The 72,089-nt window shown below is 34.6% G+C and overlaps 1 protein-coding gene and 1 pseudogene across 2 annotated transcripts; both read left to right on the forward strand.

Annotated features, from left to right (window-relative positions):
* Positions 1-14,327: 14,327 nt before the first annotated feature.
* Positions 14,328-15,538, forward strand: LOC127546708 (PACRG-like protein; annotated as a pseudogene).
* Positions 15,539-16,329: 791 nt separating this feature from the next.
* Positions 16,330-49,124, forward strand: DLGAP5 (DLG associated protein 5). 2 transcript variants are annotated; one of them, XM_051978224.1, is made up of 15 exons: positions 16,330-16,776; positions 29,331-29,571; positions 30,754-30,968; positions 33,714-33,776; positions 36,957-37,053; positions 37,157-37,255; positions 37,568-37,641; positions 39,806-40,104; positions 41,054-41,178; positions 41,716-41,842; positions 42,617-42,702; positions 43,977-44,137; positions 44,427-44,519; positions 45,926-46,154; positions 48,702-49,124. In XM_051978224.1, exons 2-15 carry the CDS (start codon positions 29,337-29,339, stop codon positions 48,800-48,802), a joined length of 2,004 nt encoding a protein of 667 aa, XP_051834184.1. In that variant the 5' UTR covers positions 16,330-16,776; positions 29,331-29,336; the 3' UTR covers positions 48,803-49,124. The 2 variants fall into 2 exon arrangements, with proteins under 2 accessions (XP_051834184.1, XP_051834185.1); XM_051978225.1 differs by having other exon boundaries at positions 16,331-16,776; positions 36,972-37,053.
* Positions 49,125-72,089: the final 22,965 nt, after the last annotated feature.

Raw genomic sequence — 72,089 nt, forward strand, 5'->3', positions numbered from 1 at the left:
TAGAGATGAGATGAGTGGGGCTGTTGATTGATCTCCACAAGCATGTTGATGGTAAGGAGCTGCAGATCCAAACAAATCCAACAGTTAGAGATACAAAGAGAAATTCCATTTAAAGTAATTGCCAATAGTATAAAATATTTGGGAATCTATCTGCCAAGGGAAAGTCAGGAACTATATGAGCAAAACTACAAAACACTTTCCACACAAATAAAGTCAGATCTAACCAATTGGAAAAATGTTAAGTGCTCTTGGATAGGTCGAGTAATATAATAAAGTGTCATCTTTAGTATTGTCATATACTCCCTAAACTAATCTATTTATTTAGTGCTATACCAATCAGACTCCCAAAAAACTATTTTAATGACCTAGAAAAAATAACAACAAAATTCATCTGGAAGAACAAAAGGTCAAGACTTTCAAGGAACTAATGAAAGAAAAATCAAATGAAGATGGCCCAGCTGTACCAGATCTAAAACTATATTATAAAGCAGTGGTCACCAAAACCATTTGGTACAGGCTAAGAAAAAGACTAGTTGATCAGTGGAATAGGTTAGGTTCACAGGACAAAACAGTCAATAATGATAGCAATATAGTTTTTGACAAACCCCCAAACCCCAGCTTTTGGATAAGAATTCACTGTTTGACAAAAACTGCTGGGAAAATTGGAAATTAGTATGGCAGAAACTAGGCATGACCCACACTTAACACCATACACCAAGATAAGGTCAAAATGGGTTCATGATCTAGGCATAAAGAATGAGATTATAAATAAATTAGAAGAATTTAGTTTACCTCTCAGACTTGTGGAGGAGGAGGAAGGAATTTGTGCCCAAAGAAGAACTAGAGGTCATTATTGATCACAAAATAGGAAATTTTGACTATATCAAATTAAAAAGCTTTTGTACAAACAAAACTAATGCAGACAAGATTAGAAGGGAAATAATAAACTGGGAAAACATTTTTATAGTCAAAGGTTCTGATAAAGGCCTCATTTCCAAAATATATAGAGAATTGACTCTAATATATAAGAAATCAAGCCATTCTCCAATTGATGAATGATCAAAGGATATGAACAGATAATTTTTAGAGGAAGAAATTGAAACTATTTCTAGACATATGAAAAGATGTTCCAAGTCATTATTAATCAGAGAAATGCAAATTAAGACAACTCTGAGATACCACTGCACACCTCTCAGATTGGCTAGGAAAATCTGACAGAAAAAGATAATGTTGAATGTTGGAGGGGATGTGGGAAAACTGGGACATTGATACATTGTTGGTGGAATTGTAAACACATCCAGCCATTCTGGAGAACAATTTGGAACCATGCTCAAAAAGTTACAAGCTGTGCATACCCTTTGGGCCAGCAGTGTTACTACTGGGTTTATAATCCAAAGAGATCTTAAAGAAGGGAAAAGGACCCACATGTGCAAAAATGTTTGTAGCAGCCCTATTTGTAGTGGCTAGAAACTGGAATCTGAGTGAATGCCCATCAATTGGAGAATAGCTGAATAAATTGTGGTATATGAATGTTGTGGAATATTATTGTTTTGTAAGAAATGACCAGCAGGAAGATTTCAGAAAGGCCTAGAGAGACCTACATGAACTGATGCTGAATGAAATGAGCAGGACCAGGAGATCATTATATACTTCAACAACAATACTATATGATGATCAATTCTGATGGACGTGGCTCTCTTCAACAATGAGATGAACCAAATCAGTTCCATTTGTTCAATAATGAATAGAACCAGCTACACCAGCAAAAGAACTCTGGGAAATGAGTGTGAACCACTACATAGTATTTCCAATCACTCTGTTTTTGTCCATTTGCATTTTTTATTTCCTTCTCAGATTACTTTTACCTTATTTCAAAGATCAATTCTCCTTGTGCAGCAAAATAACTGTATGGATATGTATACATATACTGTATTTAACATATACTTTAACATATTTAATATATATTGGTCTACCTGCCATCTGGGGGAGAAGGTAGGGGGAAGGAGGGGAAAAGTTGGAACAGAAGGTTTTGCAATTGTCAATGCTGAAAAATTACCCATGCATATATCTTGTAAATTAAAAGCTATAATAATAATAATAATAAAGAAATTTCCTGCTGATCTTTGTTATATCTAATGTCCTGACTGATCTTGATCTGCTAAGAGTTTATTGTGCCAAGAATGCTTTCCAAGAATGTGGGATACTTCTTGCCTCTTAATGATACTAACAAGTTGGCTATAACCATTTAGGAGATTCAAACCTAGAAAGAAAAATAATTATGGGACATTTCAGTTGCTTTTATATTGTGCCAATTCATTCATTTTTTTTTTTTGCCAATTTTTAAAATATTCCTAAGGAGTAAGCAATTGTTTGACTATCAGTAGATTTCCAGCAAATCCATGTGTCAGACTATTCAGACACTGATTCTTTTCTTTCCACTTCCAGAGATTGTTTGATATATCTTGCTTCCTGGCCTAAGTAATCTTTTCAAAAAGATTACTCAAATCCACCCTTGAAGACAACATTTCTGATACCAGAACAGATTTATAAGGATGATTTGGAAGGATGGTAAGGGAGGAAAATTAGCAAATCATAACTCAAGAAGTGAATAACAAATATCTGGTCTTTCGGGAAGAGTTTTGGCAGAAAAAAATCCTTTGTCTCCAGCCTTGCTGTTGCTTTAATCTTTGTTTATACAGTCTTCTTCCTTTCGGCAATGCTTTATTAGCTAAGCCAGCATCATGGATTTAAAGCTGAAGGGGATCTCAAAATTAATGTAGTTTAATTAATTTGTTTTATTGATCTGAAAACTGCAGTTCTGAGTAGCCCATGTATATACTTGTCCACCTTAAGCAAATACTTGGGATCAAAATGAAGTGTTTTTCTGTGTTACACCATAAAACTTCCCCACTAAGCAATTTTCTTTCTACTGAAAGAATTCACTTTCTTCTTTTGATTAGCTTTTCATTTTCTTTCTTGTTCTATCTTTTCCTCTAAAAAGTTTAATGAAAAGTATCATCTCTCATAATTGATCACATTTTGTCAAATTCAATTGATCCCCCTCCCAATAACCACTATTATTAGGAATGTTTTTATTGCTCTTCGAAAATGCTGATCATTTCTGCAGCCAGCTTTTTGACTAGCAAGATAAAAATAGAGCACCAGCAAACCTGGTGTTAACTTAATGCACATTCACATGGAAAGTTAGCTTGGAGAAAAAGCCAAGTAGTTGAGAGAAGAACTGGTAACTCCTGTAAGACAGTCTTGAGCTTGAAGGAATTCTTGTTTGGTAAGCAAGGTCCTTGTTTGAGATGTCCAGATAATGGCTAGTGTGCCTCCAAGGCTGACTGCTGAGCTTGACCTGCTAGTTCCATGATTCCATTATGCTTCATGATCAAAAGGACTTTCCAGATACCTGGGATTCTTTTTGCCTTTTAATGACATTAAACTGGTGAATACTGGTCCTCAAGAGATCTAAACTTAGAGTAGAGATCTCTAAGAAGCGACAAGATAACCAGGCTTTTCAGTGAGTTCCACATAGTGCTGAGGTAGAAGACAACCCAAAAATGTTAGAGTCCGAGGTCAGTGTTGCAGGTATGGCAAAAGAATTCACAAACTCAGTTTGTCTGCAAGGGGCAAAGATTTATTATACTGCTAACAGTGGGCTAAGTTCCAAAAGTATTTAGCAAAGAACCAGATGCAAGAAGATAAATTTATAGGAAAAAGTTAGAGAGACCAGGTGCTTTATGTTACTGATATGCTAATTTTATGGCTTACAGGTAGATGTGAGGAGTGATCTGGTATATACCTAATTATTGTTTTAAAAATTTTGTCATCACTGAGTAACCAGTAAGCCAGTAATGTTTGTGGAGCTACAGCACTTCCAAGGCCAAGGAACCTCAGGGATATCACTACACCTTCCCTAAAAGGTAGGGGAGAACTATATAACTACATTACTCCCAAGGTCAGGTAGCCTTAGGGGTATTGCTACATCTCTCCTAGAAGCTGTACCCTATTAATAGTACTGATCAGATGCTGATAATACATCTATAAGGAGATAATAAATATATGTGTGACTGGAATATGCAGATGCTGAATCTTTCCTACCTGCTGTCAGCAACTCCTGTCTGATGGTTCTTACTTCCTAATCAAATAGGACATTAAGACATAGATTCATCTTTATCAATCTTTACCAGCTTTACTCAAGCCACTGGCTAGACTACTGTTGGATAGTATATATGAGGCCATTAGATGCAGAAGAACATACTCACAAAGTTGGCAGATTAATATAAGATCAGTGAAGTTTTTTTTTAATTAACAAGTTTTTTTTAAATTAATCAGATTGAGGCCAGTTCAATGATCTTGTGATGAAGAGAGTCATCTATACCTAGAGTGAGAACTGTGGGAACTGACTGTTAATCACAATATAGTATTTTTATTCTTTTTTGTTGTTATTTGCTTGCATTTTGTTTTTTCTCACTTTTTCCATTTTGATCTGATTTTTCTTGTGGAGCAAGATAATTGTATAAATATATATACATATTGTCTTTAACATCTATTTTATTCTTTTTTTGAACTGGAAATATTCATTTTTTTATTATAGCTTTTTATTTACAAGATATATGCATGGATAATTTTTCAGCATTGACCCTTGCAAAACCTTGTGTTCCAAATTTCTCTCCTTTTCCCCACCCTCTTTCCTAGATGGCAGGTAATCCAATATATGTTAAACATGTTAAAATATATGTTATATTGACCATGTATTGGTCAACCTGCCATCTAGGATAAGGGGTGGGGGGAAGAAGGGGAAAAGTTGGAACACAAGGTTTTGCAAGGGTCAATGTTGAAAAATTATCCATGCATATGTTTTGAAAATAAAAAGCTTTAATAAAAAAAATTAATCAGAGAGGGTGGAGCCAAGATGGTAGAGTACAAGTTGGGACTCACTGGAAATCTCCCCTAGGCCCTCCAAATACCTTTTAAATAGTAACTCTAAACAAATCCTAGAGTAGTATAATCACAAAAAGACAGAGTTAAATAATTTTCCAGCCAGGACAATTTAGAAAGTTGACAGGAAGGGTCTGTTGGACCAGGGTGAGAATGGAGCACAATCCAGCACCGACCTAGCCCCAAAAACTGGCTTCAGGGATTACTGCATCAATGGCAGTTTCTAGACCTCTCAGCCCATAGACAGCAAAGGGATCAGACAATTGATCAGAAGGAGATTTATGGGGGTCCCTTTACTGGCACCAGAAACAGGACTCTTGTATTGCCTGTACCTGGATATGGGTGGCAGTCCCAGAACAAGAAGGAGCACTAGTCCACTAGAAGTTGTAATGGCACGAGAGTAGGAACCTTGATCATAGTTCCAGGATATAAAAAAGTGCTTGTGGTTGCTCACAGTCCAGCGCACAGGCCAAGAAAGTAGTAAACACCCCTCTCCTTAGGGCACACTGTTAGGGCTCAAAGGGAAAGACTGGGCCTTCAGACCAGAGTTGCAAAGTATCTCAAAAGCATTTGCAGACTCAGCTCCATCTCCAAATCAAGGGACAAAGTTTGTTATAATTGTAATGCCAATTAAATCAGGCTAAGTTCCAAAAAAGCTAGCAAAGAATCAGGAGCAAGAAGATAAATTTATAGGAAAAAGTTAGAAAAACTAGGTGCTTCATGTCACAGACATGCTAATTTTATGGTGATGTTGAGGAGAGTTCTGATTCTGACTTGGTGAGTAGGTATAGTATCCATAATTCTCTGGACAGATCTCATGGCGGGGGGAGAGGGGAGGAGAATCTTTTTTTAGGCCTGAAATGTCACTAGGTCAAGTAGTGGGCACCCAATTTTATTCTGCACCTGCATCAACTTTAAGCACCTCATTATTGTTGCTCATTAGTTTTAGAAACTCTGTTATTACTGACCAACAGATTGTTATCTAACAGCCAGCAATATTTCTAACAATAGCATCTTGGTCATATAGAGTAAACTGGGGCAGGATAACCTAGGGGAAGAAATACAGGGGCAGCTAGGTGATGCAGTGGATAGAGCACCAGCCCTGAAGTCAGGAGGACTGAGTTCTTAAAACTTCCTAGCTGTGTGACCCTGGGCAAGTCACCAATTGCCTCAGGAAAAAAATCACTTCCAAATACATTACTCCCATGGCCAGCTGGCCTTAGGATTATTGCTCCATCTTTCCTAAAGGCTGCATCACATCCTTACCACCTTGGAAGAATTGAAAGCTTACAGATCCTTTGAAACATCTCTGAAAACAATTGCACAAAAATACTCCTGAATCTTAGGATTGCGACTCCTCCACTCTGGAAGCAGAACCCCACTTTAGAATAGTATTAAAATTCAAGAAATAGGTTAGAAAATTGAGCAAATAGCAGAAAAAGATCCTGACTATAGAAAGTTACTATGGTGACAGAGAAGATCAATCTGGATCTTCATAGTAATTACTGGATTCCTGATTTGTGTGCTATGGTATCCATAAGAAAACAAGAGTCTGAAAAAGATTATTAGAGCCTGTGTGAGATTTAACTTTAAAGCAATGAGAGATTTTACTTTAAAACAATTGTACAATCTTTTTTTTTTTTTAACCTCAGTGAACCCATGTTTTAAAGAGGCCAGTGGGATAACAGTAGAATGATGGAATAAATGCTAAATATATGAGTTGAAAATAATTCAGATGACAGACACTGATGACAGGAGAAAATTTCCAATGCAGATTAGTGGGACAAGTATATTGTCTCCCTATTTTGAAGAGGTATATACAAATATACAAATATAAAATTCTCATACATATTTTTAAAAGAAATTACTCATCACTATATAGTTTATTCTCTGAGGTTGTTAGTTGTGGTTGGCAAATGAATGTCATGCCTTGTATTGTTTACAGTACACATAATTGTTTTATTTTCACAGGCTATGAAACCAGGGTGTGGCCTTTACTTCATAGATGAATACTTTTAGTTCCTCTGTAAATAGCATTATTAAAAACTGTTGTACATAGTCAACAGCTGGGTGAACAATTTAATCATTACAATGAAGCTTGGAAAGCATTACAGCTGTAGATGTATGCCCAAGTATCTTGTCTTAGATTTATATATCTTATAAAAACCTGAATGTTTCCTGGATAAAATATGAATGTTTCCAAGATAATATGTGAATATTTCTGTGAAGAAACTCTAAATACAGAAGGGGTTAGCTTGTCAAAAAATCTCAAGATGATGGCTTAATTAGACAACTTTAAAACTAGACAAGAACAATTCTTTGTTATATTAGTGAATGTCAGTGAATAAAAAGAGTTCAGTTTAGTTAAATTATATCCATACTGTCTGGATATATTTTTTTTAACTTCAATGAAATAAAAATTCTAAATAGAAAAAAAGGAGAAGGAAATGTCAAACCACTGTAATATTTTTTTTCACTTTTATTTATCTTCCTCATCACACATTATTCTTGTAGTTCTTGCAATTTAGATTGGTCAGGTACATTTTTAAATCATTTGATTGCCTAAAGGTGTGTTGTCATTGAGACAATGACAATTAAACCAGTGTTAAATCAACAAAGTATTTACATCACACAACACATTAAGCTTTATAGACACTTGGAGGTGAAGCCACTTTAGAATATGACAAGACTACTTTATTACACATTTTGTATCAGCTAACTACAGGTGCCTGATATGACACTTCTATGTCTACATACTAGCTCACTGGAGCAAGTTAAGGCTAAAAAGCAGTTACTTTGAGGACATTAAACAATATGACCTGGAAGTAATGTCATGGATCACCCTAAATTTCTCTAAAGTGATTTCAAATTCTCCAAGGATCTGAGCTAATACAACAGGAAGCTAGATATAACACATTTACTTTGTGGCGATGTTATACTTATGTATAAGATCATTTAAATTTTGAAGGTAACTTGTACCAAGAACTTGTCATGATCATTCTGACTTCTTAGATTGTGTGACCATCCAGTTTTGCATTCTATTAATGCTTCTTGGTTGTGGGTCAGAAACATGACGTGGAGAGCAACTATAATGACTATAGATAGTCTACATGCTGCTTGTTCCTAAAATAAGAAGTCAAGATTTTTATTTTTTGGGGGAAATTCTAATTTTACATCTTTTCCTTCCCTTAACTTCACACACTATCCTGGATACTCATTGAAGTCTTATTCCAATTATTCTATGCACTTTAACAAAAATATGAGGATTTTCTTCAGGAAGCTGTAAGAGCTATCTTTCAATCCAGAACCACCTTCAAGAGTCTCAAGAAAAAAAATCTACAAATCTTTTTGGGAGATGCTATTCTGTTCAAAAGTGATTTATTATGAGAGTGTATATGATGTCCTTCTCTTTTGCTTTCATATGCTAGTTAAAAGTTTGTAATTGTGGTAAAATAATTTCATGGATTGCTGTTTTAGAGGTATTGTTAGAAAACTCCAGTGTACCATGTGGTTTGGGGACAATTTTAAGCCCTGAGCAAGAAATGCAGTCCTGGTGTTTTGGAGTTTCATCATTAAATGTCTGAAGTATAATCCACATTGTAAATGAGAAGAGTGTAGTAAGGAAATTGTGAAAGGCCAGGTCTAAGAGGAAAATCAAATTCCAGCTTTCTGTCATTCATCTGTCTGTATTTCCAGCTTCCTCAAAATGAAGTAGGGACTCCTGAATCATTAGTTGTCTTAGTTTAAGTTTTGCAAATAGCTAGTGTTTTCCTACTTTTATCAAAATTTGGATTTCTCTCCAATAAAATCAATATATAGCTTTTCCCATTAAAGGCATGCCTAAGATTTGCTACCTGAATTTCAATGAAAACACTGAAGTCATTTCCACAGAAATCCCTCTTCTCTTTTCAGCTCACATTACTCATATCCCTTCTGTCACTATATCATTCTTTATCATTGTCTGATAGAAGAGATAACTCTTTTCTTTCCAGGACAAGCAATAACTGGCCCACATCTCTTTGGAAGCTATTTTTTCTAGAAAAACATCCCCCCCTTTTTATCTCCATTTTCATGTTTTTTGACTCTAGCCTCGCCACCATGTCAATCACATGCAGAATTTCACCCTGGGATTTGCTACCCTTGGGGCTTCCTTTAAGGGAATACCCCTCAGGTCACAGAAAAGGTGGGGAAACTTCTTAGATTGCCTGCAAATCGCATAATGGCAAAAGAGTTTATACAGTTTTTGGTACATGTAGCTAGCAGAGCTTGCTCACTGCTCTCAAAAAGCAAGCATTTCTTATCTTGTTTAAACTCCTTAGTTTCATATTCGTTCTCTGAATAGTATTTAAAGAAAGCTTTGGAAAATGCCAGTGACTGTTTTCTGAGATTTCTTCTGGAAACTGGTGCATGTTTTGAGGAATGAATTATACCATTTTGTTTGAGTGCTAAAAGGTCACTAGACTGTTGACTGATAGACAAATATTATTTCTAAGCTCCAACATTGTTTTCTTCCTTTGTGGAAGATTTCATATGAGAATATGGTTTTCTGATATTGGATTATTTCTTCTCAATTTCCATTTTATTCCTTTACTTTGATTCTGTTCACTATACCTTAACCTTCCCAACCTCCAAAAAAAAAAAAAAAGTCATCATGAGGTTCCTTATTATATCAAAACAAAAACAGAAGTTGTAGTAACAAACCAATAATCATGAGGAAATCCTGTTTGTCTCTGATTTGAATGACTCTAGCATGCCTAATCAAGACTGATGGAGGTAGAAAGAGACTTGAAGCAAAAAGACCAGTTAGAAAGCTATAGTAACAAGCCAGGAAAGAGATAATGAGATCTGAACTAGAATTTGATTGCATGAGTACAAAAAAGGGGATATTTTGAGATAGATATCTATATGTGGATATCTACACACACATTTGTATATTTCAAAAGCAAAAATGGCAGGACTGGTAAAGAAATGGATATGTGGAGTATAGAATGAAGGAGTTGAGGATGTCATCAAGATTTCAGGCTCTAGTGACTAGTATAACACTAGGAGTAAAAAGCGATTCTGCCCTTATTCTGTTTATTTCCAAAGACAATCACAAATATATAAATAAATTATTCAATACAAAGGCATAATCCCCCTCCCAACTTTGATATCACCTTAAATTCTGGGGGAAGAAGAAGATTCAGTTCATAGCTTGACCACACAGAAGAGAAACACCTCCAGGCCCATTCCTTAGAGAAGGGAAAAAAATCAAGGAGCAGGGGAAGAATTTTCTTTGCCCTCTCACAGTTAAGTTTATGGCACAGCAGAAATAGAGGAAAAGAGAGCAATTGAAAAAAATAATGGAAAAGAGGGTGAATGACTTGGTCTTACTGGTTTTTAAAATGTAGGCATTTTTTAAAGGAGGCTACATCTACCCATGTGGTAGGAGACATAAGAGGCTCCAGACCAGGCAACCTAGGCATACTCAAAACATGTCCCAAAACATGGATTATACTCCTAAAAAAAAAAAAAAGCTGAATAATTGGGACTTTGTTTATGTTTTTATTGGCTACTGTTCATTTTGGTTCATTTAATTGTGTCTTAGATGACTTGATGGTTTAGTATCCAGAAAAGAAAAAGTCCTAAATAGTTACACTATTTGAATTCAAGTACTGAGAGCTGGATAGGTAATGACAGAATACCTCTTATAAGGTAATTCCAGGGGTTCTGGTCATGGATCCCCTTCAATATAGTATAAAAAACACTGAAAGTTTGGCTCTTAGTCACTGTTTTTCTTGACATTTTTAATAAAATTTCCATGAACAGACATATTCCCTTGGCTTCCCATGGAGCAGCTTAATTGCAAATTTTGTTATTTGGATTTCAGCCAGATGGTACTTGACTCTAATCACAGGCTAAATTCCTAATGTTTTTTGCTTTCTGGAATTCTCATCCCTACCCCATATACCATTAATGACAAAGCATACAACATTCATACTGCTGTTGATTCTAAAATATTGTCTGAATAATGTCTGCTGAATATCTTTCAGTTGTACCTTTACACTCACCTTCCCTGCATTTGAAGGCACACTCATTGAATGTTTGTTATAATGGTTCAATTATTTTTAGTCATGTCCAACTCATCATAATCCTATTTGGGGTTTTCTTGACAAAGATATTAGAATGATTTCCCGTTTCCTTCTCCAACTCATTTTATAGATGAGAAAGTGAGACAAATAGGGTTAAGTGACTTCTCCAGGATCACAGTTAATAAGTGTTTGAAACCAGAATTGAACTCAGGAAAATTCATCTTCCTGACTTTAGACCCAACATTCTATCCACTTTGCCTCCTAGCTACCTAGTGAATATTTAGGCTGGACTTTCTGGAGAACGTGAGATTAGACAAAATTTTACTTCTGCCTATTAAAGTACCTCCTATTTTGTGGATATATATATATGTATATATATATATGAAATATATATCAACATACTATTGATAAAATAACTTCTGTACTCCAGGATCCAAACATATAGTTGCATGCACAGATTCTTTCCTTTTGAGGTTGTTAGGTAGCATTTCATTGCCTTGATCTTTGAAAATAGAATAAGTCCTTTACATGGTAGCTTATTAATACACAGACCTGAAGAATTTAAAACTTCCTCCTGCTTATTCATTCTACTTAAGTCCCATTAAGCCTTAGAAATATTGAAAAGGAATGTTATATTTATACTTCCTCTGAAAATTTAGCTGTTTTTCTTTTTAATTGCATGTATAATTGATGTTGACATTTTTTCCTTTTAAAAGATGTTCTTTTGTTGTTGCATTTTAAAAGATATCCCCTTATCCCAAAGCTCTTATTTTTTTTCTGTGGATGTTTAATTGACCCTCTCATCTTAAAAACCTACCAGTAGCTGCAAAACCTGATTTTATTTGCATTTTAAAATATTAAAATATTTAATATTAAATAAATATTTAAATGTATAAGTATATATTATTTTTACATATAAATATAAATTTATATTTATATTTGTGGAGGTTCACAGCTCAAGTTTGACATATCATATGTTAATTTTTTACCATTCCTTTTTCTGTATGAGTACTGAGGTGGGAAATGATGTTTGAGTCAAGTTAGAGCTTAGTGCAGTGCCTTATACATGGCAAACTGTTAATGCTTATTGATTGCTAGATATTCTAGATCATATCAGTTTAAAAGCTCAATAGGACCAGTAAGAAAATTCTGTAATATTTGTTGACAAATTTTAGATTATTGAGGACAAAGCTAAATTGTAAAACATGGTTGTACATGATACTGTAGACATGTGACTGAAAATATAATGGCTATGACCCAGTGAATAGTATACTGTGGAAGAAATGGCAAATGCCTTTTATTCTATTCACCTACAGGAAGAGGACAAAGACCAATCTTCTCTTATTTGGCAAGAATTATATTATTTCTTTACTGTCTTACTCTAAGAATACTTAATAGCCCTGCCATTTGCCAGCAATGGTGGAATTGACAATGACCAAGCTCCAAATCGACTCAAACATCAGTCTTCCTATATTAATGATATTATAATGGGAACTGAGGTAAAAGGTGCCAGATGTGGACTTAACTGGAACAGAATAGATAGGCAGTTAACCTTGAAAAAAATACTAAGATTATATCAATAGTTGAAGTTTCTGAGCGCTCAATAGGTAGACTATCCCAGAGAAAGTCAAGAACAAGCTCCTAGTAACCAAGAAAAAGGCCTAAATCTTTATTGGGCTGTTTAACTACTGGCAGCAACATATCCCATATGTCCAACATTGAGACCTGCAATCCCCATACTCAAGTCTAACCAACATCAAATTCCACAATTCTGGCAAAGATATCAATTATCAAATGGAAATGGTACATTTCAAAGCAGAGTGAGGCCCTAACTCAGAGATGTGAAAAAGCTGCACCACCCCACCAGAGTTGTGCCTGAAGCTAATCCACTGCCCATACTCCAAGCTTTTTTGAGGCCTCCATCTGTCCAACCTCTCAAAGGACACAGGCCTCATTTACTGATGTCACATCAAAAGCCATCAAGTCGGGTGGAAATGAGCAGTCATCAAGGTGTTTTAAGGTAACATTCATATCATTCAGGGCAACAACAGTAAGCCTGCCCAGTGGGCAGAACCTCATCCTTGAACTGAGTACTCTAAAGGAGATAATTAACTGTAAAGATTCTTAAGCCATGGTTGATAATTTAGTAATCTGTTTTACTCAATGGCCACAAACTAATTGGAAGATCAAATTTAATCTAGTACGAGTGACTATGGGCCCGCGTAGTAGCCTATGCGGCTATACATGGTTATTTTATATGTGACTCATGTACCTGAACACTCAAGGGGATCCTTTTTTGAGAAATCCAAATGGAATAACAATTAATGAGATTAATAAATCTCTTCAGTAAACTAATGGATTCATGCCAAAACCTGCTATAGAAATGAATACACCGTGTAGGACTTGGCTTATAAGTGAGATCTCCATCTCACTTAGGAAGAAGCAAAGGAAATAAAGATTATTTGTACTTCCTGTCATCTCTGTTACCATGGAGATATAAGCTCCCCAAGGGAGTAAATTCACTTGACATGATCTAGTTGTTTCAAGTAGGCCCTCTTTTATTACACAGCAGTGTATATTTATTCAGGATATAGGGTAGCTACACCTGTCACCCATCATGATGTAAAGACTACTCTCATGGCCCTTGAAAAGGACAATTCTCTTTGCATTGGTTGTCCTGGTTTCCAATTTCAACAGAATTCTCTTTACTGTACCCTGGACTCAACTGTTGACCTAAAAAACTGAGCGTCATTTGGATCTCCCATGACTCATATCACCCTCAAACATCAGGCCATTGCAAACTAATGGACCAGATGTTTGAAACAAACCCTTTGCTCTAACAATAGGCAATCCCCTTCGAATTCTTTGAACACCTCTATTCCCTAACATATCTTCCTTATCTCATATGTTGGTTGATCCATTATCATGAAGTAAGGGGAAAGAACACTACATGTATAACCTAATAGCTATATATCTAGGCACATTTTTTTTCCTCCCCATTCAAGTCATATCCAGCAGAAGACTGAAGAATGAATTAAATTCCCCTTAGAGATTTGTGAATCCAGGGGGTTCACACTAAAAATTCAATAGCACATTAAGCTATAAATAATTGTGTAGTTAAGTTACAAGTAAAACATTTTAGATTTGTTTCTGTGGCTGTTTGAAATGCTTGTGATCATAAGCATGATGATTTTGGTGTTCATTCAGTGATTACAGAACTTCTAAGTGCAATGTGTTCTTGTGGTATCTCAATTAAATTGTTTCCAAACTATCACAAGGAGTTGATGTTTAAACACCAATCAGTTTCCAATGGATGATCAGATGTAAGTACATACCCTCATTGGTATATTGAACCAGAGGAGCTTCCTCATTCCTGTTACCTTTTAATCGTACCTCATCAGCAATAATGTAATCAGATGAACAAAATTTTCCAAATATTCATGTTTTTACAGAGCAAATGTCAGGCTGTTAAAAAATCACGATCATTACATTAAAAACTATGAACATGTACATTATTCTTCATCTTGAAATCATCAAAGACTACAACAAACATTTTATAGAAGCATACTTTTTTTCCTCTCACTGCAGTATTAAGACTGTATTCTGACTTAAATTTATTCTCCACAAGTTATTCTTTTTATCAGGCAGATTTTCAAATGCACTGATTGGCAACATTGGTTAGTTTTATATATAAACATTGTTAAAACAAACAAACAAAAACCAAATCAATGTGGCCTTACCACCACAGTTCAGGCCAGCTCAAGAGATAACAAATGAGGGTCTGGGTAAGTATTCATCCTGCCCACAGCCCCTAGGGCTTCATGGCCAGGCACTATGGGATAGGACCACTAAGAAAAAAAGAATGCAGAAATCAGAGTCGTGGAAGCTTTCACATGAGAAATTGAGTTACAGGAATCTATAAACAGAATGTCATCAGGTTCTTAAGTAAAACAGATCTGTAGTACACCAAAACAAGTCATTACCCTCCACTAATTCTCCAGATTTTGTAAAGAAACCTCACTTTCAGCCAAGTGATAAATTTAATTCTACAACTATTGACCCATCAGTGATCTGCCACACACCTCATCTGCTTTTGCCACTCTATTTACTCCAAAGGACTTAACTCTTGCAGGTTGGTACATGGTTCATTCATTAAAACACAGATTACAATAGCGACTAAACATTTGCATCAAAAGGTTTTAAAGGATTACTTTTGGTTAAAGGTGCTACTGAAAAAAATATGCCCTTGCTACCTAGACTGATTCTTGTCTCTAAAGTAGCTCTGCCTCCTTCACATGGTGAAGTATTTGAAAGAGGATTGAATGCTTTTACTACAGTTTGGTGTAGTCAGGCCTTTTCTCTAAAGAATCATCTATGTAATTTGCTTACAAGTCTTTTGAAGAGACTAATGGGTAAGAAATTTAAAAATCCAATCTCCAGTGCATTACAAAAGACAGTGGAAGTGGCAGTTTTATGATTATAAAGTTAAAATTCTATCTTATTGTTCCATCTCCTCTTAAACCAAAGGAATGATAAGGCCATTGACTAAATGGAGAAGTTTGTTGTGAACATCGTAGAGTTCCTTTTGAATATGGTTCATTATTTTTTAAATCACAGCTACTGATTTATTTACATTATAAAAATGAACACCCAAAATGAATACAATTTTGTGGGTTTTATCAAACAAAATTTTTTTTTCTGCTACATTTGGTTTGTATTAAGAACTAGTTTTGTTAAATTTCAGATTTGATATTTGTATATATTTGGTGATAATTGATTGCACTAATATTTCATAATTATTCTGTCACATTTTGTAGCGCTTTTAGATGTATCAAAGTCATGGAAATTAGTAAGCATGCTTAAAAGAAAGATTGGAGTGCTACTTCACATACAAAACGACTGTAACACCAAACAATTAGCAGTAATAATAACGGGAGCTCCGAAAGCGCTTTCAGATCTGCAAAGCGTCACTAAATCTTCACTACAGCTGGAAAAGCCGGGCAGGTGGACAGGCAGGTCAGTGCTGAAGTGACTGCTCAGGTCAGCGACAAGCTCACTAGCTGAGCGCTTCTTTCCACCTACTCGGGGTGAGGACTGGACCACGTGATTGGCAGCGCCGCTTATATTACGGACTTGTTCCAGGATCCCGCCAGAGGGGAAGGGGCCCCTCTAAGGAGGGTGGAACATACTGGTTTATTCTAAGAGAGGCGAGGCGGAAGCCAGAGAGGTTGAGCAAACGGAAAATACCCTCTCGCCCGGAACTAATCGCAAGAGTGGAACCCTCCCTTTCGCCTCGCCCACTAGGACGCAGTTTAGTGAAAGAGACTGGGGGAGAGGAGGAAGTGACAGCTCTGTCTTTCCTCTGTGAGTCGAAAAACAGTTATTCAAGTAGTGGAAACGATGGCGGAAGTCTCTCGAACCCTAACTTGTTCTGCTGGGCACAGAAACAGCACCGCCGAGAGCAATTACCAACTACAATCTCTTCCTCTTTGGTCCCTCACTGCACCCACATTCTTTCCCTTGTTTCCGGCTTTCAACCAATCTGGGAGGCTCCCCAAAGCCACCAATCAGGAAGTTCCCTGTAGAACTCCACCAATCATTAGTTGGAGGCGGGAAATTTAAGCGTTCCGGAGGTAGACAGTCTGACTTCATTTTGAAAACTGGGCGTTTCCGGTTTGGGAGAAAAAGCGGCGTTTTTAGAATTTTCTTTTGATAATTTTCCTAGATCCTTTTTTTTTTAGGGAAGTCTATTTCGCAGGTAGGTCTATCCGGAGGAGTTGGTTGTGGGAGAGAAAAAAGAGGGGACTGGATGGGAGTGGGGTATGGGATAGGAAGGGTGGGATAATCGCATCTGCGCCGCTATCTCTGGAGAGGGACTGTTTGGGTCACTGGGGAGAAGCTGCGCCTCTGTGGCCTCAGGACTCCAGCCCTTAGTGTTCCTTCACTTGGGAATGACGGTTGTAGACAAAAGAGAAACCGAGTAAATTACTGTTTTTAGGCCTTGGATAGTCCGTGTGGCGCCTATTGATGCACAGGGATCTGCCTCGGGAAATTGGCAAGCCGTAGATTCAAGTCCAATGACACAAACCCTTCTATCAAATTTACTGAATTATAATTCTAATGGAATTCAACCCAGATCAAACACAGCTAAGGATGGCACAGTGTTAAAAACAGTGGGCTTGAAGTCAGGAAGACTTGTCTATCTAAGTTCAAATGTGGCCTCAGACACGTACTATAAGTGTGGCCTGGGCAAGTCATTTAATTCTGCCTCAGTTCCTCACTCTAAAATGGGGACACACTGAAGAAATAAATCATTCCAGTATCCAAGAAAACAAGTGCATGGCATCATGAAGAGTCTAAGAGCGGTTCTAAAGGTGTATATAAATTTCACTTTTTCCATTTAAAAACAAAAATCATTAACTTCATTTTGCTTAATTTGCTCCTTTTTTGGAGTCACTTATTGTTACTTTCTTGCCAAACCCCTCTCCCTCGAATGGGCAAAAAAAAAAAAAATCTTCCTTTATAGTATGAGTAAAGTCATTCAAAAAATATATCAAATATAGCCACTTTTTATCTTACTCTGTATCTTTAGTCCATCTACTTTGTGCCAAATATAGATTCACATCAGCCTCCTAGTTTATCTTTACAATGATGTCATTATAATAAGTAGCATACTCCTCAGTTTCTCTGAATCCCTTTTGTCATGTATTAACTGTGTAAAACATAAAAAAATTTTTTTTTCTTCAGTAATTTTCTAGTTGATGGGAACCCACATTGCTGTCAGTTCTTTGCCACAATAAAAATGATGTTACAAATAGCTTTATAAATGTTGGTTTTAGTATAAGCCTAGTTGTTCATAGATATGCAATAGGTATGCACAAATTAGTGATATTTTGGGTGGAGTTTCAAAAGACTGGATTCCTTCACAACTCTACTAGCATGTTATTAGTGTGCCTGTACTTTCATAGCTCTTTCAGCTCCAATAAAGATAAAGATAGTGCTTGATTTTAGATAAATGCTATATGCCATATTGAGGAATACTTCATTCCTATGCTTTTTGATGTATTTAACATGACAAATTCCATTTTATTTAAAAGCTTTTTCTTCATTTATTGATATAAGAATATCATTTATTGTTTTTGTTAATGTTTGTGATGTTTATAATTTTGCAATGTTGAACCAACTTGCATTCTTTATATAAATCTAGCCTGATTTTTTTCCCCTTTCAAAAATAAGTTTATTCATTGATTTAAAAACTCTTTCCTTCCCCCAAAACCTTTACAATCCTTGGAAGGAGTAATTACAGCTGAGGAAGTAATCATAACCATTTGCTTCAGCTGAAGGAAACATAACATATTCTATTCCAGTCTTTTATTTTTACTCTGTATGTGTCTCTCTGCTCAAATGTGTTTCTTGTTTAAAATATATATATATATTAGGATTCTAGTTTTTAATGTACTCTGCTATTCACTTTCGTTTTATGAGAGTTCATCCCATTCACATTCATAGTTATGATTATCAGCTGTGTATTTCCCTTCATCCTGTTTTTCTCCCTTTTTATACTTTTCTGTCTCCTTTCTCACCAGTGTTCTGCTTCTGACTACCACTACCTCCCCTTCCTTCATTAGCCCTCCCTTTCTTTTTTTTCCCTCTTATAGGGTAAAATAGATTTCTTTACCCAACTGAGTGTGTATGTTAACTCTTTGAATTGGATGAGAATAAGATTCAAGCAATATTCACCCCCTCCCTTTACTATAATTGGTCTTTCATGTCCTTTCTTGTAATATAATTTACTCCTTTCCTCTTCTAGTATAATCCCTTTTTTCACTCCTTATTTAAATTTTTATCATCCCATCAAAGTCAAGTATAAATTGACCCTTTGTCAACTTTTATACCCTCTAAATATATCCCTTCTACTTGCCTTAATAGGCAACTCTTAAGAGTTACAAGTTTCATCTTCCAATGTAGAAATGTAAACAGTTTAACTTTATTGAATACTGTTGTTTTTTTCTTTTCTGTTTACCTTTTTATGCTTCTCTTGAGTCTTGTATTTGAAGATCAAATTTTCTGTTCAACTTTGGTTTTTTCATTAGAAATGTCTGCAAGTCCCCATCTCATTTAATGCCCATTTTTTCCCCTAAAAGATTTTGCTTTTGCTGATAGCTGATGCTTGGTTGTAATTCAAGCTTTTTTGTGTTCCAAAATATTGTATTCCAAGTTCTGATCCTTTCCTTTAAAAGCTGCAAAATCCTATCTAATCCTGACTGTGGCTCCTTGATATTTATATTCTTTCTGGCTGCTTGCAGTATTTTCCTCTTGACCTGATAGTTCTAGATTTGGCTACAGGATTCCTTGGAGTTTTCATTTTGTGATTTCTTTCAGGGAATGATTGATGGATTCTTTCAATTCTGGTTCTAATATATCAGGGCAATTTTCCTTGATGATTTCTTGAAAAATGCTGTCTAGGCTCTTTGTTTTGAATATGACTTTCATATAGTCCAATAATTCTTAAATTATCTCTCCTGAATCTATATTCTAGGTCACTGGTTTTTCCAGTGAGGTATTTTAAATTTTCTTTCTATTTTTCATTCTTTTGATTTTGTTTGATTCTTAATGTCTCATAGTCATTAGTTTCCATTTGCCCATTTCTAATGTTTAAGTGTAATGCTGGAGAAACTGAGGCAAGATAGAGATTAGAGAGTTTTTTTAATATTTTATTTGAAAGAGAGAGATTTACTGGGACCAAATGGATCCATCATTTGGTCTTAGGGCTGAATGAGACTATTGTCTCCAAGGATCCAGCATCCAGCCAGCATTCAGCAGCCCATGTAAGTTCTCCTTAACATATTTATACACAGTAGCTAAACAAAGGCAGGGGGGTAGAGTCCAAACTCTGGTGAGCAGGAATCTCTAGGCAGCAACCATCTACTTGGTTCTGAGAGGATGAGGGGTAGGACCATAAATTCTAACAAACTGGGAGTTAAGAAAATGTCTGGCTACAGACAGAATGTCTGGAATCCTCATTTTGAGTTTATACATTGACAATTTATAACCTTAGAGCAAATAGCCCTGAGTTATATCAGTCTTCATGAATGGGAGTGGGAGGGGGGACAAGTAAGGGTATTGAGGCAGAACAATTTAGGGAAACTGAGGACAATTAGAGAAACAGGATCAATTTAGGGAAACTGAGTCAGCACAATTAAAAGAGAACTGTGGCACAACATAAGGAATTATTTTCTTCAATGAGTTTTTATGCCAATTCCATTTGGCCATTTCTACTTTTAAAGAAGGTTTCTAACCCTCCTCCCCAGTTAATTTTTGTGCCTCCTTTTCTAAGCTGCTGCCTTCTGCCCCTTGTTCCCATTCTCTGATATAACTCATTTCTTTGCCCAATTTTTCTTCTACCCTCTCTTGCTTGATTTTTAAAATCTTTTGAGTTCTTCCAAGTGGGATTTTTGGGATTTGAAACTGATTCATATTTTCCTTTTGAGGCTTTGCATGTAGGCATTTTGACATTGTTTGTATTCTTCTGAGTTTGTGCTTTGATTTTCCCTGTTGCTATGATAGTTTTCTATGATCAGGGCCCTTTTTTGTTTTTTGCTAATTTTAAAAAGTTGAGCTCTTCTCTTGAGATACAAGGAGCGATTACCCAAGATTCTTACACAGGGCGGGGGATAGGGGGGAGTGGGGGGGAGGAAGGGGACGGGAACTGAAGTTGGGGGGAGGCGGTGGCATAGTCTCTTGCTTTTTGCTCCACAGTCCCTGGGCAAGTGATGATTTACACACTCTGCTAGGGTGCACTTATTCCCAGTTTGCTTGCTGCACTGAGGCTGGGAGCTTCATAGCTAGGCTGGAACAGCAAGGCCTCAGTTGCTGATCTGTACTGTAGCTAAAAACCTCTCCTGATTTGCTTGGACATCACCTGTGCTGGGCTGCACTCCCCTTTTACTCAAAGAAGGCAGACCTTTCCTGAAGTCGTCCTTTTAAGCTATTTTTTAAAAAAATCTACCTATCCGTTTATTTATATTAATTAATTGCAAGACATTTGGATTAAGTGACTCGCCCAGGGTCACACAGCTAGGAAGTGTTAAGTGCCTGAGGCTGGATTTGAACTCAGATCCTCCTGATTCCAGAACCAGTCCTTTATTTATTGTGCCATCTAGCTGCTCCCTTTCTAAGTTGTCTTGAGCTGAAAAATTGCTTCACTGTCATTTTGTGGTTTCTGTCACTCCAGAATTCTTTTAGAGGCTTGATTTAATATTATTTCTGACAGAAACTGGGGAGAGCTCAGGCATCTGTCTAGTTTCTCTACCATATTAGCTCTATCTACTGGCTAAAACAAATATATGACTCATTCTATACCCCAATTCCATTATTTTTCTTGTCAGAACTTGTGAATAGTATCAAACCTCTCGAGTCTTAGTTGAATATACACTGATTATATAGTTTATAAGTTTTTCAGAGTTGTTTTAAAAACATATTTTGTATGTAGGATGTTTTCCTTCATACAAAGATCATGTTTGCATAGTTAAGCAACTTTTGGGACCTACTTCCAAACTGCTTTCCAGAATGGCTACGCCAATTCATAGCTTTATCATTGTGCATGTTTTTCTGTAATCTCTCCAACAGTTGTCATTTTTAACATCTTTATCAATGATAACATTGTGAAATAAAGCTTCAGGGTTATTTTAATTTGTAATATTCATGATTTGGAGCATTTTTTTCATGATTGTTGATTATTTGATGCCTTCCTTTGAAAATTGCTTACATCCTTTGACCATTTATTTTTGGTGGATGACTATCATTCCTATATATTTAACCTGGATATTGCAGTTTTATCAGAGAAACATGCTACATAGGTTCCCCAAATAATTATTAACTGGGCCCCTCCAGTTAATTATTTCCTTCTTAATTTGATTTTGTTTATGCAAAAAAAATTCAATTTCATGTAATAAAAACTGATATTTTCTTAGATCTTCCTAATGAATTCTTACTCTATCCATGGTTGTAAAAGTCATCTCTTTCCCTATTTTCCTTATTGTATGATATTTCTTATCAAGGTTCAGGGTCTGTTTGGAGCTTATTGGACTAAATTTGAGCTCTTGTGATCTTTAATTCTAATTTGCCTTACATTATTTTCTAGTTTTTGTCTAATAATGAGTCTTTTCCTTAGTAATTGCAGCCTTGGGTTTATCAAAACTATATTTCACTGTATTCTTTTGCTTCTGTATGTTATGGACTTAATATGTACCATTAAATAATGATAGTGATAATGTACATCCTTGAATTATCCCTAATTTTACTACCCCACCTATAGTTTATCTTCATTATATATAGAGCTGACTTTTGGTTTTAGATAGATACTGTTTAGTATCTTAAGGAAAAATATAATTTATTCCTATACTTTGTGGTTTAGTTTTTTGTTTTTTGTTTTTTTTTTTTTTTTTTAATGATAAATGAATTTTTTTGTTTCAGAGCCTGGCTTACCTGCTAGGGTGTTCTTAGTTCCCAGACTAGCAGTTTGCTTTTGCTTAAAAAAAAAAAAAAAAAGATAAATGCATTTGATAAATTGCAGTTTTATCAAAAACTTTTTTCTGCATTTACTATAATTACGTGGTTTTGATTGTTTTTGTCATTGATATGGCTAATTATTTATAATTTTGCTTATTGAAGCGACCTTTCCTGTTTGATCATACTGTACAGTCTTTTATGTGTTAAAACTAGTCTTTGCTAATATTTTATTTAAAAATTGTGTCAATGATCTTTAAGATTTGGTCTCTTGTTTTTTTCTGATTTCTTTCTTTATATTTTAAATATCATTATTTTGTTTTTCCTTCTGTCTATTTTTAGAAAACTTAGGTAGTATTATAATTAATTTTTGAGTATTTGAAAATATTTAATTGTAAATTAACCTGCTCCTGAGTGGGTTTTTTTCCTCTACTTTGATAGTTCATTTATGATATATTCAATTTCTTTTTCTAAGGTTGATTTTTGTAGGTTTTGTATTTCTTTTGTGAATTGAGGATATTTTCTATGTTTATAACTTTGCCTATTTCATTTAAGTGTTCACTTTGACAAGTTATAATATAATTGGGCAAAATTGCTTAAAGTTGCAATAACTTTACATATTGTGATTTTTACTTTTTTTCATTTTTTACTCTTGGCAATTTAGTTTTCTTTTTTTATCTGTCTCCCCAACACTTTATCTTGTTTACTTCCCTCCTCCCAAACCAGCTTCTTGTTTTCAATGGGAATTGTTTTGTTGTTGTTTTCAACTTCCCTAGTCTTTTTTTTTTGATTTTTCACAATTTCTATTTTTGTGCTTAATTGGAAGGGTTTGATTTTTTTTTTGTTTGTTTACTGTAGTTGTATGCCCAATTCATTGGTTTGTTGTTCTCTTGTTGATGAAAATATGTAAAGATTTAAATTATCCCTCAATACTTCTCTGGCCATCCCAAAAGTTTGGGTTGAAAGTAAAGTGTGTATGTGTGTGTGTGTTTTCTTTAAGCCACCGGTTTTTTGTTTGTTTTTTTTGCAAAAATAAATGGTCAAAGCATGTAAGCAATTTTTAATGAAAGACATCAAATAATCAACAGTCATGAAAAAAAATGCTCCAAATAATGAATAAATACAAATTAAAATAACCCTGACTATTTATTTATCCTGCATTTTTCTGATTGTAAGTTTTATTATTGTTGTTTTTAATTCCCTGTTCCTTGGTCAGGTTTTGTAAAGATGCCGTGCACAACTGAGGAAAGTTTCTTTTTTAGTTCCATTCAGTAATTACCTGTGATGTAATATATGTGGCTTTTTCTAAGATTCTGTGAAAGTCCTTAATTTCCCAGGTTTGGTCCACAGAGTCACAAGGAATTGGACACTGCTATTGATCAAATGACAGTTTGGTTTTCCTTCTCCTTGTTCCTTCTACTTGTCTAATCTTTCTCAGTTACTTTCCCAGATGTTCCAGATCACACTATAGTTACTCCCTAAGGATCTGTCTAGGACCCTCTGTTCTCTCTCTAATATCTTTTTTTTTTTTTTAATGATAAAAGCTTTTTATTTTTCAAAATATATGTAGATAGTTTTCAACATTCACTCTTGCAAAACCTTGTGTTCCAAATTTTACTCTGTACTTCCCTCCTCCCCTAGACAGTAAGTAATCCGTGTATAATTCTTCCAAACATTTCTACACGTAAGCAGCACAAGAAAAATGAGGTCTAAGGAGGAGGGAATGAGAAAAAAACAAGCAACAACAACAAAAAAAGGTGAAAATACTATTTTGTGATCCACATCTTTATCATCTTGATTAGTAATTTCATCAGTTCAATATTATCAATATGCAGACTATTCTCTGGTTCATTTTTTCAGTCCTAGTTTCTTTTCTGAGTCTTTTGAACATTTCATACTGGATGTACTGTCAATGGTATAAGCACCAGTTACCTTGACTTACACCTTTGGCTTCATCCTTAATTTCCTCACTGCCTGCCACTCATTCCTAAGAGCTAATCTATTGCTAAGTCTTGCCATTTCTGTTTTGACCTTATCTTCTCTCATCTCTCAACTCATCTTTCAACTCATACAGCAAAGCCATGATGATGATTATCACAATAGCCTGCTGGTTGTTTTCCTTGTCCCAGGGCTCTCCCTACTCCAGTCTGTCCTCAGTTGCTAAAATGATCTCTGTAAAGCTCAAGTCTGATCTTGTCACTCCCTCCCATTCAATAAACTCCAAAGGCTTACCATTACCACCAGCATCAAATAGTAGATCCTATATTTGGTTTTTAAAGCCTTTCACAAATTGGTCTTTCTTCTGACGTTTGCAGCCTTCTCAGCCTTTTTCCCCAACATGTATGCTACCATCCATTGACCCTCAACTCCTTACTGTTCTTCACATCTAACACATCTAAACAAAAGTCTTTTTTCCTTTGTGGTTCTGCTTGTTATTCTTCTTGAGCTTCTTCTCCAAACCATTAGTATTTCTTCATTGTTTTTTATGATTTCTTCTATTTACTTAATTTCAGCCTCAGGTTTTGATTTAGGATGGTTTGTTTACTTTGGTAGTAGCTGCCAAATAGGGTAACTATCATTAGGCCCCAGCCTCAATCTCAGTCTCCCAGAGACTGTCTTTTTATTGCATGATCTTCCGTGGGGACTTGGTGTGCTCCTCGGCAGGCTCTGGTGGGTTGCTAGTCTCGGTCCTTCTACATAGCTTATATGCTGAAGTAACTTTGGCTCTTACAGTGGGTCCCAGTGCCCTAAGTCATATTTCTCTGGAAATGATTTTTAGGGGATAGTTCTTTCCTCAGCTTATGTTTTCAGTGTCCATGGTCTGGATCTGGATCTTCAAATTCTTAACTGGTAAAGCTTACAGTGACATGCAGAGCCCCTGACCCTTGGCTTCTGGGTGATTTATCCACTTTTGTTGACTTCCTTAGCAGAAATTTTCCACTTCCACTGGCTTCCATTTTACCCATAATACTGCTACTTTTCATGTTGAGATTTCTCTACCTACCTTCACTAGTTTCTGGACATTTTTTTTTTTTTTTTTTTTGTGCATTTTTGGATTGAATGGAGATGGGTGTGTGTATGTATATATGTATGTACATGGAGTAGTAGGAAGTATAATGAGGTCCCTGGAAAAAACTCTTCCACGTAAATCCAAAAACTTTACTAGACCAGATCCTATATGATAAATTCAAGAGAAAAAAAAATCACACCAAGCCATTTTCCTGGCTTTATTTGGCAGAGGGAAGCAGACAAGTCTGTGTATATAATCTGGCCAGGGGCACACATTGTGAAACATTTGAGGATAGAAAAGCCTATACACCAGGCAAGAGCAGGTTCCAGATCCAGCATAGAAAGGTTTAAATATGCATCGAGTGAGGGACAGCTGCCAACTGACAACTCTTGTCATTCACCAGGAAACCCAGATCAAAGGGGTACCTGCAGTTCTGTCTCTTTTGTTCCATCAGAGTTTTCCAGCTGGCTGACAGTGGTGGAGTCTAATAGCAATCTACTGAAATTCCCAGAAGGAAAGCTTTAAAACCTATTGATCAGACCCAAACCCATGTTAGGATCTTGGAGAATTCAAACCAGAGGGCAGCAAACAGTCTTTAGTATAGATCAGACCATAAAGAGAACATTGAAAGCTTGGAGACCACTAAACTGAAATGTCTTTGAAATCCTAGAGGATTTCCTAGAGTAATTACTCAGTACCTCCAAGAAGGTAACAGCAACACCAGCTCAGACATTCCCTCCAGAATTGTACAGTGTCTGTCCTCAAATTAAAGTTCAAAGTCAGGAAAATAGGCCAACACAATGAGCAAACAAAAAGAATCCTACCATAAAAAAATTAATGGTGACACTGAAGACGCATATCCATATAAATCATGCAAGCTTCAAAGTAAAAACACAGGTTGGATATAAATTCATCTAGAAATGACTGAAGAGATCAAGCAAGAGTTTAAAATATTTTTATAAATGAAATGAGAGAAATAGAGAAAAATAGAATGAGCATTATAAAAGAAAACTGTAAAAGGAATTCACAGTTTGATTTAAAAAGTATGAAATTTTGTTCAAGCAACAAACTCCCTTTAATTGAGAAAATACCAAAGCTAGTAACTATATGAGACAACAAGAAATATTAAAACAAAATCAGAAGACTGAAAAAAATTGGTGAAAATATAAGGCAGTTCATAGTAAAAGAAACTAACGTGCAAAATAGATTGAGGAAAATAAAATCTTTTTTTTTTTTTTAATTTTATAATAACTTTTTATTGACAGAACCCATGCCAGAGTAATTTTTTAACAACATTATCCCTTGCACTCGCTTCTGTTCCGATTTTTCCCCTCCCTCCCTCTATCCCCTCCCCTAGATGGCAAGCAGTCCTATATATGTTAAATATGTTGCAGTATATCCTAGATACAATATGTGTTTGCAGAACCGAATAGTTCTCTTGTTGCACAGGGAGAATTGGATTCAGAAGATAAAAATAACCTGGGAAGAAAAACAAAAAATGCAAATAGTTTACATTCATTGAGGAAAATAAAATCTAAGAATCATTGGACCACTTGAAAATTATGTCCAAAAAAAAAGGGGGGGGGGTTGATATCTTAATCTTAAAAGATTAAAATCTTAAATCTTTAAAGATAATTTCTCAAGACTTCTTAGAACTAGAGAACACAATGTCCACCAGTCGTCCCCTGAATGAAAACCCCAAATAAAAATTTATGTGAATGTTATGGCCAAAATCTAGACTTTTCTAGTCTGGATATTGCATAGCCAAAGAGACATCAAATTAGCTAAGGATTTAATCAGTATCACGCATGATTTAGTAAACACCACTTTAAAAGTAGAGGTTTGAATATGATGTTCCAGGAGGAAAAGAATGTATAGACCTACAACCAAGGATAATTTATCCAGCAAAACTAGATATAATCCTGCAGCAGGGGGAAAAAAAGGATCTTTAATGAAATAGAGGGCTTCTACACATTCCTGATTTAAAAACAAAAAATTAGCTGCTTAGAAATTCTGAAGTTCAAGTTGTAGAGTCAAGAGGAACATAATAAGGTAAATATGAATAAATATGCATAAGGAGTTAAATAAGGATAACTTACATAACAAGATGCTACATATGTCCACTCTGAACTGTTATCATCCTTAAGGAGTATAAAGTGAACCTAATTATATAGAAAGCCCAAGAGTGGTTCTATTATTATCTTGATGCTCAAAAATAAGAATAAGAAGGGAAAAAAAGGCTAAGGGAAATTATTTCACATAATTGAGGTATGCAAGTTAGAAGTTTATACAAACAGGAAAGAAGCGGCAGAAGTACTAAACTAATCAAAAGAGGGAAGAATACACACAAAGTAAAATCTAGAAATACATTTCACTTAACAGGGAAATATAGGAAAAAGAAAGAGAAAGGGGAAATTACTGTCAGGATAGATTAAGGTGAGGACTAGTTCTAAGGATATAAATATATATATTGTGGTATCAAGGAATTGTGAACTGTGGTATACTGGGGCATTAAGAATAACTGAGCAAATTATATAAATGTGAGGGAATACTATCATATCAGAAGAAAAGATGTTGACTGAATTCTACAGAATCAGGAGAATAGTTATATATTGACAACAATGTTGTAGAGATAACTTTGAAAAACTTATGACTTGATCAGTGAAATGGTAATCATGATTCTAGAGGACTCAGGATGAAATAGTCTATCCATGTCCTGGTAGAAAGGCAAAAGACAAAGCAGAATGAGACATGTTTCCATTTACCTGACCAACAAGAAAGTTTCTACTATGTATATGTTTTGTAACAGGGATTTGGATTTTTTTTTTTTTTTTTTTATTGATGGTGAGAGTAAAGAAGGAGGTCATAGCATGGCTCCTTAGATGCTTTTTCATGTAATGTAGTTCTATTTTAAATTTTCGTATTTATTAACCTCATAATTTTCTGTGGTTCAAAAGACCTCAATACAAGCAATTTTTGAAGCAATTAATATTCACTCCTTGGTGAAGTTAATTTTGTAATGACTTTCAGCAACCATGTTAAAAAAAAAAGAGCCTAACACAAATAGCAAGCATATATAGATGAAGTTCACAAAAAATGTAGCTAAATGATTGTTTTTATACAACTGATTTTCCTTTTGCTTCAGGTGCAGAGATTTTCTCCTACCTGGACAAGGGAAAGCTTAGACACCTAAACTGGAAGAGTCTTAATAATGCCAGAGAAAGAAGGACAAGCTCTCTCTGTGTGTGTGTGTGTGTGTGTGTGTGTGTGTGTGTGTGTGTGTGTGTGTATGTGTATGTAAACATTTTAAGAGTTATTTATTGAATTGTCAGTGGTTTGTTACTACTTAATATGGATAATAATAATTTGCAATCTGTAGCATGGCTACCATGAGAGATCCTCAAGATTCTATGAAAAGATATTGAAACTAATTCAAAAAGTACCCCATTTGGCATTTACTGAGCCGTAGATACCAAAAGCATTAATGGTCTACTACCTCTTTCTCCCTTATCAAGCCATGTTCTTTTTTTTCCCATTTTCTCAAGCTTCAACAAATTTTAAAAATATTAAAAAGCTTTGGAAATTAAAACTGTCCCCAGTATTGATTTGTTAATGCTTGTTTGTTAGTATTACTAATATGTAAATAAACTATATTGCTGTAATTTGGGGTGTGTCAAAAATATTGGGTGCTGATAAATCCTTGAGTAACATCAGATTATAGACTTTAAAATCTAGAGTTCAGTAACTTCTTGTTTATATTCATCTAAGAATAAACAGGATTTGTTTATTTTTAGAATAGGATGGCATCTTCATCAGTTCCTGATCGGTACAGAAGGGATGCAAGCACAGAAATGATAAGAACCAAAGTTGCTCGCCGGAAATCAGTTACGTGGAAGGAAAACAGACATAAGAAATTTGAACAGAATAGACACTTTGGTTTAATAGATGTCAATACCACAGCTTTAGAAGACAGGAATCTTCCTCCACTGGATGAGACCATTGAAAACATTCTGGAAAAGGACACTGTCAAACCAAGTGAGTATAGCTTGTGATAGCTGGAAAGTCATTGGAAAACTTAAGAAATTGATCTAATTGATCCTTCTGTGGAGAAGGTAAAGCTTCAAAGTATTCCACTTACACACTTTGGTTGAAAAGTTTTTAAATATGTATGATATAAAAAAGTAACAACAGCCACTAACTACTGTACAGGAATTCAATAAATTTTTATTAACCCTCCACTAAATGCAATGAACTATGCTAGATACTAGAGATACAAAGATTTTAAAAATTGTACATGTGAAGGACTTAACACCTGATAGGTTCAAGAGATCTTGAGTTTATCTATTTTGAGCTTTGGTGACTGAGAGGGTAGTAGTGGCCATCAATATGAAAGAAGAATTCAAATTTTGTTTGGAGGGGAATGGAAGGGAGAGTAATGGTGAATTCCATTTGGAATATATTGAATGAATAAAACATTCTTGTGGAGATGGCCAAGTTATTGAAGATGAAGCATTAATGTACAATCCTAGAGTTCGGTTAAGAAAGAAGGGTTGCAAATATAAATTTGAGTCATTAGTATTGAAGTGACATTTGATGCAATGAACCAGAATTAGGTTTCCAGAGGAAAAAGTTATAATAATTCATCGTATATTAAAAGTATATGTAATACACACAGAAACACATTTAAAGAGAACAGAAGCCCAAGGATTAAGACTTAAAGAACGTTACAGTTTGGGACTCAGAAGAAAAGAGGGGATGTAGAAGGGAATCAAAGACAAAATGGAGTTAGGAAAGATTCACATCAGGAAAGGAAGTAAAAATGTCAAGAAGAAAGCTATTCAATAACTTCCATTAAGGAATTGAGAAAAAATCACTGAATCTGGAAAGGATGAGACTACTTGATATATTTAAGGATGTGTTTTCAGTAAAATTATAAAGTAAAGAAGCCAGATTGTATTTTGTTGGATGGTGATCGTAATGGTTTTTTAAGAGCATCAATAAAACATTGGCTTTTTTTTTCTTAACTGAGGGCAATGGAATTGGGGTTGGACATAGAATGTAAAAAGTTAGGAATAGCCTTTCTGAACGTGTCTAGGGAGGGATCATAATAAGTCATGGTGTCTGATTTCACTTATTTTTAAGTTTCTCCCATGTTGTATAAGTTCCTAATAATGCCCACTGTTTTGACCTTTTTTTTTTTTTTTTTTGATCCTTCAGAGTTAACTATGAATAGTCTACGCCAGATGTTGAGTGATCAGCGAAAGGAGATGCTTCAGCAATATAAAGAGAAAAAGCTGCTTCTGAAAATGAAGGAACAGCGAGAGAAAGCCCGAGGAGCAGTATTTAAAGTCGGACTTTATAAACCTGACCCACCACAGTTTCTTAGAACTCTTCCAGTGACGGTGAAGACAGTGAAATCTGAACCAAAGAAGGTAAACTGACATCTTAAATGAACAAAAATGAGCTAACTGGTATCTTTGTAAAAGTTTAAATAATAGCATACTAATAATAACTAACAGTAATATAGTGCCTTAAAGGTTGAGAAAAGTTGTGTAGATATGATTTCATTTGATTCTCACAATAGCCTTGGGAAGTAAAGGCTATTATTATCCCCATTTTACAGATGAAAAAATTGAAGCAATTAGAATTTAAGGGTAATATAGCTAATAATGGTCTGCTAACTCCAACTCTAGTGCTCTGATTACGAACACTACCTCTTAATGATCAGAAATGATATGTGCAACTAACTTAATGAATTAAGAGGTTGATAGGAAGTTTCTGTTCTAAGATAACTTTATTTCTACAAGGAACATAATTAAGAAATGAGATTTTTAGAGACATAAAAAATAGATGAGTGACGCTAGAAGATCGGGATTTTTAATTAAAAAGTCTAAAATGCAGGTAGAAATAAAGAATTAACCAAAAAATAATGTGGAATAGGTTGAGTAGAATTTGTAGGTTAAATTTGAATAGCATTCCAGAAGGCAGAAATAAACCCATTTAGCCACTCTAAATTTTAATTCATTTTTCCCAAGACTTTCAAAAAGCATTGACATATTTCTTTGCCAGAGAATTATTATTTATTTTCAATGAATCAGCATGTAAGTTTGCATCTACAGAAGTGTTTTACATTAGCTGTTGTCTGAGTAGGAAATGCCTAATATAAATACATAGGCCTTTTTAACTGAGTGGAGGATTAATTAACTGAGTGGAGCTTTTTCTGCTTATTCTTTTGTTGCTAAAAAAGGATTTGGAAATGTGAATATGCAATTAATGTTTTCAGATAATACCAAGTTCTTCTAAATATGGAAATGCCAAACTTGTGGGTATAAACTGCAAGAAGACATCTCAAAGTTTGATAAAGGCAGGAAATATTTTGTTAGTTTTTGTATATAAAAGATAACACATTTTTAAAGAATAATCCTTCTAAACTAATGATCTATTAATTATATTCTTGGAGTCTTTTTGGACTGTTTATAAAGCTGTCAACCCTGCATTTTGAGGCCAAAAAGATCAAAAAACAGTGGGCATCATTAGGAAGGGTGTTTAAAGCAAAGCAGATAGTTTTAGATCTTAAAGTGAAATAGCATATGTAGAAAAGAATCAAAGATAAAATAGAATCTTTGTATACTTAGAATATATAAATTCTGCTCTCTGGGCCTTAAGAAAGAAACTAGAACAGAAGAGAGACAAAGAGGGGCCATTAAAATAATTAATTCAGTATTTTGACAGGTATCTCAGGAGAATAGGCATACTCCTTTCCCCCCTCCTCCTTTCATATTGACATATTTAATGTTTTATGCAAATAATGGGAATAGATGGTTACTACTCTGAGCATTTTTCCCAAATGGTTTTCTAGAATTTGGGAACAAATCTTGAAATGTGAATGAAATATGAATGAAGAAATATGAATTTATAACAAGGGGAGTAACTACCACTTCACATAGCACATAATAAGTTTTAAAAACAATAGAATCAAGCATTTAAATTATTTAGTAGGTTAATTACACTAGTTTCATAAAGAATTTCAGGGCCTGTCCAAGTGGATCACTAATTTTTTGAGATTCATTTTATATAAACAACCATATATTTTCTTTTTCTTTTTTTTTTAATAGGCACACATTAAAATTAATATATAACATATAACACAAAGATTGTTAATAGGCACATATTAAAATTAACACATAATATATAACACAAAAGTGTTAATGGGCACATATTAAAATAAACATATATAACACAAAAGTTGCTAATAGGCATATTAATAAGGGCATTTTGGGTGGCACAGTGGCTAGAAGGCTGGTCCTGGCATCAGGAAAACTTCTCTCTGGTTGTTGCTGAGTTGTGACAGCCTTGTCCAGCCCTTGAACAACCATATGTTTTCTATGAAATATCCTTTTCTGCCACCATAAGAGACAGAACAGTAGATTAAGACCACTGAGCCCCTTCAATAGGGCAGATATTCAATATGACCAATATTGTAATTATAATAGTAAACATTTAAACACAATTGTAACAGCACTACAGTGTTTTATTTTTATGCTTTTCTAAAATTCATTTAATTCATGATTCAGATAAATTAGAATCATGCCATTTGTAAATTTAATTTACCTTTTTAAATCTAATAATGGTATCAGAGTACTCAAATTGCTTTCTGCTTTTAAACAATTAAAATCAGTTATAATGTTATTCAGTACATTGTCTAGGTTAGTGCAGACCAAAACGTGCGGTGTTATCTTCATGGATGAACTATAACTTTTAATAGGGAACCCAAATATTACCTATCCTTTTTTTGGGAGGGGGGGGGCTAAAGGGGAGGGGAAGAGACAAGGTTAAGTAACTTGCCTAGGGTTATACAGTTAATATGGTCGAATTTGAAAATATTTTAGGAAATAAGATATAATTTGTGAACCTGCATGTAGAAACTTAGTTTTTAAAACCCCACCAAAAAAATACTACTAAAGCTGTAAAGCTGCTTTACTTCTGACGAATTTATTCCTTATTCAGGAAAACAAAAACCTAAATAGATGAGAAGACTCTCTTTTGCTTTCAGTTTCATGGAATAGAATTGAAAAGATGGAATATTTACTTTGAAGAAAATAAAAAGAAAGAAAAGGCCCAGAAGTACATCCCCTGAACATTAGATTTTTTTCTCTATATTTTTTCATTTACTCTAGGTTATTCAGACCTCTGTACGGATCACAAGGTCAAAGGCCAAGGACCATGTGGAACAGCCAAAGGTATTTTAATGAGTTTATGAAGTCTCCTTGTTGTCTTTTCAAAGCAGTATAAATTTTCAGATTTTTGCTTGTAGATTTTTAACATCTGTAAGTGTTAATTCTCTGAAAATTTTAAACTAATTAGCCCTTCAACTGCTGTAATAAGATCTGGTCATTGCAGATGTCCATATTAGTGACAAGTATTTGCAAAAAGATCATCATTAAAACACTTCCAGCTTTTATACCAACATTAGTTGGTATAAAACATTAGTTATACCAACATAGTAAAATTATGTAAAAAATTTAATAAGACCTACTAAATCAATATATATTCTGATATTTGGTGAATGATGCAAAGTTGAAGAAAAACTAAGAATAGAAAGAAACATGTGAAAATATGGCTCATGAGAAACAAAAGAAACTAAATATTGATAATTTATATTGAAATCTCCTGCTTCTGTATCATAAACATTTTCTTAAAAATCCTAAGTGCTACACGTGGTAAGCAAGTCAGTACTAGTAAGAATTGAATTGACTACATTTTAACAAAGTTTTTATGTTGACATGGGAGTTATCCCCGAGTTAGGTGTCTTTGTACAGTCTAGCTATCAACTTCTCAAAACTGATAATTCTTAGATAAGAATTGTTTGTTTTTAAAGAAAAATGAGAAAAAAGATGAATGAATGGAAAGGCACTTATTAAGCTCTTACTACATGTAAATTCTGTGCTAAACAATGAAATTACAAGGAGGAAAGCAAGTAGTATTCAACAATAGATCTCAGAGACATCTCCTTGTGCTTATTGTTGATTTAAAAAAAAAGTATTTAATTTCATAGAACAAAACTGCCTTATAGCAAGGTTTTTTATTCTCTACATCAAGATCATTCATAATTTCTTGGAAGTCATAAAAGAAATCATACTATTCATTAACCCTCTAAGAAAACCTCAGATAAGACATAAAATAGGGAGATGGATGCTCACCAGATGTGATAGAGGCAATCCAGGACAGAGTTCAGGTAAAGAAAACATCCCTTGTGATTCATGGTGGAGAAAAAATACTATCTACCTCCAGAGAGAACTGATGTTGAGATGAACTGATGAATTTTGAGTGCAAATTGACGTATAACTTTCTTATATTTTTTAAAATTTTTCTTTTTAAAAAAAATGGCTAATACGAAAATGTTTTATATTATTTCACAGGTATAATTGATATCATGTTGTTTCAAGGTTGGGGAGAGAGGGAGAGAATTTGGAACTCAAAATTTTAAGAATGTCAAAAATAAATATTAAATTAGAATGTTAAAGAGGAGGAAGGAAGGAACAAACATTCCATGTGGATAGTAAAGTTTTCCAGGTTCTTCTGCTAACAGATGGAATTGTGATAATTCTATAAAGCTCCAAGGCACTGTGAAGCCTCTCTTGGTCTGTAAATATTCAAAGGAGTTTGGTCTATTTGCATAGGAGAGATCAAGGGGACTAAGAAAATTTTTTGCACAGATTTCAACAGATGCTTTGATAGATCCTTTGCTCAGTAGAAGGTATTTCTGGGACAGACAGCCTGACAGTGAACTGGACTTAGAAAGGAAGCAAATGGAGCAGATTGCTTTGGGGAAATTACAAAACTCTTTCATCATCCCAAGCTTCCTATGAAAGCAAAGATCCATTCTTTCTATGCTAAAGTTTTACTGATGTTTCAGTGTGGCAGAACAGCAGTACCTCCAAAGAGCCAAGGGCAATGGTGACAAATGGTGAGTGTTAGCAGTCTCCAAAATATAATCAAGGAAGAACTGAAGAAGAATAGCAGTAAAGAATGTCATGAGGAATTTGTGTAAGGGAAGAGATGGGTTGGTCACATGATGAGAGGGATGAAAGATAGACATCCATAATATCCACTGGTGCCCTCCTTATACTAGAAGAAAGTGAGGAAGGCCTCTAGGATGGTGGGTGGACTCCCTCCGTGGTAAATTGTTAGAGCAATAGACAAGTCACACTGGATGTGTTGTAACCTTGTATCACTGGAGATCAATGAGATCACAGATTTACTTGATTATTTTTTATATGTAATTTGAAGTTGAAAAGCAGCTCTGTTAGGAAGAGTAGATGGTAGTATCTTTATTTTATTGATAAGAAAACTAGTGCTTAAGAGTAAAGTGATTTGCCCAAGGTCATAACAGAGGTGAGACTAGAACTGGATCTTCTGATTTCTAGCCTGATAGAAGTTATGGATAATCTGAAGTATAAATGAACAGTTAACCTCCAAGAAATTAACAGAACTATGTAATTGGTTCCTTCATTTTCTTTAATAAGTAAATGCATTGGGAGCATGCTATGTGCTGTAGAGAGAGAGACACAAAAATATACTTTACTTCCTTCCCTTAAGGAACTTACCATGTAAGGAGAACATGAATTATGTATTCAGTTTCAGTAGGAACAGTGTTTATTGAAGGAAAAAGAGGTTGCTTCTATCTAATAATATAGCATGTGACCTGAGCCTTGAAGGATGAGCAGGCTTTTGGCAGTTATAGATGGAATGGAGAGAGAGAGAGGGTATTACAAGGAGATTGAGAAGCATGTCCAATAACATGCAAGAGGAAAATGTAAGATTTTCAGGGTGTGGTAAAATCCAGATTAGCGAAGGCTTAGAATGTATGTGCATATACATGAGAGTGATGGGAGGAAGGGCTGTTAGCATTGACAGAACAAACCCTCAAAATCCTAGTCATCACAAGACTCTAATGATGATAACCCCAAACAATTGATCTTTCCTCATATAATGTCTGTCAGACTTTTGCTCTCTTCTCCCTTTATTTTGATAATTCTGTTGATGATTCCCTTCTTTTGCTATATGGCTCTGAACTTTGTAAATTTTGGTTCAGTATAAGGAAGAACTTTAAAAAAAATTAGATCCATAAATAAAGTAGATTGCCTTAATAGGGATAGAGTTCTATATCTTCAAGCAAAGGCTAGATGAGCATTCATTGGGTAAATAGTTGAAAGAGTTCTTCTTTAGCTATGACTTGGGCTAGTTGGCTTCTGAGATCCCTTCCACCACTGAGATTCTATTATTATTATTCTATTATCCTTTATTATCCTATGTCACTTTGGCCTTTGTTGTCATTTATGTTTTGTGTGTTCAAGTCATCTGAACCTATGCCAGTTTTTGTGGAAGAGCTCAGTTTAGCACCTATTAATTTTTAATAGATCTATGTTGACCAGGTCAATAATGGGCACAATATGGAAGCAGTCCAACCTAGCCAGAAGCCAACTTCTGAACACCATTCTAGCAAAGAAAGGAAAGGTATGAAGATTTTGGAACTATAATGTGTTGATACTGCCACAAGAATAGTTTACTATATTCCAAGGAGAATTTGATTTCACTAAAAAGAACTTTTTCATCACAGCTCTACAAGATATGAGAGTGACTAGATCAGCAGCAAAGCAGATTCCTAAATTAGCTTCATCTCTTCCAGTGAGAAGGCCAGTGCCAAAACTTGTTAATGGTGAGTAAAATACTGATCATAGATTTATTAGATAAACTGAAATATTCTAGTCATTAATGGTTTGTATGGCTAATATTTAAAATTGAAAGGTGTATGTGTATTTTATTTTTTAATGGTAGAACAAGGAAAAAAGGTTAAAGGAAAGCTTAAAGCTTTCGCTCATCCCCATTTTATAGTAGGTTCTTCAATGACAATCCTTCCAAGATAATGCATTTTTATAATTTGCTTTAAACTCTCTCAAGTAAAGGCGTATTTATTTAGTTATAATATCTTTTGTCAAATGAAATTGAATATTTTTATTTAATCTTTTAGAAAACCAACTAGAAAGAAAAGCACCAACTGAAGAAAGACCTCCAAAGATTGAACTTAAAGCTAACAAAATAAAGGTATGAATTTAATCTATCAAAGAGTCAAATAATATTGCATCATTAATCCCCAAAACAATACATGGCATTTAGGTATGTGGCTTCCCCACCAATGGACATCAAAAGCAAAGGCTGGAAACTAGCCATACAGCTTATTCTTCAGGACTGGATTGGACCATTTGGCCAACATGGTTTCTTAACTCTTAAAATTATGTAGATCTGAGATTCTATGCTGTAACCTTTTATTTAGTTAGGCTCTTTTTATAAACTCATTGTTATTTCCTCACTAAATCCTGGAATTTTGGAATTGGGATGACAGTCAGAGGTCATTGAATTATTTTCCTGCCTCCAACCTCAAGAAGAATGTAAGTTTCTTAAAGGCAAGGAACTTTGTTTTAAGGAGTTGTTTTTTTTTTTATTTTTATTTTTGTGTCCCCAGCATGAACTTGGTACATAGTAGGCAATTAATACATGTTGAATGGTAGAGGGGAGGCATGCTTTTGGAAACCTCAAGTACCTAAAGTTACTGGAAAAAGAAAGCAAAAATTAAGAATATAGTGGCAGTTTGAATAGGTTAAGTGTCAGACTTGTAGACTTTTTCTTAAACATCTTGGCTGTTTCATGAAAGACATTCCATCTCTTGACTCCAGGTAGTCTTTATGACTGTTCTCCAGACCTGGAATGCTTTCTTCTCTGCTCCAACCACTAATCTCCCTAGCTTCCTTTAAGACCCAATTAAAATCCCACCTTCTACAGAAAGCCTTCCTTAACTCCTCTTAAATCTTGTACCTTCCTTTTGTTAATTATTTCCTACTTATCCTATATATAGCTTGCTTTCTACATATAGATTAGATTTTATGCTCTTTGGCAGTAAGGTCTGTCTTTTGTCTCTTTTTGTATTCCTAGTTTTTAGCTTAGTGTCTGGTATGTACATAGTAGATGCTTAAGTTTATTGAATGATTGGTGGCATTTTTTAGATATCTTAAAGCATTAAGATTAAACAACTATACATGTGTAATATAAATTAGGAAATTTTGGGCTCAGCTTTTGCCTCTCAGCAAGATATGTAATCATCACCATGGTGCATCTCATCTGTGAATTCTCTATAGTAATGAAATTACAAGCCCAGTCCCTATTCTTATTATCATCAGTACTTTTACAATAGAGGAAGATTGGTAAGAGGGCAAAAAGGAATATGAAAATAGAAGAAGACTGCTATTTACTGTTATAAATAAGAAACTGGATCCATTTTATGTGCTATAACCTGTCCCATAATTCCAATAGTCCAGGCTTTGACAATTTTGAAGTACCAAGGTTTATGTTTTCTTCCCTTCATGTGTTTAGTAGAACACTTTAAGGGAAAAGGGAGAGAATACTGATCATATTATTAATTGGTTGTATAATATAATTTACCAAAAAAGAACTAGAGTACATTATGAAATGCAAAATGGATAATTTTGATTATATCAAATTAAAAAGTTCTTATTAAAAAAAAATAATGCAGTCAAGATTAGAAGGAAAGCAAAAAACTGGGGAAAAAATTTAATATCTAAGATTTCATTTCTAAAATATAGAGAGAATTGACTCAAATTTATAAGACTATAAGCCATTCTCCAATTGCTAAATAGTCAAAGGATATAAACAGACAATTTTCAGACAAAGAAATTAAAACCATTAATATTTATATGAACAAATGTTTTAAATCATTATTGGTCAGAGAAATACAAATTAAGACAACTCTGAGGTAATAAAGACAATTATATAGCTTACCAAGATTTTCTATAATGCCTTGATTTCTCATTAGGCACAACACTTCCACCATTGGAATTGCTAATCACATAAAATCACTTTGTTGGAGCACAATGGCTGGGAAATCTGAAATGAATGTTCGACAGCAGATTAATTTGCTGAGTGTATTATCTGATAAATTTATCTGAGATTCCACTGGCATTAATAACTCCCAGCAAAGAAATTCCAGATACAGATTACCACCTTAATTATAGAGAGATGCCTGGAGGCACTGAGAGGTTGTGATTTGTCCAGATTTATACAAGGTACTCCAGGGCTCACTCTCTTTCCAAACTTCATGCTTCCTTTCTATATATGGCCTTCTACTCTTATCCATTCATTTAACTTGTCATAACCGAGTAACTATTAACCTGTTATTACTATTATTTAAATCTAGGATCTTCCTTCCAAATTTGGTGGGGAAGAAAATTCATCAAAGGACCCACTTACTGAAGGATCTTCTCATAAATCTGGAAAATCACCAACAGAAGAAATTGCTGAATTTCTTGGAAAAGACTACTTATCAGGGATAAATGTTGCTTCCCAAGTGAGAGGGAAATCTTCCTTTGCACCTGAAAATTTTGTATTTCAACCACTAGATAATCTAGTGAACTATAGAATGAAATTTTTTTCCCCAGTAAAAGACCAAACTTGTGAGGCACCTGTTTTTTTCTGGAATCCTTTACAAATTAACAAGTAAGAATTTAATTTTAATTATTTTATTATAGTTTACTTTTTACTAAGTTGTATGATAGAAATTAATGACATATTTTGTTTACTCTTTTTGTTTTTTTGTTGTTATTTTTAAATAAACACTACTTAACTGTTAATTTCTTAAATTCACGGGGTGTTTTTTGTCCTTTTCCTTCCAAAGATTCTAGTAAGGGACATTTTCCATTGGATTTTTTGAGGGGGAGCTGAAAGAAGGTATAGTTAGTCTTACTCTTCAATGCAGTCTTTGTTTCCAATGCAAATCTTTTTTTGTCTATCAGTATTGCCAGAAACAATTGCTAGGAAAGCACAATTGTAATAGTAATATTTCAGAAATGTTTATTTCTAGAAGTCTGCTCTAGAGTTCTACCTCCAGAAATAAGAAAACAGTTGTCAAGATACTTTGTAAAGGAAGGAAAGGAAAGCAAAGATAGCAAGATGGTTACAAAGTTATTTTGCAGTGGCCATCAGCAATTTTATCTCCATTATTAAAGATCTTTTATTGGGTAGTAATTTTTCTTTAGTAAATTTCCTACCTTTAGAGACAAATAGATGGCTTATTGTATAGAGCACTGGGACTAGAGTCAGGAAGATCTGAGTTCAAAATAGTTCTCTGAATTATTTACCCTGAATCATTAACCTCTGTTTGCCTAATTCATTGGAGAAGAAAATAGCAAATCAGTCTAGTATCTTGGTCAAGAAAATCCCCATGCAGGGTAACAAAGTTTGAACTTGAACAAGTTTCATTTTAATATTCCAATAAGATGCTAATGAATCATAGAATTTCTTTATTCAGAATACATATGGAAGGTGCCTATAAATAAGACTTTTTTTTAAGAAATAAAATTTTTAAACAATATATAACATTGAAATCAGTATGTGGAGTTATGCTTATTTTTCATGTTACCGAAAGTAATTTTTGTTTATATTTTAGTAATCATTCTCAGGAAATGAAAAGAGAAACTTTGAAAGAAAGTACAACTCACTCTAATACTCCAGTTCATCAGGATTTGATTGATTTGCAAAGTCCTCCAAGATCGCAAGAAATCCTGAATAAAGGTATGATAAGTAAACGGATTAAATTTTGATCTGTTTGATCTCTTTGGTATTTGAACTAAGTAATATGTCAGAAATTATACTAAACAGATTCGGGAGACAAAATAGATGCGTTCAGCTTTGGGACATGTTGAATTTGAAAAGTCTATGAGACATCCAGTTTAAAATGGCCAATAAGCAGTTAATTTATGGGGACTGGAGTATAAGAGAAAAACTAGAGCTTTAATCTAGAATCATCAACATTGAAATAAAAATTAAATAATAAAATATTGAGATAAAAATTAAAATAAAATAAGAATTAAGCTGATAAAGCCATCCAGAGACAGAGCTTTGGGGATATATCTTGTACCCCAATATCACATTTTATAACACACACACACACACATACATACATACATATGCCTGCTGCCTCTAGGGGAAGAAAATAGCAATGAAAAATCAAAAGATTTGTGAAAGTTATCACAGAGGGAAACTGTTTTACAAACTTGAATTTTCATATTTATGATTTTGGGGTTTTGTTTCTTTTTTTTTTAATTATAGATCTTTCAAATAAAAATGGAGATACTAAAATAGATTCACGTAACCTTCCATTAAGTTCACCTATCCCTTTGTTTGAAATAAATGAACATCAAGCAGTACCACCACAACATGATGTAGCATATTTCAGGTTTGTCACTTTGATTTTTGGCAGCTTAATAAATCTTTTATGAATTATTTATTATGCAGAGAACAAGCATCAGGAGAGAGAGAAAGTAGGAATGAGATCTGATCCCTGCCCCAGTGGAGCTTGTAGTCATTTGGGTTATAATGTACATTGATAAAAGTAATAGTAAATTTACATTAAAAGTATATTGAAAACAGTGTAAAAGTACTATGTGAGATGTCAAGGATGGAAAATCCATGAGAAGGACTCATGAAAAGTCTTATTTTGGACTTACTATTTCAGTTGGATTTTGAAGGATGGACAGAAATTGAATAAGTGGAAAAAGGGAGAGAAATATGTTCTAGGCATTAGAGATATGAGCAAAAGTATTAATATCAGAAAGAACAGGATAACTTTGGGAGAAGAGAGAGTTCATTTTATCTAGGAAATAAAAATCAAGATAAATAATGTTCTGACTGCTCTGACTAGGTTGATCCCTATGAGAAGTCAATAGAGAGAAATCTAGATGTCACATTAAAAACTGATGGACGTTTTTGTTTTTACTGTACTCTTCAAGCTTGATGTTATGGTGAAGGTGTATCCAATTTTGCAATTGCTTAATGTAACTTCAATTTTAAATTTAAATGTTCCATACTATATTCTGTATATAAAATAATTATATTGAAAGAAATTAATACTCATCCCATTTTGTGTATGAATATGGACATGTTTAATTATATTCAACTACTAGGGAATAGGGAAACAGTTGTAAAATTAAAATATTTTTATCATAATTAGACATATTCTTCAATCAGAAACTGAGAGATTAACAGGATTCTGCCATGAATGGGAAAATAAACTAACACTGGATATTCCTGATGATGGTAAGAAGACATCATTTATGTAGTATGGTCTTGAATTTATTTTAATGGGATTTTTTGTTGTTGATGTTAAATTAAAAAAATATATTTTTATTGTATTTTAAAATATTGATTTTCCTGTATTTCTCTGCTAGAGTAAAATATGACTAATAGAACATAAATAATTTGTCCCATTTGATCAAAATTATTCTGTGGCTTAAACCTTTTGCCAGTTTTATTTGTTGCCTCAGTAATCTGACTTCAAGCTTTACATTCAACTAAAATTGTTCACAACTTAACTGCCAACATACTTTTATTAAAGCACACATCTGATCATGTCACCCATACTCCGTTCTCACAGTAAAATCCAAGTGACTCCCTATTGCCTCTTGTTTATTAGACAGTTTACTTTCCAGGAAGAACACTGGGCCTAGTCAGGGAAATCTGAGTTCATATCTGGCCTTAGACATTTCCAAGCTAAGAAAGTCACTTCATCTCTCATCTATTTTACTTTCCTCAGCAATAAGAAGATACAATAATGACAGCCACCTCCTAAGGCTGTTGTAAGGATCAAATGAGATAGTAAATACAAATATTGTAGCATAGTGTTTGGCACATAGAGTAGCCACTTAAATGATTATTCCTTTCCCCCCTTGCCAAATTTTCCCCCACCCCTTGCCAAATTAGCCTCTTAAAAAAAGAAATAGTCGGATTAAACTAATTGGCAGATTCCCCATATATTTTCTTCCACAGGAAGTAAGATTGTTCTCAATGAATGCCTGATGGATTTAAAAAAAAAAAAATTAGCCTCTTGGATTGTGTGACCCTGGCCAAGCTATTTAATCTCTCAATAATTTATTTCCCTCCCCTCCCCAGGACAGCTTTTTAAGAGTATAAATTTTGGGGGGAGGGGAGAAAAAGAGATGAAGCAATCAGAATTAAGTGACTTGCCCAGGGATGCAACTAGTAAGTGTCTGAGGCTGAATTTGAACTGGGGTCCTCCTAACCCCAGGACCAGTGTGCTATTCGCTGTGCCACCTAGCTGCCCTTCTAACACTATAAGTTACAGAATAATTACTTGTCTATATTGGTATTGGTAGAATAAATAAATTTCCTATACCAGTGACATTGCAGGTCTGGACCTCCTTCCACCTCACGTAATTCCTCCATACATAACCCCTGTCCCCAATGAAGAAAATTGGAGTTTGGAATCTTTACTGCACAGTTAAGTGGCAACTTTCAGTCTATGTTTTCATGCTTGATGAATGAACTTTTTTTTAAACTTCTTTTTCAAATAGCCAAAGATCTCATTCGCACAACAATAGGTCAAACAAGGCTCCTTATAAGTGAAAGATTCAAACAATTTGAAGGATTGGTGAATGATTGTGAGCATAATTGTGGCCAAAAGAAGATTACTTGCACGGATCTTGATGGATTTTGGGATATGGTTAATTTTCAAGTGAGTAGTGTCTATTGGAAATTTAACTCAAAAATATAGTTTGTTTCATTAACATAAGTAATAATGTTTAATATGTGAAAAGGGAGTTTGATCTCAGACACTTAACACTTCCTAACTGTGTGACCCTGGGCAAATCACTTAACCCCAATTGCCTTAGGAAAAAAAAAAAAAAAAGATTGTGAATTGGATTGTGAATTTCTATTCATAAGGATTCTAATGTTATTAGAGTTGTTTAATCAGTCATTTGTTGTCATAGATTTATAAATAATTGAATTTTGTCTGTCAATAGGTAGAAGATGTGAACAAAAAGTTCGAAAAACTGAGTAAGCTCCAGGAATCAGAATGGCAGGAAAAAAATACTGTAAATCAAAAAGTTATTCGGGTAAGGCTAGTGACCTCAAAATCTGGTCTCAACTCTTCTACAGCATTTTACGTAAATATTTTTATTATTCAGCTATAAAAATATTTATCACTAAATAGAATTATCCAACAAACCTTTATCACACACTTTTTTTTTTAATAGCTTTTTATTTACAAGTTATATGTATGGATAATTTTACAGCATTGACAATTGGCAAACCTTATGTTCCAATTTTTCCCTTCCTTCCCCCCACCCCCTCCCCTAGATGGCAAGATGACCAGTAGATGTTAAATATATTAAAGTATAAATTAGATACACAATAAGTATACATGACCAAACCGTTATTTTGCTGTACAAAAAGGATCGGACTCTGAAATATTGTACAATTAGCCTGTGAAGGAAATTCAAAATGTGGGCAGGCAAAAATATAGGGATTGAGAATTCAATATAATGGTTCTTAGTCATCTCCCAGAGTTCTTTCGCTGGGCGTAGCTGCTCCATTGGAACTGATTTGGTTCATCTCATTGCTGAAGATGGCCAGGTCCATCAGAATTGATCATCATATAGTATTGTTGTTGAAATATATAATGATCTCCTGGCCCTGCTCGTTTCACTCAGCATCAGTTTGTGTAAGTCTCTCTAGGCCTTTCTGAAATCATCCTGTTGGTCATTTCTTACCGAACAATAATATTCCATAATATTCATATACCACAATTTATTCAGCCATTCTTTAATTGATTGGCATCTATTCAGTTTCCAATTTCTGGCCACTACAAAGAGGGCTGCCACAAACATTCGTCTGACCTTCTTTCCCCTGGTGACTTCATTCCTATCTGCCTTTATCTCTTGCTGTTCCCCTCGGTATACTGTATTCTAGAGCCAAACTTGACTTTTGTCTCTGACTCCCTTAATTCCACTCCCCCAGTTTGTCTGCAAAATATTGCCCCTCTAGAGGTTCTCAGAACAAACTTCAGAGGTCATCTAGTCGAATCTAAACTACAATAGCTTTCTTTTCTAAAACATCTCCAACAAGTAGTCTTCTAGCCCAGATTTGAAGAGCAAAGGAAAACCCTTTAATAAAGACTAACTCTAATAAAGAGTAATTCCATCACCACTTTCTCAGTGACATAGCTGTGATCTCTCTACCCTCTTTGTTGATGAAATTTATCTTGTATCATTTTAATAAACTATTGTTCTATCATATTATAATTATCTATGGTTTTTCTTTCTTTCTTAACTTCTCCCCTGTCAAAATGTAGTTCTGTACAAACAAGAACCCCCTCCTATCTCCTCACCTTTGCTGATCTAGCTGGAATTTAGCACAGTAATCTGCATACAATATATTTTAAGTAAAATATTTGCTGCATTTCTTACTGTAAGATAAAGTGAACATCTTCCATACATATTGCAACTTTTTCTCTTTTTAGAAGAAAGCTCTCCCAGTTGAAAAGTGCAAGTCAAAACAGGATGAAGCTGCAAGAACTGCAGCTCGAAATCGTCTGGCTGCTCTAAAAGCTTCAATGAGAGAAAAACTTAAGCAGGAAGAACCTACATTTGAGATAGTAGCTCCCATGGTGTCGAAAGCAAAGGAAATTGACAAGATAGTTTTTGATGCCGGATTTTTCAGAATCGAAAGCCCAGTTAAATCATTCTCAGGTTAGTTCCGTTGTTGAAACCATTCATCAAGTAGAACCTTGTTTGTGTGTAGGATTTTAAAGGGGGAGCTAAGCCAATGGAAACTTTTTTGAAGCAATGAATAGAGCAAAAATGCTCATCTTTTTCTTTGGGCAGGTAAATGGGTTTGTGGATAGATTGACTTAAATGTATAAAAAGTATATATTTTTTCAAAGTTCTGCTGCACCTTTCCATTTCATTTTATCTTCATAGTAGTGACTATCTTCAATGGACAAATGAAGGAACTAGCTCCCAGTAAATAAATATCTGTGACTGAGCAAATAAGTTCTTTCTGAGCATCCATTTCCTCATTTGTAAAAACAAGAGGATTGGAAGAAATGACCATTATGGACCCTTTCAGGTCTAAATCTGTGGTTCTGCCTACCATTGTTGTTGGGAAGAATGCACTTTAGAAAGGCAGTATGATGTATCAAAATGTAATGGATTTGGAATCAATCAGGTCTTGAGGTCTAACCCTTGAACTGCTATGTCCTAGTGGTATTCCTTAAGTCCTCTGTCCCTCAATTCCTTTATTTCTCAAATGAGAATATTGGATAATCTTGAATGATCCTTTACTCTAAATTCTGTGACTCCGTGAAGACAAACCTTAGAAATCTATGTCAATGTGAGTTGTTTTGTTAGTGTAGAGATAGCACAGCATAAAGGATAGAAGGCAAACTACATAGTAAAAAAGACCTACTTCTGACCCATAACATGTGTGTGACCATGGAAAATTATTGAACTTCTCAGTGCTTCAGGAATTCCTCTAGATTATAGAGAAGGTGCTGATCTTCAGTGTTAGAATATATTTCCACACTTGGAATTCCTCACCAAAATGAGATCACAGATCCAAAATAAAAAACAAAAACCCCCAGACTTACAGATGAATACTTTTAGGAAGGTATTTACCTGCTTTTTCTTAATATATTTATATTCCAATATAAATTTTGAAAATAAAACTTGGAGGCAGCTAGGTGGCACAGTGCATAGAGCACAAGCCCTGAAGTCAGGAGGATCTGAATTCAAATCTGGTCTCAGACACTTAACACTTCCTGGTGGTGTGACCCTGGGCAAGTCACTTAATCCCACTTGCCTCAGCAAAAAACAAAACCCCCTGAATTTCTTATTTTTTTTAAAATGCTAGCTCTTATTCCAGTCACTTTGAGTTTAATGGACATTCTAAAATGGAATTTCATTTCATGTTGAACTCATTGATGAAACTAAACATTTATTGAGCACTTTAGTTGTATGCTTGTCCATAAAACCCAGTCTCTAAGAACCTAAAAGAAAGTAGAGACTTTCTAATGGGAATAGATAGTATAGAGTAGTGATGACTTTAGTCATATCTTTTTGATCATCAAAATTCTATAGAACATAGCTTTATGAAATTCTGACATAGAAAAGAAGCATAAATTGGCCTTGGGACAAGGTAATAAAAGGGAATGATAAATAAATGTCTTAATAGAAATAGCAGATGAAATCATCGAATAAGGGCAAGCCAGTGAGTATTGTGACTCTTCCCTCTCAATGGGAACATGTCTTTGATGAAAACAGTGTAGCAAAACAAATAGGCATTAATGCAGCCTAACACTGAAACGAATTGTGGACGTATCATCAACAACCTGGGGTAGCTTTTCAGAAATGTTCCACTCTAATAAAGAAGGTAACTCCTATTATAGTTTCTCTAGGATTGGAAATCAAACTTCACTTCAAGTCCACTAGCCATCTCAGCTAGTTTTGGGATCCTAGCATGTGATTACTAATAATTTCCTACAGCAAACTCTGGTTTTTTTGCCTATTTTATGATTCTTAGAGATCTTGAGTAACCTTACAGATAATAAAACATAATAATCTTGCCTCATTTGACCCAGAGAGAACTGAAGTCCAGAGACATGCAATGGCTTGCCTGAGGTCATACAGCCAGTAAATGGCAAAGCTGGTTCTGAATCCCAGGTCTTTTGCCTCTCAAGTTAAGTACTTTTTTCATCCTACCATGCTGAGGTTATGATAATATCTGGAAGATAGGTTGATTCCTAATTTTCATGCCAAGAGAATTCCAGATTTTATGTTGCTAAAAGTAATTCGAGACTTAGCTCAAGTGCCTTCCTCTCTAAAAGTCTTTCCAGGTTTTCACCCCTCCCTCTCCTAGTTGTTAATAAGAGATCCAATCCCCACTGAAATTACCTCTGTATATATTTCCTATTTACTTATCATTTTGTCTTGTCATATGAGGAAGGGGGACTGTTTCCTCCATATAAAACAAATTCCTCCAAGGTAGAGACTGCTCTCATCTTTGACTTTTAATATCTAGCACATTCTGTAATGTTGATGTGTATCCTAACATCTTAGTTTGGCGTTTTATAAAATTTTAAAAGAATTTAAAATATGATAAATCTTACTTTCCTGGGTATTTCCCAAGTTGTTCCAACTTAGATTTCAGCTATTCTTGTTATCATTGTATTAGAAAATACTGTTGGGGATTTTTAGTTTTTATAAAATCTAAAGCAGTATTTTTTTTTCCTACTTTAGCCATCAATGCATCTAAAGAGACTGTATGTAGCAAATCAGATGATCCAATTCAACACAAAACACCTGGGAATAAGAAATTAAATCTTCTTGAAGAAAACTAGAATTGTGTGTTTTCCCCTCCCACTATATCACTAATGTTTAAAAAAAAAAAATCCGAATAAACCCTGATTAAAAACTGTAAACACCATTCATGAATATTTTGTAAGCCTCTGTTATCAGAGGATAACAAATTGACCTTTGTGTTAGGTTGACACTGAGCAACCTGGAAACATTGTTTAAGTATATTTCCAGAGAGATTTCATTGATCATTGATGTTGTTTATCTTTATTATTTGTATTATTGTTGTGTTACTCTTTTTTACATTAGAGTGATTGTATATGGTGAGATATTTACAAAATAGAGTATTAAAGGGTGAAACTACTACTCATGCTTTGAATCTTTGTGCATATGTGTATATATGTATGTTAAATTCAATATTAAATAATTTGACAAATAACAAGTAGTTGGAATAAATACAGCAATACTAATAGCTAGTATTTATATAACATTATAAAATTTGCTAAGTGCTTCAGAATATTCTCATTTGGTCCCTATGAGATGGGTACTGTTATTGTCGCCATTTAGTAAAGAAATCAAGTTTCTCAAAGATCAGTGACTTGCCTCAGTTAACAAAGCTAGTAAATATGCGAGGCAAGATCTGAATTCAGGTGTTCCTTCCTCCTTGCCTAACACTATCCATTTGACTACCTGCTTCTAAATAAATACTTATATATAAATTTGTGGGAAAATTTTTTTTATTACAGTGCTTTTATTCATCACAAAATTACATTTCACATAAATGACAAGAAAGTGGTTCAGACTTTTTTTTAATGTTAGCAAAAAAGGCAACGACCATTTTCTATTTAAAGAACTCGGTCCCCAAATCAGATAGCATTGTTAGAATAATTGGTTTAGAAATCTAATCTCAGCAAACTCCTTCAGTTAATAATGTTTGTGCCATTTTTATTCTTAAAAAAACTTTTTTTTCAAATCATCTTATTGGAACTTTAATATTTCAAAATGATTATATGCAGAACCAACTTTCTGAGATAATTGTGCATTGTGATTTCATCTGATATAAGAAGAATTAAATCTTAAAATTTATCATCCTTACTTTTCACTGCTCCATTCATTATGAAATACTTGCAGTTGTAAATGAGTAAATAAAAAACTCCCAAGAAACCCACGATACAAATTAAATATCTTCTCTTAATGAGTTTGTGGTTTTAACCTCAGCTGAACATTCTGAGACACATAACTTTATTACGTATTCTCAGAGTGAATAGAATTAGTTTGATTTTTTTCCCCCAGAGCAGCTAATTAATTTTCAAGTAATCATCAATATACTTTTAGAAAGTAGGCATAGTAAGTGCTGCTTAAATGTATATACCCTCCAATACAAGATTCACAGATATATTTATTCCATATACAGGGTATTCCAAAAGTCTTAGTGTACACTTAAGCTTTAATATCCTGTGTTTCATGCTAATGTAAACTCATTTTGTATATATGGTTAAGTAAATCTAAAAGTACCTTATGATCTGTGATGGAATCCTCTATACCACTTTGGATGGAAATGCCATCCACATCCAGAGAGAGAAATATGGAGACTGAATATGGATCAAAACATAGTATTTTCTTTTCACCTATTCTTATTGTTGTTTTCATTTTATTTTATTTTTTCTTATAGTCTTTTTCCCCTTTTGGTCTGAATTTTTTTTTTTTTTTTGCACAATAGGACAAATATAGAACTATGTTTAAAAGAATTGTACATATTTAACCCATATCAGGGAGGAAAATTTGAAATCCAAAATCTTATAATAATGAAGGCTGAAAACTATCTTTTTATGTGTTTGGAAAAACAAAATACTGAAATAAAAAGTAAATGAAATTCATCTCTTTAAAAAAAATCATCTATACCATAATTGTTTTGAATCTATACCATACTTGAGCTGGATTAATTAGGGCATGAGTAGCAAATAAGCAAGATTTCATAAGTGCTATTTAGAAGCAGAGTATATAAGATGCTATTATAATTGTTTATGAAAAAAAATCCATTTTGATTCCATAGAACAAAACTCCCATTTATCAAGATAATTTGCTGTTGATATGAAACAGAAATATCGCTGGTGATCAGTATTTAATATCAAGTCAAATAAACAAGGAGATCTATACTTGCCACTGTGATATGATTCAACCCAGATCAAGAAAGGGATTCCCCCTGGATAATGGTGTCCTCCAGATAATCCTATCTGTAAATAGCTAATTACATCAATCTCCAAAACTTTGCAGAGGCTCCTGAAAGAGGTCTGTAATTGCTATAACCACTCAAAATAATTTAGCCTGTTCATCTACACAGTAAACAAAACAATTTTTTCCCCAGATTTCAACTTGCATGTGAATGGATATAGTCTATAGACTTTGTCCAATATTCTCTCTGGAACAGATCGTATGTGTGAACAATGAACTGAGCCCAGAGTTGAAAAGAAGAAGGGCCTGACTGCTTTCAGGAAAACACAAAACTCATTTCCTGACAGTCCTCTTCCTTGCAAGCTTCCAGTGAAATCCAAGACCCAGATTTTCAATATTAGTTTACTGGTGTTGCTAGCACAGCCTCCAAAGAACCAAAGATGAGTATCATAGGGATGGCAATGGCAAGGAGAGGCACGTGGTAGTTATAAATAGGGTGCAACATATAACTAAGGAACTCTGAAGAACAACAGTAAAGGATATCATGGTGGAGTTGTTAATAGGAAGAGAAGGTGGGCTTATCACATGACAAGAACAAGGGACAACATGGATAGCCAGAGTGCTCCAATACTACTCAAATCAAATACAAAAAGTCAGGAAAGTCTCCAGGACAGAGTGGGCTCCAACCATAGTGGAAATTAGTGAGAATATGGACAAGGAGTAGAATAAGTAAGAATGGATTATAATATATATCTTTGGCAAGAACTCTTCAATCTATGACATCACAGATCTAATTGAGTATTTGTAAGTAGTGAAAATGTGTAATACATTATTTGAATGCACCTATTGAAATGTTTTTGAATGCTTATTCCATTAAGATTTTTCATTTAATGTTTGTAGTAACCGATTTTGTAGTGGCAAGGAATTGGAAATTGAGTGGATACCCATCAATTGGGGTATGACTGAATAAGTTAAGTTATATGAATGTAATGGAATATTATTGTTCTGTGAGAAATGATGAGCAAGCTGATTTCAGAAAAGCCTGGAGAGACTTACATGAACTGATCCTGAGCGAAGTGAGCAGATCCAAGAGACAAGATTAGTTGATGATCAATTGTGATGGAGTTGGCTCTTCTCAACAGTGTGGTGATTCAAGGCAATTCCAACGGACTTGTAATGGAAAGTGCATCCAGAAAGAGAACTATGAAGACTGAAGGTGGATCAAAGCATAGTATTTTCACTTTTGTTGTTTGTTTGCTTGTTTTTTTTTCTTTTTTATGTTTTTCCCTTTTTGAACTGATTTTTCTTGCGCAGCATGATGAATATAGAGATATGGTTAGAAGAAATGCATATGTTTAACCTATAAAGACCGCTTGCTATCTTGGGTTGGGGAGGGAGAAGAACTTGGAACACAAGGTTTTGTGAAGGTAAATGTTGAAAACTATTTTTGCATGTATCTGTCAAAATAAAATACTTTGAAAAAAAAAAAAAAGAAAAGATCTTCATTTAAAAATAGTTGCTATGGGGCAGCTAGGTGCCCTTGGATAGAGCACCAGCCCTGAAGTCAGGAGGACCTGAGTTGAAATTTGGCCTCAGACACTTAACACTTCCTAGCTGTGGCACCCTGGGCAAGTCACTTAACCCCAGTTGCTTCAGCAAAAAATAAAATAAAAATAATTTTAATAAATAATAGATGCAATATGTCTAAAATCTTAGTATACTTAAAAATTGTGTAGTACTATAATCTCATTTTTTTCTTCCAAGCCTAAAAGTAATAATTCCATTTTAAAAGAAGACAGTTTTGAGTAATTTCTCAATTACCTTTAATTTAGACTGAGTGAATATTGCTCCCAAAAAAACCCAACTTGTAATATTAAAATTAGGATTGTCTACCCCACCTGCTATTATACATGCCAGATTAGATTTATTTCATCAAAATAGATACAATAATTACAAGTAATTTATTCATTTTGGTGTACCACAAGTAACAAAATTTCACACACTGACAGATTTTTCTCTATAGCATGTTGAAATTGACATGGTTTCTTGGTGGTCTGCATACAAAAAGCCGTCATTAAACAAATTCTTCAACTTTCAGTGAATGTCAACAAAAAGGCAGAGATGATACATCTCACTGAACCAAAACTCTATCTTCCTTATTTAAACAAAGCTTTAACAAAAATTGAAAAGCTGAAAGATACAAATGCAAGAAATATATACAGATAGAAAATGTACATTCATAAATTCAAAACATGATGTTAATTGACTGAAGTGAAAATCCAAGCAATGCTTTGTAGTCACCTAGATTTCCCTGGAGAACAGTGAGTAATGCTTATCAGCTTGTCTCAGAAGAGACAATGTTGATTAAAATTATATTTATCTGGCTCAGCTTATTAAACTCTGAAGAAAATAGTTTTCAGATATAAGAAATGCATCTTTAATAATTCTGTTTTCTTGCTATTTCAGACATTAGTAAGGACATGGCACCTCTAGGAAAAAGCCTTTGAATTCTAGGAGGAAACATTTATGATAACTCAAGTCTTAGACTGTTTTAATAGTTCTCAGACCTTAATTATCAAGGAATTTGTTGCTTAGGAATGAACCAGGATATTAATTCCCTTTACAATTTTTTTTCATTTTATACTAGCTATTAATTCTCTTTCCAATTTTTTCTTTCATGGCTCTCATTTATTTTTCAATTTTTTTCCCCTCTCATTTCATTGATTAAAAAATCTGGAATTGGATTTGTCTGAAATTTCTGCCCTGGTTATTTTTTTTTTCAGGGTTCAGACTGGAACTGAAGCCTCATTTTGTTCCTGTGGTCCAAGACAGCACTACTGCTTGCTTCTCTCTCTGTAGGTACACAGCCTAGGACCTTTTTCCTGCATTAGTACCATAATGGCACATATGAAAGGGTATGCAGAATTTTATAGTCCTTTGAGCATAGTTCCAAATTGCTCTCTAATATGATTGGATCACTTCACAACTCCACCAATAATGGATTAGTGTCCCTCACTGGAACTTTCTATTGGATTTACCCATCAGGATTTGCGCTTGGATGTTTTCTAGATCTGTTCTTTATACTTTATGGTACTTGTGTCCTTTAAACAATCTCTTAAAGACCCTCTGCTGTTCTTGAGTGTTATGGCCAAATTGCAACTAATTAATCCCCCAATCAATAAAGAACAATTTTTTTGAGGATCAGAACTTTTATAGCTGGAATGGATTAGATTCGGTCCAAATCCAAAAGAAATCTCTAAAAATTATCTAACAGATGATCATCCAAATGCTGAAAGAATGATCTTGGAAGGCTTACTTTAAAAAGACCCCTATTATCTCATAAGACAATCTACTCTATTTTGGGGCAGCTCTTTTCAGGAAGTTTTTCCTAACATCAATCTAAATTTGTTTCTTTGCAGCACACACATTCACACACACAAATTTTCTGGTTTTGCCCTCTGGGGCCAAACACAACATTTAATCCTCTTTAGTATGTTAACCTGTCAGATATTTAATCTTCCTCTTCTCATCCTTCTAATCTCCTAGGCTAAACATGCCCATTTTCTTTCAGCTGGTCACATGGCACAGATTCAATATTCTTTACTATCCAAGATGTTCTCTGCATGCTTTCCAGCTGTTCAGCATCCTTTTGTTTTGTTTTGTCTTTTTTAGAGTGGGGAGAATGAATGGCAAACTACATATACTTTCTGCATCAAGTGACTTATAATAACAATCTGAATGTTTCCCAAAGTTACATGCACTTCTAGCAGAAAGAGACCCTTTCAGCATCTCTCTCCAAGCATGATGATAACACACCAAGACCAATACAGAGTCAGTATATCTACTTTGCTGAGCTTCCTCATAGAGATTCACCCCAGACAATAAATGACACCATAGTCATCTCCCACTCTGAATTAAATAATAAATTCTTGTACCATAGAAATAAAAAAGTATCAATTGCCTTTTTATAATTATGTTAAAAACATTTATGTTTGTATGTCTTCTTATAAATCTTAATCCTCTGTTCTTCTTCTCTATTTGAGCAAGCTTAGTGAATTTTATTTTGCTAAAGCTAAGCTCAAGCAGTACCAACTCATTATCTGATTGAGTTTGTTCAGATTGTGATGAATAATGATTTATTAGTTTTTGGACTTTGGACTAAAATTTCACCAAAGTGACCATGGTATATTTTCATTTTGTATTCGTAATAGTAATAGCTAGCATTTATATAACTTTTTAAAGTTTGTAAAGGACTCTTCAAATATAATTTCCTCTTATCTTCACAACAACTCAGGGAGGGTGATGCTATTGTTATTCCCTTTTTACAGTTGAAGAAACCAAGGCAAGAAACTTAGAACTTACCTGGGATAACACAGCTATAAAGTGTCTAAGGCTGGATCTGAATTTAGGTCTTCCCAGCTCCAGGATTAGCTCTCTATCTACTGTGCCACTTACTTGTCAATGTATTTACTCCTGTTGCGAAGGGCCTACAAGAGTGTGCCTTGCTGGTACAACCTGCCAAAAAACCTCACTTGATAAAGCTAATACAATCAAAACCCCTTAAGAGTATGGTGTATGGGGCTTTCATCTAAATAGTGCCAGATGCTGTCTCTTCAATATCATTCATACTATTGATTAGTGTCACACCATCATTTAACTAATTAATGCCATTTAGTTTTTAGCAAAAGGGATAATTATTGAGCAGATATAGTGAGAATGAAAGTACAAACACATTCCTTCAATTAGACACGCACTTCCCTATCCCATCTCAGTTCCTGAGGAGAGTAAACTCATACTTAAAGCATTTGCAACACTGAAATTGTCCCTGAGAGTGCTAATTCTGGCATTGAGTTTGGTTCCTGGACCTTTTGAGATCTCACAAGGTCTCCATCTCAAATTCCATCTCAAATACTCATTAACCTAAGAGAAGGAGAAAACATAAAGAGTTACTATGTTCATGGATATATATTGTCTGGTGGGGAGACAGGGAGGTGGCAGTGAGAGGTTACTACTTCTTTCCTCATGAAGTTTATAGTAGTTATTGTGATACAAAAAAGGAAAGGAGAAATTGAGTTACTCCCAGAGAAGTTTTTTGTATGCATATTCTCTAATTTAGCAGCCAATTAAAAATACCTTTTTCCACCTCAATAAGTAGAGAGATGATTGTCAAAGGGTATATGTTCTGATACTCATATGGAGGAATGTAACAGGTTGAGCATGCTGCACATGCTTGGAATCTCATTGGCCCAGTTTCCAAACCTAAGATCTTTTAGCACAATTGCTAAGACTTCTTAGAGTCCCCTCACCTTTTCCCTATATATTGTGCCTAAACCTGTTCCTTTTCCTCCTTCCCCCTCAATATTAATATTTATACATTTCCTTTGATTGTTCTCTTTTGCCAGAAGATTTTACCCAATCCCTGAGAGGACTGAGACCTGTGTATCTGACTAGTCCTAGAAACCAGCCTAGGGATGAAAGAAAATTAGTGATTATGGGAAAGGGAGGAGTCCAGAATTATGGAACTTAATACAAGTATTTAGTATAACAGTGATATATGAAGTGGATACACTTGGGGAGGAAATAAGATGAATTATAAAGTATGAGAACAAAATAATAAAACTTCAATTTATATTTAAAATAGAGAAATTAAACTCTATTAAAATAATAGATATATTGGGACTAATGACTTTAATCCACACGTCAGAGATTCAAGATCATGTATCATTTGGGAGGTGTCCCCGGGAAGAGTGGGAGTTTCTACAATATAGAGGGATTGATAATCATCCATTTTCAGAGTATTATGACATACTGTGGTTCCTGTGTTCCTGTGTGGATTTATAAATTATTTAGCTTTAATTAACCTAACACTTAGAAAATAGATAAGGCTTCAAAAGAATTCAACCAAAAAAACCAACAGAAATAAATTAACCCACAGACTGAAAATAATAATAATGGGCACAAAAGCAAATGGCACAGATAAAATTTATAAATTTAAATGTGGGAAGAATCTTGGAAATCATCAAGTCAAACAATCTCATTTTATAGATAGATAAATTGAGGTACAGAGTAGTTAAGAGACTTGCCAAAGTTCACACAGAATCTGATGTGGAAGTGGAACTCAAATCTTCCTAACTATATGACTAATGCCCTTGATATGCCTCCATACTGTCGCCTTTGGCTTCTAATTCTAGTATTTCAGCTCCCTCATCAAGTTAAAAATAATCAGATTTGACAAGAATTCACTTAAAATAATCAAAATTGTCAAGAATATTAATTGAAATAGGAATTCACATCTACTCTTGTTAACACTAAACTTCATCCTAGGTATAAATTATGCCTTGAGATATTATATGACAGTGTGAAACCCTATGACTACAGCTAAACTTTGAAATTACAAATATGCTTAAAAGCTAAAGTTATGTAACATTCAATCCAGCATTTTATGAAATTTCATCTCACTAAATGCTAATAGTTTAGACGTCTCTTGAGATTTTTTTACTTAATAGCAAAAACATAAAAAGCCATCTACCATCATGAAAAGTTTTTTCTTGCCACAGTAAAAAATGGCTAAAAATAATACACAGAAAGCAATGTGGCAACGAATTCAAAATCATTCTTTTATCAGTAAATGTAGTCATAAGATGTTTAGAAAGAAGTTGCTATGATTCTTCAATAAATGAAGAAACATTTATCAGAGCAAGTTTTCAATTATGGGAGGTTTGCTAAACAGATGAAAATGCAGATATTTCTGACATCTCTAGGCTTGTATATTTGCTTAATTGGTTTTCAATAATGCAATGTATAAAGAATGCCTTTCTTTGTGAGACGCTAAAGAAAAGAATTACCAGAGAAAACATATGTTCAACAGTACATCACTTCTTTAATAAAAACTATGGGGAAACTATTCATTTGTAGTTAATGATGGAGCTACTGTTTTGACTGAAATGAAGGGATTCTGAGTTAATCTTACAGAGATAGTACTACATATGAAATTAATTTGCTGTATGCTTTAATAGGCAAAGACATTGGAGCCAGAAATGCACCAAGTACTATAATGTGTCATTAATATCTCTAATTTCATAAAAAACCAAGACCTATACTGAAGTGGTTTGCAAGTTCCTTCTCTAGCTCTATTTACATAAGAGGAAACTGAGGCAAACAGGGTTAAGTGACTTGCCCTGGGTCACACAACTAATAAGTGTCTGAGGCTGTGTTTGAATCCAGGAAGATGAGTCTTCCTGACTCCAGGCACTGTAACCTAACCACTTTGCCACCCAGCTACCCATTTCTCATGGCAGAAGTTTAATATTTGAATCAGTCATCCTCTATTGCAATGATAAATTCAGTTAGAATAGGGACTATTTTGTGAAGTTTATATAAGATATTTAGAAAAATAAAAATTGCTTAAAAGCCTCCAGTTAGGAAAATTCTTAACCTTCAGACAATATTTAGCTCACTGTCCCAATTTAAATTTTATGTCTTTCCAGATAATCCCTAGCTTTTTCTGTTCCCTTTTTCTTGGCATGGACTAAGTTTACAGACATACAATATAAGTCTTCATAGGAGATCATGGGGGTTTTTAATATGAAGTAAAATCAGAACACAGGAAAACAGCTTAGCTAAAAACAAATAAGAAATGTCTATAAAAGTCCTTGTTAAGTTGGGGAAAGAATAGACCTTTTGGAATTTCCCTCAGTCCGCGAAGATGAGGTTGAATTGCAGTCTGAGAAGTTCTTTGTTCCCAAAAAGCTGCAGAAACATGACAATTCATGATGACTCTCTCCCTTTTCTCTGTTGAAACCTTCTCTATGGTCATCTTTTGCTAATACTTCTCTTCAAGTTAGTTCTATGAGTTCTTGCTGGGACTAAGGATTTGTTTTACTCCTGAAATCCCAGCATCTTCCCCTACACTTCCATTTTAGTTATGTCTGAGCACATTTAGGGTTTTCTTGATAAAAATTTTGAATTGGTTTGCCGTTTCCTTCTCCAAGCTTATTTTGCAGATGAGAAACTGAGACAAAGAGGGTTAAGTGATTTGCCCAGGATCACTCAGCTAGTAAGTGTCTGGGGCCAGATTTGAACTCAAGAAGGCCCAACATTCTATCGACTGCATCATTTAGCTGCTCTTCTGCCAGGCTGGACTCGTTTATCTCCTAGCTCAAACATTTCAAGATTCCAAATCTATTTTAGAGCTTAAGGGGAAAAGACTTGTCCTTATAATCCATGAATTTCAGAATGTCAGCCAGTCTTCACCACCTGATTATAAAGCTTTTTTTCACTAAGAGAACCCACAGTATTATTACTGTGCAATATCTGAGGTAAGTTGTTATTATCACATATAAAAAAGTAGCAGTTTTCTGAAGTTGTTTTCATTTTCATTCATTAGGTTTGGATATTAGAGTGGCCAAATGTTTGAGAACCAGAGGTTAAGAAATGGTGCTTAAGAACCAAGAATCTATTTCCAGGTTGGGACCTGGAAGATTTTAAAATATGATGGTTTTAAAAGCTATTAAGTACAAGGTAATTTTGAAAAGTTATCAAGTATGTTAAATAGTGCTAGAAACCTCTCTTCATTTCTCTTTAGTCTGAAATTGCAAATAAAAAAGTTTTGGATGTAAAGTTGGTATATTATTCTCTGTGACTAACTTTGTTAGCTAAAATGACTAGACTGATTTAACTGCTGCCTTTCTAAACCTCTAGTGACTACTTGTTTGAAAGATGCTTTTTTGTTTTGGATTCAGAAAAAAAAGTAGCGTTTGCTTCCCCAAAAAGCAGTGAGAGAAGTATTGGTTCAAAAATTTATGAGACATTTACACCTATAGATGGCACTGATGTGACAAATTGTACTTCCAGCTTCTAAGTATGCTTTAAGAAATAGAATGTGTTACAAAGAAATCACTAGGAAAAATATTACTTTTGATATTCAAGCACATAACCTAATAGTTGATTGAAGATAAAATGGATTTACAAAGCATATTTTTCTGTTGTTTTTTCTTTTTTTTATTTGTCAAATCACTTAAGCCTTCATGATTTTGTGGGCCAGATAATCAATTGTGAAAGTCTGTGAAATTTTACATGACAGGTTAATGTAAGTTGAATTATTTAAACTAAATCATACTATTTAAGTGATAAGTGGGATGAATTTTTTTTTAAAGAAAATAATTTTTTAAAAGAAAATGTTTATTGAAGTCATGTTCATTTTAAATTAAAAATACATTTTTATATTGAAATATATTTGTCACATTTGCCTCATTACATAAAAATCCAGATTTATATAAGGTAAATTTAGGGTTGGTTATATATAATGCCCAAATTATATATAGCTAATATTCCAAAAGTTTGTTTTCAGGTCACTCATTTGGAACTCTCCCTTCAGAGACAATGCTATTTACATAGTGGTTAGTTTATCAAGCTATCCCATCAAAATTCATGATGTAACCTATGTATGATCTTCTACTAATAAATAAAACTTATCATGTGAACAATGTTTCTGAAGAGAATATGCATTTAGAATCCTAATATGCAGTCTCCAGATACACTTTTTTTTACCTAAAGTAGTAGGAGCAGGGACTTTTCTTCCTTTTGTTTTTATTAAATTGGTGCTTCCTGCTTTTTCCACAATAATATCATAACAGATTTTACTGAATACTGAGTTAAAATCTAGATAAACTATATTTGCAATTTTCCCTTGATATATCAATCTAGTTATCCTGTACAAAAAGGAAATTAAAAATAGCCATTTTAAAAAAAAGGAAATCAGGTTATATTGGCATGGCATCTTAAAGCATCATTTTTATGATCCCTGAGTATTTTTCTAAGATGTTCATTAATTATCTTTTTCACTTTCTTTTCCCTATAATTTTGCCAAAAATTGAAGTCAAATTTACTGGTATATAATTTCCTTCTCTTCCCTGTTTTGAAAAAACATATATAATATCTGCCCTTCTCCAAACCTGCAGTGTTTATGGAAGACACACTGGGCGATCCTATTTGATCTTCTTAAGATCTGTCAATGTCTCTATTGATATCTACCCTTCTTTCAATATTCTATGATACATTTCATTTGAGACTGGACTTTAACTCATCAAAATCAGAGAGTACTTATTGTGTCTCTATAAGTCTATTCATTATTAACCATCTTTCTTCCCACCCTACACTATTTAGGCTAAGAATAAACACCTATCATTTTAAATGTTATTAGTTATTAGTGCCCCCAGGGAATTGTCTGCTTCAGGCTGCATTGTAGCCCACTAGACCCATTTTTGACCTCTCTATAGTAGATAAGTCAGCATCCAAAAACATCCTGACAGGCTAGAGAATTAGACTAATTTGAAGCTAGTTGATTTTAATTAGGGGCTTTTTTTTCTAACAGACTTTTAGGAAGATTAAACTCTGAGAACCATGTTACAACACATTAGAAATGGAACTTTTTCAATGCAGAGAAACTACTGGGAAAGTTGACACCGTGAATAGTGTGCCAGGCTTGGGGTTAGGAAGGCTCATCTTCCTGAATTCAAATCCAGTCTCAGAAACTTACTATTTGACCCTGGATAAGCCTCTTAGCTTAAACTTAACTCTGTTTGCCTCACTTTGCTCATTTATAAAATGAGCTGGAGAAGGAAATGGTGAACCTGTCCAGTATCTCTGCCAAGAAAATTCAAATGATCCACAAAGTATTGGACACAACTAAAAATCACATTGGAATAATCTATTACTGAGGTTGGTGGGAGCTTGGACTAGAGTGAAGGAAATTAAAATGGAAAAAAGAAAAGGCAACTTTGGACTCTTATCTTTCCTATTACTGCAGAGGGCAACAAATGTCCTCAGAGTCCCTCAGACGCACAATCTTAGAGTTATCCCAGATTCTTCTCACCCCACTTCTACCCCCATATCCAACTTGTTGAAAAAGCCTGTTGGTTTCACCTGTGCAATATCTCTCAAATATACCCATGCTCTCCCCTGACACTACTACTATTCTAGTGCAGGCTTTCCTCAACTCACATATTGAATATTACAATACCCTATTAGTGGGTCTGTCTGACTTCAGTCTCCTCTATTCTAACCCATTTTCCAGTCAGGCACAAAAGTGATTTTCCTAAAATTCAAGTCTGATTATGTCCTCTTCCCATCTCCCCAAACCCATTCAACATAAACTCCAGTAGACTTCCTATTAGCTCTAGGAGTAAATATAAAATGCTGTTTGGTATTCAAAGCCCTTCTTAATTTAACCCTTTCCTATCTTTCCTTTATACCTTTCTTCCCTATATGTACTCTTTGATTCAATGACACTAGCTTCCTTGCTGTTTCATGAATAGGATACTACATTTCTCAACATTTTCTCTATTTCCCATGCCTAAAATGTTCTCTCTCCTTGGCTCCAACCACTGACCTCCCTTGCTTCCTTTGTTGTTGTTCAATGATTTCAGGCATATCCAGCTCTTTATTAACCTGTTTGATGTTTTCTTGGCAAAGATACTAGAGTGGGTCGCCATTTTCTTCTCCAGCTTATTTAACAGATGAGAAAACTGAGGCATACAAGATTAAATGACTTGTCCAAGATCTTTTTTTGGTAATCCTACCATTTAGAAGGTACTTAATAAATGTGTTTTGAATTGACTTGATTAAGAAATGAAAAATATGAAAAGTTGTAGACTTCTCAGAAAATCTTACCTTGAATGCTTTCTTCAAGAGAAAAATTCAAAGCCAACAGGCATACCTAGTATCAAACATCATAAAAATGGAATTGACTATAGTTTATCACAGGATCATAAGTTTAAATCTGGGAGGGATATTAGGTTGATGAGACAGTCCATTTATTTTATCGGTGAGGAAACTGAAACCAGAGAAATTAAGACATTAACTCAGGGTCACATAGCTAAAAGGAGTGTCAGGTGAGATTCAAATTCAAATGTAGTCAGGTCTTCCTGACAAGTTTAGTGTCCTAAATCCTAATAATCAAGAGGACTTCTACTATGGCAGTCATTTTATAATCAACCATCTGGATGAAGTTAAATTACTGAATGAATAAAATAAATATGAAAACAAATTATAAGAAAAGATAGTAAGTAAGATTACAATTACAATCCTAAACGAAGCTATTTAAACAAATTGTTAGCTTTGAAAAGTGAGAAATTGATAAAAGTGAAGACATTAATTCCAATTAAAACCACTTTTGGTCATTTTCCTGATGCATAATAGTTGTCACAACAAGAACACCAAAAAGTGCCCCAAACCACCTCAGTCAGCAAATGTTTGATTAATTTGCCAAACAGAGAGCTATAGAAGTCAAAGGTAACATTAGGTTTTCATAAAGGTTTATTAGCAAAACATGGAATGCAAAATATTATTTGAATGATGAAAGAAATTAGCAGAAATACTTCCCATAATAGCCAAATGTAGAGGAGCAAAAAAGGCAATAGAGAGATGTAGGCTGTAGACCCCCCCCCAAAAAAAAAATAGGTGAATTTAAAAGTGAAATCACTTATAGATTGACTCAAACAGTTATCATTATATAAGCTCTAAGATGCTATTTAAAGAAATTCACCAGGGATCTTTGCACCTTTTGGCTCATAGTCAATAGTAATATATAATATATGTCGGAGGCAAAATACACACCCAAATCTTTGCTGATGCCATAGAAACTATGGTGAAGAACAGGAAGGGGGCTTTCAAGTTTGATGTCAGGTTAGATAGAGGGTAGGAATGCTTCCCCAGATGACTGGGAGAATCCCTGGTTGAATGGGGAGGGATAGAAAAATAAGGTGGCTCATTCATCCGCCTCTCCTTGTTCAAGCTTTCAGAAGGGGAAAAAGAGGAGGCAACATCTAAAGTATAGACTTTGACCATATATGCCTACCTATATTTTATCTATTGTGGTCCACAAGAGAGTATAGTGAATAGAAAACTGATTTCTAGAGTCAGGATAGACCTCAATTCAAAACCAACCTTAAATACTTAACTCTAGGACTTTGGACAAGGAAGTTAAATTCATTTTGCCTCTGTTTCCTCAACTGCAAGGTGTGGATAATAAGACCTCTCTCCCAGGATTTTTGTGATTATCAAATGTAATATTTGTGAAGCATGACTGGAACATAATAAGCACTACATAAATGTTAGCTAATGTAATTATTGTTACATTAAGACTTCTTGTCTCCATTTTAAAAAGATTTAAAGCATAATTACTCAAAATAGCAAGCTTCCCTGCACCATGTAAACTGCAATTTGATTTACCTGCAGTTTTCAGGAATATGCCTGTTGGGTAGAGAGCTCTGCCTTTAGAAGCTATTTTGGGCCAGCTTTTGTTGCTCGTTGCTTCTATAATTTTTTAATCGACTAACTCCAAATTCTTTCTAAACTGGTTGTTGTCCTTCATTCTTGAAGAGAGTCAAAATGACATCACTATGTTACAGTCAAGTTAGTGTGTCTGACTGTGGTAGATCAATCTATATAAGCTCAGAATGCTCTGTTACAGGTTGGACACAAATAGTACTTATGAACATTTGAGGTGCATTCTCTAACTTTGTGCATCTTGTGTTTCTTCTGAGCTAATCAATTCTGCTTTGCTCATAGAGCACAAAACCTTCTCTGATGAGGGCACGCCATACTGGGCAGTCCTGTGTCAGTGTCTTCCATGTCATACAATCAACTCTAAAGTTCTTAAGAGAGATCTTGAGAGTGTCCTTGTATTACTTTTTCTCACCACCTTGCAAGCCTTTGCCCTGTGTGTTTTCCATAAAATAATGTTTTCTGGCAAACATAAATTTGACATTTAAACAATGTAGCCAAGCCAATGAAGTTGCACTCTGTGCATTAGAGTTGGAATGCTTAGCAATTTAGTTCGAGAATTGACCTCAGTGTCAGGTATCTTATCCTTCCAGGTGATAAGACAATTCATATGGAAATGATTCAGTTTCCTGACATGGCACTGGTAGACTGCCCAGGTTCCAGAGGCATACAACAATGAGACTTCATCTGATAGTCTAATACTGCTCCTTTCCCACTTAGGAGTCTAGCTCTGGCAATGAATGTGTCAACTTCATTATCAGTGTGTACATCTGTGGAAAGTATACTGCCAAAGTAAGTGAACTTATCCACAATATTCAAACCTTCTTCATTTGCTAAAATCAATGGTTCCACATAATGGATGGTGTGGTGCTGGCTGATGGACTACCCAAATTAAACTAAAACTTTTTTTTAAAGGTACATGTATTAGGATCAGACTATGTCCTTGCTGGTCCACAAAAATTCTCTATGCTAAATGGCAAATTTATCTGATTAAGAGGGAGAATAAGATAGTGAAGAAAAGGAAATCAATTGGCCTGCTATCCTTTTTCTTCTACTGCTAGACCCATGTTATTTGGAAAGCAAATGTGTTATTACAGTAAAGGAATGGAAGAGGCCAAGGCTCCTTACAAAGTACTTCAGAGGAAGAGAGAAGTTTGCATCCCATTTTGAATTTCAAATCAAAAGACCTGTATAGTGAATATCAATCTGAAGAATGACAATCCTGTCTTTCTTATGTGAAAACACTTTTTCTCCTTATTACAGTGAATAGGAAAGATGCAACTAACATCTCTGGACAGAAAGGTGCAAGACGGCTCTGTCAAAGAGAATATCTGTAAAAACTTATTCTTATGAGAGCCATAGAAGCCTCCCTTATTTTATGGGTTGATGTGTATCCTCAGACATTCTATCAGGATGAAGTTTCCTGCATAAAAGATGAAGCCAGAAAGGAAGGAACTGAAAGGAAACATCATTACTCAGAGCCAATAACCCAACTCCAGTGTCCTGAGCAGCCAGGGGATGCTGCATGTGACATGTGGCTTTTCAGCCTTGGGATCCTGCACATGAGATTCCCACTACAGCCATCATGTCCACATGGCTCCCATGTCCTAATCTCTGCTAGACCATCTTGGACTTAACCCCTGCTTCAGTGGTACTGTGCCCATCTATATACCTTATTTTAAAGCAAAACTTTCAAATAAAATAATCAGACAAAATAAATATATAATGTTTATAATAAAATGATCACAAATAAAACCAATATAAATAATTAATTAATGAAAAGTTGTTGACATGACTTGGTGAAGCAACGACTCCATCAGAGGTAGGACAGAATGTAAACAAGACTCAGAACTCTACTGAATCAATTAATCAAAAATACAAATCAAATGATACCATGCAGGAAATTTATAAAATTAGTTGTAGAATCATTTGTGCCTTTTAGGCCTTAAAATAGCCTCATTCAGAATCAGGCATTCCAGTGGTGGGACACCCCAATGGGATTAGTTTCAAACTAAGCCCATAAGAGGAATCAGTTAAGGGCTGAAGATGGGGTGGGGTGGGATAGAGTGGAGAAAAAGAAGGCTCCCATGTCTTCCCTCACACTTCATTTCATTCAGAAAATAAACTATCCCCTATCTAAATAGACTTTCATGATGATCTCATGAAGGGAAGAAAAAAACTTTGAAGAGGCAGTATCTGTAGGTCGTCCCTTCTACATGTGCTCTCTAAATTTGAACCCACTTTCCCCTAGACTCCAAGTATAGTTGTGAAAAAAAAGTTTCTTTTGGGGGAACTTTTTCCTTACTAAATAACTGTTTCTAAAGGCTAATGAAGTCTGAGTGGCTAACTGATATAGATGGAGAACATATATATCATTGGGGGCTTATGAATAACAGTAGAAAAACCATTCCTCAAACCCTTGAGGTTACCCTCAAACCCTGAGAGGGGAAGTGGACAGCTGCTCTTTAATGACCCAATGGGAGATTGAGCCTCAGAGCTTGTTCACAGTTAGATCTCCTTGCTTATCCAAACAATCAATCATTCATCTCCTCTTTGAGAGATAGGATCACAGCTTTTGGGCTTCAAATAACCTTACAATTCATTTAATTTAACTCCTTTCTTTCAGAGTTGGAAAAAAAAAACAAAAATCGGGAGATGGATCTGGGATAGCTAAGACATGGGAAGGGATGTGGAAAGGAGAGTGATCAAAAGGAATGATAGGAGGAAAAAGTAGGGATGTTCTCTATAACAGCCATTTCAGTTGTAATAACTCCAGTTTCTCTAGGTTTAAGATTTGTAATCACAATATTAATAACTAATGTTTACATTATATTTTAAGGTTTACAAAACATTTTTTCTCAAAGTACTCTCCTCATGACAATCCTGGAGAGCACTGTTTCTCCCATTTTATAGATTAGGGAAACTGAAGGTTAGAAAGATGAAGTGACTTGCTTGAGATTACACAGCTAGAATGTGATAGAGACAGATCTCAAACCTTGGTCTTCTGATTCCAAGTCCATCACACTTTACATAGTAAGAGTTAGCCCTGTTCCCTCTAAACCTGGTAGGAAATGCAAAAAGAAGGTGTTTCTATAAAATTGAGGGACTTTCATAGTGAGAACTGAAACCGTAGGAATCATGTGCAGAATAAGTCTTAAGAATACCACAAGTAGCTTTTTTGAACTATCAATATATTTAGAGGCTCTCCTCATATGGACCAGCTGATATAGAACTGGACTGTTTGGAAGGCAACAAGTGTCATCAGCTAGAAATGGAGATCAGTGACCAGCTGATGCCACCTGAGGACAGCAAGAAAGAAGACTAAGAACCAAGCATTATTCCTTATTTACTTATTTCTTTCTTTCTTTGTTTATTTGTTTACTTATTTGTCTGTTCATTTATTTATTCATTTAGTTGTTTATTTATTTATTAAGGCTTTTTATTTACAAAATATATGCATGGATAATTTTTCAACATTGACCCTTGCAAAGCCTTCTGTTCCAAATTATCCTCTCCTTCCCTGGCCCCCTACCCTAGATGGCAGTTAGTCCAATACATGTTAAGTATGTTAAAATATGTTAAATCCAATATATGTATACATAGTTATACAGTTATCTTGCTGCACAAGAAAAATTGGATCAAGAAGGAAGGAAAAAAACGGGAAAGAAAACAAAATGCAAGCAAACAACAACAGAAAGAGTGAGAATGTTATGTTGTGGTCTATACTCAGCTCCTGCAGACCTCTCCCTGAGCGTAGATGGCTCTCTTCACCACAAGATCATTGTAACTGGCCTCAATCATCTTGTTGTTGGAAAGAGCCACGTCCATCAGAATTGATCACTGATTGTTGCTGTGTATAATGATCTCTTGGTTCTGCTCATTTCACTTACAAGCATCATTCCTCAGAAAGACACCAAAGGGGAGTAATGATGTGATAGGGCAAACTCTGGCAACCCAAGCTAAAACTGGCCCAGATCAGTGCTGCAAATCATATCCTCTGGAGGAGAGTTTCTCACTCTCTGGAATGGGGATATATTTACTTTGAGTTTGGGTAGATATAAGTCCTATCAGTTTCTATTAATTTGTAAATAAAACAATATTATCAGTCTGTATGTCTATAAAGATAGTGGTGAATATTAACAGGGTGGGTAGATCTGGGGTGTCATATTAAATCCTGGAGATGATAGAGAAGGTCAACAAACAACTTAATCTTTATGACCTCAATTTGCATTTTCTTGGCAAAGATACTGGAGTAATTTGCTATTTACTTCTCCTGCTCATTTTATAAATGAGGAACGAGGCAAAAAGCCTCTGACACAGTAATCATGCATACATAAAATCTTTTTTTCTGATTCCAGTTTTAAATATGAAGCATTAGAAGGAGACTAGTAGATCTTAGCATTTTCTCCTTAGAGACAAACCCAGAACACAGACCCTCATATAGATATAAAAAAGAGCACACAAATTCCCAGAATGACTAAATTCCAGAAAACTTCTCCTTTCTTGTTTGGTTTTGTTTCTGGTTTTATAAAGATTTTGCAAAGAAATGGGGGAGGGGGGAAGGAATTCAGCAAAACCTACACACCAACTATTTCTAAGAATAGATGAAGTATTCCTCCCACCTTAGTAATAGAGAGGAAGTTGTATTTTCTTAACTCTTCTCTAGATCCATGTTTAATTACTATAATTAATTACCCAGAAGTCAGTTTCATTTTTATTAGAATTTCCATTTTTGTGGTAGAAGATCTCTCTGGAAAGTTAAGGGTCATTCTATGATCAAAAATGACAGAGTTGGAAGGGACCTCAGAGGCAACCTAGTCCCATCCCTCATTTTCTAGATGAGGAAATTGTGAGAAAAAGTAAGTGAAGCTCAAAGTTTTATAGGCATTTACTACCCTCAGAAGAGCAGCAGCTTTCTGTTATTCAATATATGACACCTGAGACTCACCTACTCTGGAAATAATAATAGCTTTCCTGAAAGCATAAAAACTGACACTATAGCTGGCTTTATTTACAAGTTAATAGAAACTAATAGGATTCACAACTATCCAAGTTTTTGCATATGGACTTTGCTTTTGGGATAGACCCTAAAACTCTACCTGGACTAGCAGACTCCACCCTTACCCCTGAGTCTTAGGAAGGCTAATAATAGATATTAATGACCAAAAGGAAAAATTTTGCAATCCATGCTATAGCAACAGGCTGAAAGAAAAACAAAATACCAGGATATGACTATTTGAAAAACTGATTTGTTTTGTCCCAATAGATGAATGAAATCACATTCCTAAGACTGGAAACTACTCATACTGGAAGTAGCCAGAACTTCATGATATCATCAGAGAAAAAAAAAAAAAAACCAACAAAACCTACATTGTAGGATTTCTGAGTTTATAGTTTACAGAGCATGGATGTTTTAGGAAACTCTCTTATATAAGGAAATTATTAAACATAAGGATACAAGCATAGTCAGGCCTGGGTTCAGCAGCACAATAGAGCCAAGGAATATTCTTCCAGAAAGAAGAAATAATATGAACATTAAAAAAATTAAATTTACTTCATTAAATATGTCCCAATTACAGGTTCATTAAAAAAAAAAAAACCTTTTGAGTTCATAATTGTCTCTCATCCCTCCCCTATTCTTTGAGAAGACAAGCAAAATAATATTGATTATACTTGTGAAGTCAAGTAAAATGAACATTTGAACAAAGTTCCATGATCTTCAAAGGAACAGGTCTATTCTTTATTCAATTGGACATGCTTGTTAATGAATTATTATGTATAAATTAATACTTAATAAAAATGAATCATGTATTATATATATGCTTTTAGTAAAGCTCTCCATAATCCTCATCACATAGGGCTTTCCCAATCTGGCTATGTTTACCCCTCATCCTTAGAAATAAACTAACATCAAATAAATGATTGAATGAATGAACACATGAATGAGAATTTATTAGGGCCTTACTATATATTAGGCTTTGTGACAAACATTGATGATACAAGTATTTTAAAAAAGAAACAGTGGTCCTAAAGTTTACTTTCTAATAGAGGACAATATCACATATAAGAGATTGATGAAAAGGGAAGGGTCCTCAATTAAGTAATATTATGAATATTACTTATGCTAATCGTAGTAGCTCATATTTCTATAGTTTTTTTCCATTTCACAACAGCCCTACGAAGCAAGGCAGAACAGGGAACTTTATGCCCTTTTTACAAATGAGGAAACTAAGTCCCAAGAAAGAGAAGTCATATGACATCACAGAGAATAAAAATTCAAGTCTCCTGACTTTTCTCACCACTTCACTGTGCTGCTTATCCATATCCTTTAATTCCTGATTCTCTTATCTCTCCCACATGGCTATGTCCTGTTTTCTTACAGCATCAGGAGACAGCATATGTAGTGAAATATTCTCAGAGTGAGATTTGGATCCCAGTTCAGTCATCTTAAATGATTTCAGGTAAGAATCTTTCACTCTCTGAATCTCAACTTCTTTAACTGTAAAATAAGGGGCTTAAAATGATTTGTCTCTTCTAGTTCTAAATCTTAGAATCCTGGTGTATAGAAACCAGCTACATTTTCCCCTCAGGTTCTTAGGGATACACTCAAGGGGCTAAGACGTCTTTCCCTACAGCTCTAGCCTCAAGTTTCCACTATAATACCCTCTGTTAGCACCCCAGTTAAATTTAACCAATTGATATCAATTAGCTGTTATAAAGGGTTATTTGCTTTGAAGATATATTAAGAAAAGAAATATAAACATTTCCTCTCAACAGCTTGAGGGACACACTCCTCTCTCTGCCACTTTGGTCTCTGGAGAGAATAGGCATATACTTAATACAGTTTCTACTTTCATTGATTCCCCCTATCCCCATCCCCAACTAAGGTCAAGCCTACTCAAGGATTTGCTGGAGTCCTCATAAAAGCCAAATGTTAAATTTTCAGTGTTATCATTTCTATATTGAAAATGTGTAAATGCTATAAATCAGGGTTTGATTTATTGTTTTGTTGTCTAAACTATGCAGACTAAACATGAGTCTCTCATGCATGCATTTTTTCAAGCAATCAGAGAACAGGTTGTCAAGCATTTACCAGCATATTCCTGCATTTAGTCCAAGTGCAGGATCACTTTTGGATGAACCCTTTTCTTAGTTACACTGGGCTGGGTCCTGGAGGTCATTCCTCATTCCCCTGGGTCTCAATGCTACACTGGCTACAAATTCTAGGGCTAATCCTCTACTCTCAGATCTACTAGTTGCTTTTTCTCCTGATTTTTCAAAACTCAAAAAGCTATATATTCCACTCTTCTTCACCTAAGATGAAAGAACAAAAATCTCAAGACAAAGGACCAAAGCTCATCTTTACTAGGCTTCTGACAGGGAGAACGCAAGACTTCTTCCCTTACAACATTGTCTCAGTTCTCATTAGAACAATGACAAGCAGGAAAAAGTGACCTCAAGAAAAGAATGAGGTTCTGGTCATCTACATCCCAAGTTTTGGCTACCCAGTCACAGCCAATCATAGAAGCTGCTGTTCAACACATGATTAGAAGACTGAAATGAGTAATAGAATGCCTACTAATGTTCCAAAGTCCATATGGGAATTACATCAGCTAAGCACTCTGCATGTGCTTGTAAGGGATGGGATTACTGGCCAGTCCCCCATTACACTCACCATGAACTCTCAGCTCTATGCTCCATGACTGCTTAGGTAAGTGACAAACTTAATCCAGTGATCTTATACCTCACATTGATACCCTTACCTTATACTTTGTATGGAAATCTCTAACACTCATTTAATATGGTGTATTATAATTTACTTCATCCTCTCCCTCCCCCCCCCCCCCCACACACACAAGGTGAGCCATTGTAGGT

This window comes from Antechinus flavipes, chromosome 2 (genome assembly GCF_016432865.1).
Source record: "Antechinus flavipes isolate AdamAnt ecotype Samford, QLD, Australia chromosome 2, AdamAnt_v2, whole genome shotgun sequence".
NCBI classification, from domain to species: Eukaryota; Metazoa; Chordata; class Mammalia; order Dasyuromorphia; family Dasyuridae; genus Antechinus; species Antechinus flavipes.

Coding starts and splice junctions, on each gene's coding strand:
- DLGAP5 (XM_051978224.1), top strand. CDS start 29,337: ATGGCATCTTCATCAGTTCCTGATCGGTACAGAAGGGATGCAAGCACA. Junction 37,256..37,567: donor AGTGCCAAAACTTGTTAATG/GTGAGTAAAATA, acceptor TTAATCTTTTAG/AAAACCAACTAGAAAGAAAA. Junction 41,843..42,616: donor CATGATGTAGCATATTTCAG/GTTTGTCACTTT, acceptor TATCATAATTAG/ACATATTCTTCAATCAGAAA.